Raw genomic sequence first — 69,743 nt, 5'->3', positions numbered from 1 at the left:
CTGTGGCAGAGGTTGGATTTGAATCCTGATCCCTGCCTGTTTCCGGCCAGTTCATGAATAGTTATTTTTAACCATGTATTTATAATGAGCTCTTGGTTATAGGAGTTTAACGGCCGAGCTCCAGGAGGGATCTGTGACTGGATGTTCTCAGCTTTCCTAGTTTTAGTTAAGAGCATCATCCTTCTGTAGTTGCGGAGAGTGGCCTTTGTAAGCCTCCTAAGCCAGGAGCTATCGCTGCATCTTGCGGCACTGAGTTCCATAAGTGAACAATGTGTCACATAACTCTAAATACTAGAGTTATGAGAACGGTAATTGGAATCAATTTAAAAGTTCACCGGCCTGTTTCATGCTACTGAGCCACAGATGCGTAGAAACTAGGAAGCCCCTACGCCACCCCTAAACACCACATCCCACAAACCTTCCGGGTGTTAATTCTCTCTCTCTCTTGTTCTAACCACATCTCTCTCTTGTGTTTTTTTTTTCTTTTTTCCTCTCTCCCTTTGCTAGCAAAACCGATCCATCACCACGGAGATACTTGTCTCAAATTGAAGGTGACGGTGGCCGGGAAAAACGGTGAGTATTCTAATGCCTGACCTCCACTTCTCTCTCTCTTTGTGTCTGTCTTTGTCTCCAACCTGTTTAAGGAATTTCCTATTTTGATGCTCAGGAAAAAGTGATGCTTAAGGATCACCTGTAGAGAAATACTTGTGAGAGAACTGGAAAACAGGAGCCTGCAGCTGTCTGAATAGAGGGTTTCAGGCCTTTGTTTCTAGAGGCCTGGGGGAAGGTGACGATAAATCATATATATGTAAACTGACCTCACAGGGCGAAACTCTGAGATCCGCAGCTAGATCTCCCAGAGTCTGGATTTAAAGCTTTAAAAGAGCCACTGTGTGTGCGTGTGCATGTGCGGGAGAGAGAGGGAGAGGCAGAGAGAAAGAATGACTTAGGTCAGAGCTGCAGCACTACCTGAAGGGGTTAAACCAGAGCTGCAGCACTACCTGAAGGGGTTAAATGCAGTTTTCCTGATTGAAATCCGCACCTCCTCAGAACTGGAGAATAGCGCAGGCCCATATGGATATCCGTTGCACATCTCAGCAGCCCTTGCAGCAGCCCTGTTAGGTGGACCAGTATTCCACCCCCACACATTTGTATGCGTGTCTTGGGCGGAGAGAGTTCGGCCTGCACGTGGGGTTTGGAACTGGGGTTCGAGAGCCCTGGGCCCAGGGGTGGGGTCGGGTGCATGGGACGTCCTAGAGGTCCGGCCTTCACTGTGCGTCTCCGTTCACTTCTAGCTCGGATGCTGCCCGGCCACAGCCCCACTCAGAAGGGGAGACTCCAGTCAGGTAGGTCCGTGAATGGGAGAATGAGAGAGAGAGAGAGAGAGAGAGCGCTTTGGGAAGGGCGTAGCGATGGGGGTGCTGTGGTTCAGTAGGGGAAAGACACCAGTGGGTTGAATTTGGTGTGCTTCATCTATTCCATCCAGTGGCATAGTGGAGTCAGGGCTCTCAGGGATGCAGCACCAGCGCTTTTTTGATGAGCAAGGATGCCGACGTCCTCTGCCCCTCCATGCCCCCTCTGAATTCCCTGTTCCCTCTGAGCATAGCTGCAGTCCTCGCTGGAGGTGTGGGGTGGATGGATTTTCCCAGCAACAATCTGTGGTTCCCTGTTCTAATGCAAAGCGTTTTGGGATGTCTTGGTCTTCAGTGGGCAATTCAGACCCATTTGCTTGACCAAAGACCTGCTCCTGGTGGAGATGAAAACGGCTAGAACTGGCATGTTGGTATGATTCAACACCGTTGCATCTTTGGACCCGCCTTAGGGGGCATGGCTAGAGGGACTGTCATGATGGGCGCCTGCCCTTCCAAATTTACTCCTGATTTTGTCACAAACATCTGCCTTGCGCTCCCCCTTGGTAACTAGAACCCCCTCCATGACTTTTCTTGTGTGTGTTTTTTCTAGATGATCCTGATGCCCCGATGCTGCGCAGCGTGGGGCAGAATTCGGCCCCCCGGCCCTGCAGCCCTTTCACCTTTGTCAGCCTCCTGCTACCACTGCTGCTGGCTCGCGGACCCTGATGGAGTCCTCTCCCGAGTTTGAGCCGCGAGGACTGAGCCACGAGGGAGGGGGAGCTCGTCGGCCCCAAGCAGGGTAGGGGGACGTGAGTTGTGCACCCATGACTCCTCCCCCAGAAGCTCCAGACTGGCCAGTGTTAGTGGGCCAAGTACCGAGTTCAAATCATGAACTCGACCATGGAGTTCATGACCATGGAGGCGCTGAGCACTTTGGAGTGACATGGATGGTGGCCCAGTTGGGCAGAAAACCCTGCACAGACTAATGTGGACTAGATGGGGGTTCTGTTTGGTTCCCTGGCGAGGAGAAGGACATGCTGGGCAGGCATAGCCAGGCCACAAGGGCCACAGCACTGAGCATCCTGCAGGCCGGAGATGCTTGGAATGCCACGACACAATGTGCCACGAACTTACAGCCTCTTGGGATGGCATGAGCCACGGCATAATACTGGACCTGCCGACTACCTTGGACTGTGTACAGTGTGAATAATTTATCAGACAATAAACAGGCAGGGCCTGGATTTGGGGGGAAGCCCCTCTCTTGTCTACCCCTTTCTGAATCCCCCTCTTTGCTTCCCCCCCCCCCAGCGAAAGTACAGTGGATCTCTGCCTTAGACCTCAAAAGAGCAAACGGGAAACCAGCTGCTTTCAAACCTGGCCTCAAAAGCTCAGAAGGAGGGCCCTGTTGGAACAACCAAAGGGTTTCTCTCATCCAGTATCCTGCTTCCGATGTTGGTCAGCCAGATGTGGCTAGGAAGCCCTCAAACCGGGCATGCAGCATATCGTATTCAGAGGTAAACTGTCTCTGCTCATGGAGGGTCCACTTAGCCATGGAAGGCTAACAGCAGGGGTACGCAACTTGGTGCTCTCCAGATGTTTTGGACGACAGCTGCCATACCTCATAACCGGCTGTGCTGACTGGGGTTGATAGGAGTTGAGGTCCAAAACATCCGGAGGGCATCAGGTTGCCTCCCCCAGCTAACAGCAGCCATCTTCGGTCCTTCCGAAATCTTCCAGAGTCCAGTCCAGAACCTCCCCGAGTTATCGTAATCAAGCCTTATCCTTTTGGTGCCGGGGTATGCAGCTTCTTAACCCGTCCTTCCAGGTCATGTAAGACCTTAAAATTGTGTGTGTGGGGGGGGGGGTGCATCCATTGCAAAGGTCAACAAAAGGCGGTACATCACCCAGCACACAAAACACTACATCACAAGGACAGAGAATGAATTGATGGCAAATGGATTTAAAAAAAAACTGAGTAGGGGGGAGAGAAAATAATCCTTAAAGCTTTATATTGTTGGATATTTTTTATACAGAATAAATAGCTGAAAATGAATTTTCTGTGTTGCCGTCTATGCCACACTGCAGGAACCTATGCAGTCTCTGATTAAAGGGAGTGGCTTGGTACATTGAAGGGGTGGAGCCTGGGAGATGGGGCGGAGCCTCATGGCATAAGATGGTGGCTCGTAGATTGGGTAAGAGCCCAGCTGGGCGTGGAGCCTCAGGGGAGACAAAGGGATGGAGCTAACAGCAAAAGCTCTCATACCGCCCCTCCGTGATGCCATCCATCCTGACATTTCTCCTCCTGGAGACCTTGAGAAGGAGGAGAGTTGAAGCCAAACCCCAAAACCTGGCAATTCTACTGATCTTTCAACATGGGTGATATAGCTGGGAGCCATGGTAGGCAGAAAATGTGCTTTAAAAACCTTATTCTTCTGTCTACGTGCTGCAAATGCTGCCATTCAGTATTCCTGTAAGGTTTTTGTTAATTTTTCAGAAGGCCTTTCAGCCTGGTTCTCTTCACTACCACCTTGTAAGGTAGGATGGTGCGGTTTCCATTTTATACCTGGGAGGCTCAGTGAATGGTTATCATTGCTGGAACTGACAGGTTTGAATCACCGGTGGCTCTGTTTCGTTTCGTCTACTGGACTGCACCAGCAAGGGCGTGTATGTGTACACCACAATGCCACAGAAGCATAAAAGAGCCTAGCTTAACACTCACAGAATCCAGCTTTTGAGAAATTTCTGGCTTCTTTTTAAACAAACCCAAACAAGGTTCTAGTCCTTAAGGAATGCACAGATGGATAGTCTTGAAAATAGGTGTGAACAAATGCCTGGTTAAAAACTCAACAGCCAGAGGAGTCACTGAACAAACAGTTCCAGTGACCAGAATTTGAAGATCCCGCTTCTTTCTCCTCCTGAAGAGCAGAACAACAGTCCAATGCTATACATGACTACTCGGAAGTAAGCCTGTTTGACTTCATGGGGGCTTACTCCCAAGTAAGTGTGTATATGACAGCAGCCTAGATGATGCAAAATAGTACACATTGCAAAATAAAAGACTGAAACTAACGAATTGTTTGCAATTTTGCCCTTTTGGTTCAGCTACAGAATTTGGGTTAGCTTGGTTGCAGCGTTATTCCCTTCTTTTTTAAGTGCAAATCACATTGCTTTGTGTTTGTTTTGTTAATACAGTGTCATCAATACATCTCATTTTTGACAGTGATTAACAAGGAGGTTTGACCCAGTCATTAACAAGAATGCAACTCTCTGCCCCATGGAGCTTACAATCTACAACTTGCCTTAATGGAGCCCACAAGGGGAGGGCGGAGGATGGTGGTGGAGCTAAAACCCCCAAATTCACTTAAGTGTTCTTATTTCCAGCGTTTGTGTGCCGCCGTCCCCTGCCCCGCCCATAACAAAGTTCTCTGGGCGGCTTACAGGAAACAAACAAACGATTGAAATACGAAAAGCATACAATCCAAGCTTAGTTTCAGTGGAGAACTAGGACTAGGGGTTTTTTCCCAGAGCTTTATGGAAAAAGTGGGTTTTGGAGGATGGGTTTGAAGAGAGAAAGAAACGGCGTCATAGAGGTGTTTGGGGGAAGGATTATGGCACACTGGTTGTCTGCCATGTACTGTTCAGGGAAATCTCCCCAAAACATACAAAGTCTCTTTAATTGGTTTGTTGATGCCGACGGTTCCCAGGGATGATGCGTCGGTGTGGTCTTATCGGACGGGGACTAGTCATGGAAGCAATTTGTCTGGTTGTACGGACATGTTCTGCTGCTGTGGTACGTTTGGAGATGGGGAAAGTGACCCAGCCAGACGCACCGTGTTACTCAGCAGAACCACAGCGGCTGCTTCTGTGGTCTTGCGTCAAAAGCTGGGTTTGGGGTCATGGTTTTCTTCTGGTTGCGTTTCTGTTGTTTGCTGGAATTGTTCCTTTCCTTGTCTCTCCACAGTGTCGGGGTGCGTTTTGTGGGCTGAAACAGACGATTGGATGTTGTGGCTTAAAAAAAAAAAAAGGCTTTAAAGCTATCTGGGAGAAGAGGGTGCTGATTTGGATTGATGCTGGGGTGAAAGGGGTGTTGAAACTTCATGGGGTGGAGGCTTAGCACCCCCTCAAAATCAACCCCCCCACACACATCTGGGGGGATATTAATGATGTGCAATCTGACCGTGTCTGTTTTGGTCTGGTGAGGCCTAGTAGCAGGTAGTGAAGCCCGTTTAGGAGTGAGCTATCTGGGGACCACATGTGCATAGTCACAGTGCCCCCTGTAGGCACAGAAGGGAATTGGGGCATGCTACATTGTCCCCAGTGATTGGCAAGGCAGTATGAAGCCGTGGGATTGGCCAGGATCGGTTATAAATACTGAAATCTTGATACACACATTATTATTTTATCTGTACATTTTTTAGTTGCTTTTCAGGTCTTAAATCAAAACACTTCAAAAGAGTTTGAAAACTTTAAAAACAATTAAAGTACACACACACACATTTTGCTCAAAGGTTTTATTTATCTGGAAAATGTTTTAGTCTACCTAATAAAGGACAAAGTCTTCCCTTGGCAGCATCTTAAAAAGTACAACAATGAACATCACCGTTCCTATAACATCATATAATATAACACACATTTACGAACAACACGCTCTCTCCCATTTGGTGTGAAGAAAGTTGGATTGTAAGCAGTGAGGTCAGAGGGAAATGAAATACAATGAAACACACACACAAAAGTAGACTGTCTGACAATTCAGTTTAAGCTTAAATCTGTAGGAATTAAACACTAACCATTCACAACCGCAGAGATCACTGCAACTCGAAACAGTTCACCGTACTGAATAAACAGGGAAAAGTGGGGGAGAACGGAGGAAGGGAAGCAAAGATCATTCTTCTAGTCCACATGATACACCTCTCTTTTTAAAAGCGGCATCCCCCCCCCCCCCTCACACACATCTCTCTCCTAAAGCCAAATACGGCTGGAACAGATGGAAACCTGTCCTGCGTCTAGTAACTGTATCTGATTTCACTTCCTAGCGGCCTGTAACATTCTCACCACTGCCATCACCACAATGAGGCCCTCTGAGGTTGAGCTCGTGACCTTCCCCGCCGTGCCCGCAGGAGCCCTTTGGATTAGTTAATTAATTAACTGGCGTTTCAACGGAAGGAAAATTGTGGGGTGGGGGCAGAAGAGGGGAGAATGAGCAAAAAGGGCAATGAGTTGGAGGAAAGTAAAGTGACGGATATCAAATAGCCCCGAAGCTCAGTTTGTCCAGAAGTGAGGGGGCAAGGAAAACATTACAAAGGTCAAGAGCCATAGGTAACATCCAAATTTGGGCTTAATTTGGGAAGCACGCTCAACCTGTTTCGGGTACCCTGACTCGTAATGTCAACGTTGCCCATTAGCTGGGTTTAAAAATCCCCCCAAACTTCATTTATTGGGAACATCCAATTAGGCTGTATTTTCTTTCGACACAGCTTTGGTAAAGGGAAACAAACATAGTAAAGCTGTAATACGTTATCTGCTGTAATATGTGATCAAGCTAGTGCCAAATTCCTTGTTTCCATCTGGCACCATTGTTGTTGTTATCATCATCATTGTCATTATTATTATTATTATTATTAAGTTTATGAGTCGCCCTATAGCTGAAGCTCTGAGGGCGACATACATAACAAAAGCAAAAAACAATACAGCCGATTATAAAAACCAATAAGAAAACATATTATTTTGAAATGTCAGCTTGTTTTAAAATAACCAAGGATAAAAAACAATAATAAAACACATTATTTTAACAGCAGCAACAAAAATTCAGCATTTAAAAGAGATAGAGCTAAAAACAGAGAAGATGATTTTAAAATGCAGCAGTTACACGTATTAAAAATGAAGCAAGCAGCCGTTTAAAAGGCCAGGGAGAATAAAAGTTTATGCAGTGAGGCATAGTGCAGAGAAAGCAGATAGAAATTTTTCTTCCCCTGCTCCATCTACTAGATGAAGCTGAGCGCCAGGAGGTTCACGACAGCCAAAAGGAGGTGGGACTTCACACAGTTAATTAAGGGTGCAATCCTATGCAGATTTAGACAGAAAAAAGTCCTACAACTCCCAGCATTCCCCAACCAACATAGCTGTAGGACTTTTTTCTGTCTAAACCTGCATAGGATTGCACCCTAACATAGTTAAACTGTGGAACTCACTGCTGCAAGCTGTGATGACCACCGACGTAGATGGCTGTAAAAGGGGATAGAACAAATTCGTGGAGGATGGGTTTTATTCATTTGTTTGTAGATTTCTAAACCACCTTTCTGGACTTACGGACCTCACAAGGCAGTGTACATATGATAATAATACAAATCTAAAATCACCATTCTTACTTATTGTGTGTGTGTGTTTGTTTCATATATTTGTTAGCCGCCTTTCAAGACCATGCTCTTCCCAAGGCAGCTTATAATCTAAAACAGTAAACTTCAGTACAAATTATAAAAAGTACCTTCAATGTAAACCATCTGAAAATAAAATTCATTTTGGATATTTAACAGCAGCCAATACCACTGAAACCTTTTCAATTAAAAGACAGAGAGAAGGGTTTTAAAGCCCTCTTAAAAGCAGTCACAGATGGAGCCAGCTATATATCTCTTGGGAGGGAATTTCATAAAAGAGGGGGCCATCACTGAGCAGATCCTCCCTTTACTTAAAATAGATCCACAAACACTTCTAAAATGAACAGTATTAGGAATCCTCGAGGGAGCAAATTATAAAATGCAGAGGGTTGTTTTTTTTTAAGTCTTCACAGCTGGGATTGATAGGAGCTGTAGTACATCTGAATGGCACTAGGCTGGGGAAGATTGGTCTAAAACAGGCTGAGCTTCATAGGTTAAAGGAGACAAGATCAGCTTCTTGACTTGTCTTTGGAAATTAATACTCAGCCCAGAAAGTAATAGTGGAACCGGTTGGGTATAAGCTCAGCACCCTCAGGTACAATTTCGAGATGTACTTGCAACCCGTACGTGCCATGAGCAAATGGGTGCAGTTGGAAAATATGACAAAGGTGCACACATCAAATGATACTGACCCATTTTGATTACCACTGTCATGATGGCAGAGCCATCTGCATTTTCCGGGCAGTGGCATGAATGCATCGCTGGCTGAGCACCATATGCGGCCCCTCCTCCCAAGATGGCCGCCTCCCGCCGGCCGCCTCCCTGCGGCGTGTTGAAGCAAGTGTGCACCAGATGCACGCAATCGTTCTTCACACAGCGCAGAGTGAAACTGCAGAATTCACTTCCACAGGATGCGGTGACGGCCACCACTTTGGACGGCTTCAAAAGGGGACTGGACAAATTCCTGGAGGAGAAGGCCCAGAACTCCCGGCATTCCCCAGCCAGAAAACAGTCCTACAACTCCCAGCATTCCCCAGCCAGCATTTCTTGTGTCTAAACAGGCATAGGATGGCACCCTACATGGCCACGCCTCTTTCCCTTGGCTCCACCCCGTTTCTGTGACCGGCGTCCCAATTGCTATGCCCTTTTTTCCCCAGCATGCACCGGGCCTCTCTGATTGCCCCTTTATTTTTTTCAGATTATTTTTCTGGCAGGGCTGTTGCTGCTGTGTGTGTCCTGTAGTGTGGCCTACCTGTGTTTCTCCTGCTTTTGGTGTTGCTGTTCCATGTGTCTGTGTCTAGCAGGGCTCTTCTGATGTTCTCAATATGCTGGGGTTTTGGCTCCACCCCTTTTGCCTCTGGCTCCGCCCCTTCCCTTCAGCCCCACCCAGCACTGGAATGTGGCCCCCAACAGCGTCTCCAAAACTGAATGTGAACCTCCAGTCGAAAGAGTTCAGCACCCTGGCGTAGGTCCTGGCTATGTAAGGGATTGCCTGTCTCACTATGAACCTGCCCAGGTACTCAGATCTGTGGGAGAGACCTGCAGAGGGCCGTTGGTTGGGCACCCCTGAAAGGGCTTCTTCGTGTTGCCCCTAAACTATGGATTGCCCCCCTGAAGACCTACAAGTGGCCCCCACTCTCTCGGCCTATAGAAAGGGTGTGAAGACGCCTCTTTTCTGTTTAGAGCACGACCCTATGCGATTGCATAGGCAGACGGCTTTGATCGCCCCTTTAAAAGGTGTCTTTTAATGTTCTTGTTTTTCTTGTTTTAAATGGTAGAACACTGCCTTGATGGCTTTTAGCTGATATGGCAGCAGATACGGCAGCAGATACATGTTAATAATAAACAAAACAGCCCTGAAAAATGTGATGCAGGCCAGAAAAAAGTTACTCTTGTTTTTTTTTCCCAACAGCACTAGTGTAATACCTTTCTCGGGACCCCACCTCAAAAAGGATATTGATGTCAGGTTTGTGGAATCTGCTTTGGCTTTTCTTTTTTACTCGAACCCAAGATCCATGAACCAGAGCCTGGTGTGAAAGGCAAGACCTTTAGAATTAAAGATTTCCGAGCCCAGGAATTTGTAGGGAGGATCAGAACCGAACAGAGGCCAGAGGCCCTCTTCCACACACAGATCTTCCACAAACCGGCAAGATTTCTTCATCGTGGCAATATAATTAGCTCAGGGAGTCATTCTGTTGCTGCTGTTGTTCAACAACCGAGAGTCCGAAATCTTTGCCAATTTCCTGCAGATCACCCAGAGATCTATAAGTAGATCCGGGATCTATTTTTATACCCATCCCTGGCATAGAAACGGTGCAGAAAAGGGCAACCAAATTCAGTGGTGCGTTTAGGTAATTTTAGACTTTGGACTTTAAAATGCCTCCTCCCACCCACCCCCTTTGATGGTAACATGTATTACCTCACTTGCTACCAATAGTCTTCCCAGTGGAGTGGGGCTCTGCAAATAGCAATGTGAATTTCTTCACTTACGTCAAAACGTCATCAGCCAGCCCTGCCACAGATCTTGGGGGCACGTCCTGTTCATTCTACCCCAGAGTCTTACCGAAGTGGTGGTTGTTGTTCAGTCGTTCAGTCGTGTCCAACTCTTCGTGACCCCATGGACCATAGCACGCCAGGCCTTCCTGTCCTGCGATATCTCCCGGAGCGTGCTCAAGTTCATATTCATTGCATCGGTGATGCTATCTAGCCATCTCATCCTCTGTCGTCCCCTTCTCCTTTTGCCTTCAGTCTTTCCCAGCATCAGGGTCTTTTCCAGAGAGTTTTCTCTTCGCATTAGGTGGCCAAAATATTTCAGCTTCAGCTTCAGTATCTGTCCTTCCAATGAGCACTCAGGATTGATTTCCTTTAGGATGGACTGATTTGACCTCCTTGCAGTCCAGGGGACTCATAAGAGTCTTCTCCAGCACCACAGTTCGAAAGCATCAATTCTTCGGCGCTCAGCCTTCCTTATAGTCCAGCTCTCACAGCCATACGTTACTACTGGGAAAACCACAGCTTTGATTAGACGGACCTTTGTCGGCAAGGTGATGTCTCTGCTTCTTACTATGCTGTCTAGGTTTGCCATAGCTTTCCTCCCAAGGAGCAAGCGTCTTTTAATTTCATGGCTACAGTCACCATCTGCAGTGATCTTGGAGCCCAAGAAAGTAAAATCTGTCACTGCTTCCATTTCTTCCCCTTCTATATGCCAGGAAGTGATGGGGCCAGATGCCATGATCTTCGTTTTTTTAATGTTGAGTTTCAAACCAGCTTTTGCACTCTCCTCTTTCACCCTCAACAAGAGGCTCTTCAGATCCTCTTCGCTTTCTGCCATTAGGGTGGTATCGTCTGCATATCGGAGGTTGTTGATAATTCTCCCAGCAATCTTAATTCCGACCTGTGATTCATCCAACCCGGCGTTTCTCATGATGTACTCTGCATATAAGTTAAATAAGCAGGGTGACAATATGCAGCCTTGTCGTACTCCTTTCCCAATTTTGAACCACTCAGTTGTTCCATGTCTGGTTCTTACTGTTGCTTCTTGACCCTCGTACAGGTTTCTCAGGAGACAGGTAAGGTGGTCTGGTGCCGAAGTGGTGCCCCTGGTCAAATTGATCAGGGTGTATTTTTGGAAGCACCTTCTCTGTACAACAGGGGTGTCGAACTTCAGGGCTGCCGGCTAAATCTGGCCTACCTGGCATACCAGTTCAGCCCTCTGTTGTCCCCCCAAATGGCCAAGACCCCGTTTCTCCCACCCACCGATCGTTTAATGGTTTCTTGGCTTTTGTGCAGTTTTTTCCCCCATTCTAAAAGGTTGAAATGCCTCCCCTAAGGCTTAATTATTGGCAAAATCCAGAGATTTTAAGCTTAAATATGGTGGTAATTTTTGTGTATTGGCCCTGCCCATTCTGCCTTCAGCCACACCCCTCACTAGAGTGTGGCCCCTGAGAGCTTCTCTGAAACTGCATGCGGCCCACGGGCTGAAAGAGGTTTGACATGCATGCTGTACTAGGAAAGACAAAAACATACAAGACTTTTTTCTTTTTTAGTAGGCTAGAAAAACAACAACTAAGAAGGACGTGTGATAGAGGTTTCGGAAATGGTGTGGATGGAGAGGAAACGGACAGAGGTGTTTTCTTCCCTCTTTCGCCATAACACTGGAACTCTGGCTCATCCCCAGAAACCCATTGGCAGGAGCTCCAGGATTGAGGAGAGAAAAATATGCATCATTAACTTGTGGAATGCGTTCCCACAAGGCGTGGCCATGAGAAAGGGCTCCAGCTGGCTTTCAAAGGGGATTAGGCAAATTCTCAGAGGAGGAGAAAGAGGAGGGACCAATTCTAGTCATGGCTGCTTGGTCGAACCTCCTTGTTGAGAGACAGTCTACCTCTGCAAACCTGGTGCTGGGGAGCAGCCGCAGGAGAGGGCTACTAGTCTTCATGGCTGTACTCCACCTCCAGTAGCAGAGGCAGTAAACCTATGTACAGAAATCACCGGGGAACATGGGCAGGAGGGTGCTGTTGCACTCCTGTCCTGCTTGTGGGCTTCCCCTGGGCAGCTGGTTGGCCGCTGTGTGAACAGAATGCTGGACTAGAGGGACCCTTGGCCTGATCCAGCAGGGCTCTTCTTATGTTCCTGCCTTCGTGCTGGGCTTGCAGGCTTCCCAGAAACCTCTGACTGGCCAGTGTGGGGAAACAAGCAGGATGCTGACCGGTTACGCTCTCTCACAACCAACTAAAATGTCGCCAATAAGTGAGCAAGCTTTGAAGCTGTCGCTGCTTCCCCAGGCACGCTGATCTCTCCCTTGTGTGTCTCAGCGGCCTTCTCTCGGCACTCATCATCTCGGCACTCATCCACCCGAGTTTGCTGTTGGAAGAACTTCTGTGATCACATGGGGTGTCCTCTTTTACAGAGGACAGTCCTCTATTTGAAAGGCTGCCCAAAGTTTGTTTAAAGAGAAAGAACCCTAAGAAGAAGTGAGACCAAGGCTCTTGGAGTTGTCTGTCCACATTTAGCAGCACCTGGAGAGCAGAAGGAGGAGGCGGGCGCACCGCTCACCTGGTCACACTCTTCCTTGTGATGGGGTGATGTATTGCATTTCTGCCTAAACGCTAGCAATTCTTTCCAAATCTGCATCCAGACATATAAATTAGGACGTGCTGATGCTATGCAGATCCGGGTCTCCTTTTAAGTTCTTTTTTTGGTAGGTGCCTTTTGTCTTTTGGGGCAGTACATAAATGGCTACACCATTATTCTAAAATGGAGAGAAATGTCTCAGGTTGGTGAAATAAAGATCTTATTTGTAAAAAGGCTGGGTTTGTTTTTTTTGTTTTTTTTACAAATAAAACCTTTTTACAAATAAAATCTTCGTTCCAGCATCCTGAGATGTTTCTCTCCATTTGTGGGTCTATTTTGGATACTCTCCCACTTCTACACCGTTATTTTTACTTTGTTACTCTACTTACTGCTTTGGGGTTTTCTTCTAATGGATCAACAGGCAATGTTGAGGGTTGGGGAAGGATGGTCTTTTTCTTTTTTTTTAAAGATTAACCAAGGAATGCACCAACACAGCTCATTCCTTTGGGTGTTGGGTGGGGAAGGGGCTGGTGGTGAATTTTCCAAAGTATTCACTTCAGATTATGCCTTTCTTTGCACCCGAGGATGCTCGTGTTCATAAAGCATGATCATAACTTTGGAAGGTTTTTGACGCCTCGGCCCAGCGGTCCAAAAACACTAAATTATTCAGACCTTCAAAATTCATTAGCACAGCAACAAGACTGTGAAGTTCTCGGGCAGGTGAGACGCCGGTAGTTTAGTGGGGGGCGGGGGGAGGAAATAGACGGCAACAGGGTGGGTGGGTGATAGAGAGGTTGATACAATTATGAAAAATAGGAGTGGGAAGAAGAATTTTTTCTCTGGGTATATAATACAGCAACTAGGGGTTTACCCGACAAAATGACTGGCAGCAAGCTCTGGATAGACTGAAAGAAAATACTTGATCGTGCCCTGCATGATTATGGAACTCATGGCCACAACATGTGGTGAAGGGTGGGAAAGCTTTTTTCTGTCAGGAGCCACATGCCTGCAGTGGGAAATTTATCTGGGGCCCTGGGAAATTGGTCCAGAGCTGGGGTCCTATGGGCCCAGTCCTAGTAACCCCTCTGATTGGAATACCAGATGCCAGGGACAGCCAGGGGGGCAAGTATTGCCTTTATGCTCCAGTTCCCAGGGTGCATCTCTGCCCTTTGGTGCAATCCAGCAGAGCTCTTGTTATGTTACACTATGACACCCATCTCTTCTGGCTAGCCCTGACATTTCAATAGAACCCCCAGTTGCAGAGGCCGTCTGCTTCTGGTACCAGGTGCTGGGGAGCGGCAGCAAAGGGAGAGTTTAGCCTCCATGTCAGGTTTCCTGGAGGCATGTGGCTGACCCTGGTTGGAAACAGGAGGCTGGGCGAGACGGACCTTCAGTCTGATTTGGCAAGGCTTTTATGCTACCATGCCAGCCGCCAGAAGCACAAATTCAGGACGGACCGTACCATACATATAATGAAGGGGGAAAGGGACTGTACCTTTGGAAACAGGCACAGGTGGGAGGCAGGCACTTCGATCAGGCCTCTGTGCCCCCAGAGGCCTTTTGAGATCCTTGCCAAAAATGCACTCTTGATCTTCCCGCCCTTCCCGCCCCGGGGCTCACGGTGTGGGATTCTGCTCCTGTGGCATGCGACCCAGAACTGCAGCAGTGAAACTGATGAGGGTAGGAGGAGACTCACTGCTCTGCTGGATCAGGGCAACGGTCCATCTCACCCAGCATCCTGTTTCCAGCTAGGGGTGGCCATGAGTCCTCTTTTTACAGAGGGCTATCCTGTCTTTGAAGGGCTGCCAAAGGACTGTCTTCTATTTGAAGGAGTGTCTGGGCTCATTCTGACTTAAAGATAAAGAACTGTTGTCCATCACCGCTTAGCACCTGGACAGCACACAGGTCACCTCTGCCCCGTCTTCCACACCAGGCTGAGCTGCACTGCGTTCCTGTTTAAATTCTCTACACTTCCTTCTCTACATATAAATTAGCACATGCAGATTTTATGCAAATTCCAGCCGTCTGTTTTCCTGGCAATGCATTTCCTCTTTGGGGGGGCATTTATACGTGGCCGCCCCTTTCTCAGTGATATGCCTCCAAGAATCCCGCCAGCAGGGCACGACGGTGATTGCCCATGCTTACCCAAGCTGGCACTCTCCAGATGTGTTGGACTGCAACTCCCATCATTCCCAGCTAGCATGGGAATGATGGGGATTGCAGTCCAACACATCTGGAAGGTGCCAGGCTGGGCTTGTCCCCAGCAGCCAGTGTTCGGGGTACACTGCTTCTGCCCAAGGAAGCTTCATTCCTAACCGTCACCGCTAGGAACATCAGTAGCAACTACCTGGATCAGGCTAACAACAGTCCATCCCACCCAGCATCCTGTTTCCAGCCATTTGCTGATGGGAAGCAATCGGCCTCCTCCGTCAGTTGTCCCTGAGCATCAGGGATCATGGGCCACGCAGCGACGTGCCAATACAGAGCCTGCGGGGACACGCCTGCGATGATAACATGAATCTATGCAAGATTGTGCGAGCGGTGGAGAAAGTGAGTGGGGATAATATTTCCCTTACTTCATCCTGCAAGCAGCGCCAGGGAACGCCCGAGAAGGCTGCGAGGTTTAAATCACAGAGCAGAAAGGGGATCAATTGACCTTGATGACAAAAGCTGGCGTGCTTTCATTTAGGGCCAAAGACGAACACACAACATGCAGTTCGCAGCCCGCTTTGTTGTACCTTAAATGAGCAAGGACATAGACCAGCTTTCCACAACCCAGCCGCCCCCCAGAGGTGTTGGACTACAGCTCCCAACCTGGCGTTGGCTGGGGATTATGGGAGTCCTAGTCTGACACCTACTGGAGGCCATCAGGTCAACAAAGGTTGGTATATAATACATATCTGGTAAAATATTTGTTAGACGGAGAAATATATATCTGTGTGATTACTTCAATACTTTGTTTGGTATGAAGAAAAATCCAAGTGGGTTTCAGCGGATGTTGGGACGGAGGTGGGGAAAGAGAGGGAGAAATCCTGTTCCATCCATTGAGGGGCAAGTCTGATGCTCTGTTTCCTCTTGGCCTAGTGCCCCTGGGCAGCAGGAGTGATGAACGGCTGAAAACACGGTATGGCTGTGTGTAACCGGTGCTGCTCATGAGTCTGCTAGATGCACGTTCTTGCCAACAGGACGCGAGGAGGTCTCTTCCCCCTGCCTCCTGTTGTCACCAAGGACACAGCCCTGGTTTAGCCAAATGTTAGCTGCCCAGAAAGCCTGGGTTCTGCTATGTTAGAGGTCGGCAACGGGAAGCCCCAAGCCGAATCCATCCCTCTGATGCAGGTGCCTGGCCCCTCAGTTGCAAACTCAGAGGGGGAGAACAGAGGAAGTAACAGTGATTTAGGAAGGAGATTTAGAAAGGAGAGGGGTTTTTATCCAGCTGGCGCTGCCATCTCCGGAGGGACAGCGGACAGAACTAGTTAGCAGCAGAATACAGGGCAGATGCCTATGGTATAAGCAAGGCCTTAATTACAGCCGGGTCGAGCACCAGAACTTTCCCCCTTCCCCGCAAGGCTGGGCCTGGTTCAAAGGTGTACAAGCAGTGACCAAGTGCCTCAGATCATCTGCAGAGTGCGTTTGCCTCGCCACCAGGATTAGGGTGACGGCTTCCCAGGCCTGAGGGTGTGATTTACCAGCAAGCCCAAAGCCCCTGCCTCTCTAAGCCCCTCCGCTTTTAAAAAGAAAAGAGGAGCACAGACACCGAAGGAGCAGAAAACACACACGTATATATTTACAAAGAAAAGACGTGTACAGTGGGGCAGACGCTGCCAGTCTAAAATATACCCCAGGAGGTTTCGTTTTCACCAAAGATATAATTAGTTTGTGGCACTTTGGGCTGTGGGGTTATTCAGAGGGTAAAATCATACCGAGAGTGTTTTTGTTTTTAAGCGGAAAAGGAAGATAGGCGGTGGGGCTTGGGAAGTCTGTGTGTGTGTAAGGGGAAGACAGAGACATGATAAGGTGGATGGCAGAGTCTGTCGTGTTGTTGATTTCAGGCTGCAAGCTTTGCTTGGTAGATTAATCAACTACCAAACCTGATGAATATACAGTGGAGGTGAGGAATAGATTTCAGGGATTAGACCTGATAGACAGAGTGCCTGAGGAACTATGGACGGAGGTCCGTAACATTGTTCAGGAGGCAGCAACGAAATCCATCCCAAAGAAAAAGAAATGCAAGAAAGCCAAGTGGCTGACTGATGAGGCTTTACAAGTAGCTGAGGAAAGAAGGGAAGCGAAAAGCAAGGGAGAAAGGGGAAGATATACCCAACTGAATGCAGAGTTCCAGAGAATAGCAAGGAGAGACAAGAAGGCCTTTTTAAATGAACAATGCAAAGAAATCGAGGAAAACAACAGAATGGGAAAGACTAGAGATCTCTTCAAGAAAATTGGAGATCTCAAGGGAACGTTTTGTGCAAAGACGGGCATGATAAAGGACAAAGAAGGCAGGGACCTAACAGAAGCAGATGAGATTAAGAAGAGGTGGCAAGAATACACAGAAGAACTATACAGGAAAGATCTGAATGTCCCTGATAGCCATGATAGTGCGGTCACTGAACTTGAGCCGGACATCCTAGAGAGTGAAGTCAAGTGGGCCTTAGGAAGCATTAGTAACAACAAAGCTAGCGGAGATGACAGTATTCCAGCCGAGCTATTTAAAATCCTAAAAGATGATGCTGTTAAAGTGCTGCATTCAATATGCCAACAAATCTGGAACACTCAACAGTGGCCACAAGACTGGAAAAGGTCAGTTTACATTCCAATTCCAAAGAAGGGCAACGCCAAAGAGTGTTCAAACTACCGCACAATTGCGCTCATTTCACATGCCAGCAAGGTGATGCTCAAAATCCTACAAGCTAGGCTTCAGCAGTATGCGAACCGAGAACTACCGGAAGTACAAGCTGGGTTTCGAAGAGGCAGAGGAACTAGAGATCAAATCGCCAACATTCGCTGCATCATGGAGAAAGCAAGAGAATTCCAGAAAAATGTCTATTTCTGCTTCATTGACTACGCTAAAGCCTTTGATTGTGTGGATCACAACAAACTGTGGCAAATTCTTAAAGTGATGGGAGTACCAGACCACCTTACCTGTCTCCTGAGAAACCTGTACGAGGATCAAGAAGCAACAGTCAGAACCAGACATGGAACAACCGATTGGTTCAAAATTGGGAAAGGAGTACGACAAGGCTGCATATTGTCACCCTGCTTATTTAACTTATATGCAGAGTACATCATGAGAAATGCCGGGTTGGATGAATCAGAGGTCGGAATTAAGATTGCTGGGAGAATTATCAACAACCTCCGATATGCAGACGATACCACCCTAATGGCAGAAAGCGAAGAGGATCTCAAGAGCCTCTTGTTGAGGGTGAAAGAGGAGAGTGCAAAAGCTGGTTTGAAACTCAACATTAAAAAAACGAAGATCATGGCATCTGGCCCCATCACTTCCTGGCATATAGAAGGGGAAGAAATGGAAGCAGTGACAGATTTTACTTTCTTGGGCTCCAAGATCACCGCAGACGGTGACTGTAGCCATGAAATTAAAAGACGCTTGCTCCTTGGGAGGAAAGCTATGGCAAACCTAGACAGCATAGTAAGAAGCAGAGACATCACCTTGCCGACAAAGGTCCGTCTAATCAAAGCTATGGTTTTCCCAGTAGTAATGTATGGCTGTGAGAGCTGGACTATAAGGAAGGCTGAGCGCCGAAGAATTGATGCTTTCGAACTGTGGTGCTGGAGAAGACTCTTACGAGTCCCCTGGACTGCAAGGAGGTCAAATCAGTCCATCCTAAAGGAAATCAACCCTGAGTGCTCATTGGAAGGACAGATACTGAAGCTGAAGCTCAAATATTTTGGCCACCTAATGCGAAGAGAAAACTCCCTGGAAAAGACCCTGATGCTGGGAAAGACTGAAGGCAAAAGGAGAAGGGGACGGCAGAGGATGAGATGGCTAGATAGCATCACGGATGCAATGAATATGAACTTGAGCGCGCTCCGGGAGAGAGCGCAGGACAGGGGGGCCTGGCGTGCTGTGGTCCATGGGGTCACGAGGAGTCGGACACGACTGAACGACTGAACAACAACAACAACAAAGCTTTTGATTTGATTTTGAATGGGGCCAATTTTTAGCTGGGCAAAGTTGTCCCAACCTGTGTCCCTCCAGCTGTGTTGGAACACAACTGCCACCATCCCTGACCATCAGCCATGCTGGTTGAGGATCATGGGTATTGAAGTCCCAAACATCTGAAAGGCGCCGAACTGGGGAAGGCTTTCATGGTTGCTCTGAGAATATGGGCAGCATCTGTGCTGGGGCCAAACTCCAGGAGACACAGAGGGAACACGCTGAGACTCTCACAGTGTACTTTTTCTCATTTTCTGTGGGATATTTGGATTGGGGCCATGATGCTAGGGGAAACGGGCTCATCCCATCTTTTCTTGTGCTGTTTTCCAGGAAACACTGCCCCCACCCCCAGGAAGAAAATACAGGGATCTGCCTTGTGCCTGCCTTGCTGAGTGTGGAAATACTGTGGGACAGACCCTATACACTGCCCCTCTTCTAACACTGCTCCTGATCTTAATCACATACACACACTTTAAGCTGCAATCCTGTTTACTTGGGAGGAAGCTCCATGGAGAGCAAACATGCATAGGATCACGCTGTTTTGTCCATGAAAGCATATGCCAACGATCTTCGAGGTTCCACAACACTCTGTGTTGCATTCAACATCTGGGAAATGGCAGCCATGTTGAGGTTTTTAGTAATATCCCCACTGACTGAAACCAAATTGCCAAATGAATCGATTGATCTGTTAACAGGCCAGATGTGTTGAACCAAAGTACCCCAAACACCAGCATATTTGAACTTAAAGCTCTTACTGCCTTAGGAAAGGCATTTCAACTCTTTAGAACAGGGGAACAAGACTGCACAAAAGGCTGTGAAACTACCTAACGATCAGCGATTAGGGGGGAAGCGGGTGGGGCCATTTGGGCGAACGACAGTGGGCCGGATTGGGTTCACCACCCCCATGCTAGGAGAGCAGAGAAGTAACAAAGCATTATTGAATTGGGCAGCAGTCCAAGAAAATGGAGAAGACATCTGCCGTCCCATTGAAACCATTTCTGCATCACTGTCAGAAATTTGGAACAACTGGTAGGGTAGTTTGCCTCTCCGGCCCCCTCCTCCTGGGCTCTTTGTGAGGAAGGGCAGAATGTGAACACAATAAGTAAACAGATAATTGCCCTGAGGACTTTTTGGCAAAGCACCTGCTAAGGTGTGCTGTCAAGAGACAGGATACTGGACTGGATTAACCAGAGATGGCGGTGCCCAGCCTGGAAATGCCTTTGTAGTGTGACTGTGCCACTGTGACTCTAGCACAAGGTGCGTCAGACCCAACCGGATGGTTTTCAGCCTGGGCGAGTAACTTTCCCTCTCTCTCTCTGCGCCTCGGTTTCTCACTTGTAAAATACCAACGCTTGCGAGGCTGAAGCAAACCGTGCCGGTAGTTTCCTTCGAAAGCACATGACAGTGACTAATGTGTGTGTGTGTGTGAGAGAGAATTTCTTGTCGATGTCTCACAGATTGGATTGTGCAGAGTTCCGATTTTACATAGGTAGCTAATTAGCCACTATGCAAAGAACAGATAATCCAGTTGCGATGTAAACGGGCTGCCTATAATTCCAAATGTCAAATTAGAAAGGCCTTCTATTTTATCCCTGGCACCTCCCTCCCTCCCTCCCTCTCTCTCTCAAAACAACAACCAAACCCACTGGGCCTCAGAGCATGTGCAGAGTGTTTCTCAACCCATTCCCAAGCGATTGGGGATTAAAGCAGCAGAGTCTTCCAACTTAAAAGCCCGCCTCAATATGGGGATGGGGGTGGTAATGGTAGTCAGCTCTTTGTCCATTTAGCTAGTCTACCCTGGCTAGTAACAATTCTCAAGGGTCTGAAGTAGAAAAGGGGCTTTTCTATCACCTACTACCTGATCCTTTTAACTGGAGAGGCCTGGAATCGAATTTGAACTTCTGCATGCAAAGCAGGTGCTTTTACCGACTGAGCGATGGTCCTTCCCCCAGTTCTAGGGTCTCAAAGCTCCATGATACTCCAGGTCAAGGATGGAAGGCCTCTTTGGTGACATCAGAGCAGGCAAGCCAATGGCAACAGCACAATGAATCTGAATGGTCAGGCCCTTGTGACATCACAGCAGGCCAGCCTGATGTGGGGAAAGACTAACAGTCGAGGCGCGATTTGGCAAAACAGCCCATCATATCCCAGAGATAGGCCTGTAGCAACCGAACTGCAAGGGCTGATTTGTTGGGAAGGCGATGGAAATGTTAACATCTGCACTGAAACATGTCTAGAGTGTCTTTTAAGGAAACACCTCCCCTCATTCTCAAACATCGACCACTATAGAGTGAAGGTTTCTTATGAGAGGGGATAGTCTTTAGCTGCTGACCTCTGAGCAGACACAGTGTATCTTTACAGGCAAAATAGTCCATTCCCTCACATCTCACATGAGAGGTTTTCAGATGAGATCCAGGGTTGGGCCTGTGGCCCAGCTCTTGCCATAGCAGTAGTGGTAGTAAACTTTCCCTCTATTTCCAAACTTCAGCGGTGAGTGCCAATCATTATGTAGCCCAAACAGCACTACCCAGGCAAAAGAGAAAGGTATAAGCCGGCTTGGGGCAGCTCCAGTACACAAAAACTGTAGGGAGGGGGACCCTAAGAGTGGGGGAGGGAACCAAAAGAGCCCAGTGAGTTCAGAATGTGCCTAGTGGTTACGGAATGTTGACTGATCATGAGGGGTGTGTGTGTGTGTGTGTGTGTGTGATGGGGAATAGAATGAAGTACCTGGAAGATGACATGGCTGGTGGACTGGCATCCTAAACAGGACCACTCCAGGCTGTAAATTTTTTTTTCAGCACCCATTTGTCAGATGAGCATAGTGTGTTTTAATATGATAAACCGCCCTGCAATCTTATGATGATTGAGGATGGTTAATATGCATGTGTATATTTTAATTTTTTTGAACAATTAAAAATGTACCATATTTACGAAAGACTACACTACCGTGTTTTAACCAAGAATACTAATTACATAATAATATCCAGAGCAATTTAGACCTGTAGGTCATCCTTTGGGGATGTATCGGTCTTATTTTGTCAGCGCCTAATAAAGGGCATCCAATTTTGAATACCATAACCCCATCTTTGTCTGTTACATAGTTTGATAGTTTTGACATTGCTGCAGGTACATATAATTTATTTTCCCACTCCAATATTGAATGGAGTCGATCACAGTCTCTGATGCTTAGCATGGCTTATCCTAGCAGTCATGTTCCAAGTAGGTTCTTGATTATTTGGTACATATTTCATGGAAAATAGAAATATCGATGTATCTAAAGATAACTTTGGCCCTGGGATCTCTTCAAGGCTATTTTATTCCAAACTGTCTTTGCAGCTGGGTAAGTCCACTGCTGAGGGAAAGAACTAAACACATTCTTCCAACTTTATCCAATGGTGGGGATTCGTATGCTCCTGTTTATTACAACATTGTTAGGGCATGGTGCATAACCTTAAAATGACTTTCTTTTAAACCTGGACATAGTTTTTGATTGTAAACTCTTTGGATCCCGGGAACTGTTGTCTCTTAGCAACACTCTGTAAAATGCCCAAGCAACCTGATGGCATCGTATAAATAACCAATAATCAAGTAATAATGAGTAGGGCTTGGGATAAAACTGCCCATCATTCCAAACATCAACGTTGGTAAGGGCACAGGCCTATGCAGGTTTAAACAGAAAAAAGCCATACAATTCCCAGCATTCCCCAGCCAGCATGGGCAATAGTACTAATACTTTGTCCCTGACACAATTCTCTCCCTTGCTCTTAAAACACACACACACCAAAACTCACTGGGATGCAGAGCATGTGTAGAGTGTCTTTTTCATCCAATAGCCAAACAGCTGGGGATTAAAGAAAAGGAGCCTTCCAAGTTAAATGCCCACCTGTCCTAGACCTGCAGATTATTTCTTCTTCTTCCTCCTCCTCCTCCTCTTCTTCATTACAAGTATTACTGGGAGCAGCGACAAAATGTTGCAGCATGGAGTGCTGCTTAGCGTACAAGCCAGCCACACCCTCTTCCATAATACTCCATGCCTTTTTCCCATCACCACCTGTTTTCAATTTCTACCTGGCCAACAGGCTACATATATATTTGTACTTCTGCACACCTCGAGAGTTCCCCTCACGCCTGCTGATAGCTCCCTCTGGTGTGTAGGTGGTGCCGTTTTGTTTATAAAATGATTGGCACTCAGAGAATTGAGATCGCTGTTAGAATCTAGGTTTATTATCATAGATAAAAGGGCTCTCTGGAAATAAACTGTGTGTATTGATTACAGGAAATTTTATATTTTTATTATGCTCATTGCATCACTTTCAAACCACAAATACACACACACACACACACACACTGCCCCCAGGTCTATGATGGGTTTGTGACTGGGTGTATCTGTTTGATAAATAATGACTCAGAAAGATTATCAATTCACCTTCCTTCTTGTTATTGTTGTTCTATTGTGTTGTCTATTATCTTATATGTTGTTTTGATCTGCTGTCTTAAGTTGGTTATATTTCCTTAAAAAAAAGGCCTGGAGTAGGGATGGAAACAGATGCTAAGGCTAAGCCTCAGCCCCAGCCCCTCTTTCTTCCTCCCACCCTCTTTTCAATCCCTTCCTAGAAAAAAAGAAATAGATGCTGGTGCTGAGCCCTGGAGCCAAGTAAGCCCTGCTCAAGCCCCGGCACTTCTTTCCCCCTTTAAAAAAATCCCCTAGGAAACAGGAAAAAAGTGCCTTGTTTGAGCCTTGGCACCTCTTCCCATCTTAAAAAAAAATCCTCTAAGCAACTTAAAATAGATGCTGGGGTTGAACCCTGGAACCCATTATGCCTTTGCTTCAGCCCCTGCACCTCTTCCCCATCTAAAAAGATACCGGGGCTAGGCCCATGTTGCCCTTGTTTGAGCCCCGGCACCTCTTCCCCTCTTTAAAAGAAAAATCCTCTAAGCAACATAAAATAGATGCCGGGGTTGAACCCTGGAACCCATTATGCCCTTGCTTGAGCCCCTGCACCTCTTCCCCGTCTAAAAAGATACTGGGGCTAGGCCCATGTTGCCCTTGTTTGAGCCCCGGCACCTCTTCCCCTAATTAAAAAAAAAATCCCCTAGATGCCAGAGCAACAGAAAATAGATGCCAGGGCTGAGGCCTGGAACCCATTGAGCCAGTCTTTAAGCCCCAGCACCTCTTCCCCTCTCTTTTTTTCTAGTCCCCTAGATGCTGGGGTTGAGTCCATGTCACCCTTGTTTGAGCCCCGGCACCTCTCCGCCCCCCTCTTAAAAAAAAACCTTCTAAGCAACATAACATAGATGCCGGGGCGGAGCCCAGGAACCCCTCCTGCCCTTGCTTGCGCCCCGGCACCTCTTCTCCCCCGACTTCTTTTTTAACCCCCTGGATGCCGGGGCTGCGTCGCCCTTGCTTGAGCCCCGGCACTTCTCCCTGGAAACCGGCCCAGCCCGCCCGGGAAGGCGGAGCGCTTGGCGCTGCCTGCGTGTCGCCTCGCGGGGCGGAGCGCAGGCGGCGGCCGAGGCGCAGATCCGGGCCCAGGGCCGCCCCCGGGGCGGGCTGCGATCGCACCCGGCGGGCTGGCCCGGGCGGAGCGGAGCGCCGCCATGGGTCCGGCGGGGCTGCAGCTGCTCTCGTGGGCCTGCCTGCTCTTCTCCCTGGGCATGTTCGGCACCGGCCTGTGAGCGCGTCCGGGGGCGGCGGAGGGGGGTTGCTGGGGGCGAAGCCGCGGGGCTGTTCGGGGCGCGGGGCTGGGGCAGCAGAGGAAGAGGTCCGCGGCAGAGCTCAGCCCCACGGCTTTCAGTTTCTGCCCCCAGAGATCACACGGACACCTTGGGCGGGGGCTTTCCCCCGCCCTCCCCGGACACAGCCCCCTAGCCCCACGCTCCATGGCCCACGTGTGTAGGCGTGTGTTGCAGCCAGGAGTGTATGTTGCTGCGGGGCAGAAGAACCGCTTGACGGCGGGCAGAGAGCTGAAACCCTGATCAGAACACCGACTTCTGATCTATGGGGCAGAGCCAAGGGCGGGGTGAGGTGGGGTGTGGATTGTTGCCCGGAGCCAAGGAGTTAATTGCGAAGGAATTTGGAGCTGGGAAGCTGGGAGGGCGGAAAATCGGGGTCCATCTAAATGACCACGAGGGGACCCATTCTTGCCATCTCCTCTCCTGCCCAGGTCCGACCTGCGACAGATGTTTGCGACCCAAAGCGTGGAAAACATCCAGTTCCTGCCATTCCTCACCACGGATGTCAAGTATGCTCTGTTGCTTGTTGGGGGGAGCTCTACTAAGGGGGGCTCATGCCCCTAAATTGTGTTTTGGGGACCCTTACACCTGTCCATGGGCCCTTCTTGTGTCCCGTGGAAGGCAGGCAGATGTGAGCGCAGAGATCTTCCCTTTGAGATAGGGCCTGGGGAAAGAGATCTAACTACAGAACAGTAAGCGAGGCTGGAGAGTGAACTCTGTGGAATTGTCGTAATAATTCCGCACCCAATTCTGCGAGCTGAATAAAACATGCCGGAAGCCAGTCTGCATAGTTTTCTAGGGCTGCGTCTCGTGTTCTGTCATTTCTGTTGATTCATACTGTATTCTTTCTTTGCTACCCACAAAAGGACCCCGGTCCCTGGAAATAATTCATTTACCCAACCCCCTTGCTGCCCAGACTCTTTCACGCCTGCCTCAGTAGCCATAAGGGCTAGAAACATGATATTTTTAAAACTGAAGGCCAGTTTCTCTGGAATCCTAAGATCCCACTCCTGATCATTCTAGGGCAGGGGGTGAGTGTATGGCCCTCCACATGTGGTTGGACTGCAACTCCCATCAGCCCTAGCCAATGTTGAGGACGATGGGAGTTGCAGTCCAGCCACATCTAGAAGGCTGCATGGTCCCCATCTTTACTTTAGGCTATGATGCTGCAGAGCTGTGACAGATTCTCAGAGCCCCATGCGCGTGCACGATTGTTGCACAGTTGCTAGCAGGGTTACTGTACTATCGGCACTTGCTTCCTGCTGGGGTAGATAACGTGCCAGTTACACCGTGTGCTTGGAACTGCAGGAAGAGCTGTCCTTGTTCAGACCCACACACTGAAATGTTCCCTTCTTTTTCTCCATCAGCAATTTGAGTTGGCTGGGCTACGGATTCCTGAAGGGTGACTGGACCCTGATAACTGTCAACACGGTTGGTGTGGTGCTTCAAACGCTTTACATCTTGGTCTTCTTCTACTTCAGCTCTGAGAAGGTGGGTGAGGAACATGACCAAAGCCGCTCCTATTAAGAACATAAGAAGGCCTCCTCTGGATCAGACCTGTCTAATCCAACGTTCTGTTTCCTACAGCGGCCAGTGAAACCTTGGCTTTCATTTTTAAAAGATCAAGTTTCTAGCCCCTATGCACTATTGAGGTAGGCTTGAAAGAGTGTAGGCAGTGTTTCCCAACCTGGTGCCTCCGGGAACCGTTGGCATTCAGAGACAGCCTCTTAACTGGTTTAGATGTGGAGCAGTATATAAATGTTGTAAATAAAATAAATACAAATAAACCCAGAGGCTCTACTTAGCTGTCCTGGCCAGTAGCCACCAATAAATCTACCTTCTGTGAATTCGCCTGATGCCCTTTTAAAGCCATCGAATATAGGCTGCCCATCATCACAGCGAATTCCATAAGTTAACAATGTGTCCTGCACAGGAGAACGTTTCCTCGGTCAGTCCTCAGTCGACTGCGCATCAGTTTCATCTCCAGGTTCAAGTATCTCAATCTGACTGTCCATCAGTTTCATTTCATGAAATCGAGCAGTTTCATTGCCCATCAATTTCATTGCTTTTCAGTATCTCAGTCGACTGCCCATCAATTTCATTGGATGGCTCTGACTTCGACTATTTCAGTCAATTGCCCATCAGTTTCATTTCAGTTTCATTTCATGAAATTGACCGATTTCACCTGTTCGTCAATTTCATTGGATGGCTCTGAGTTATAGTATTTGGGAGAGGGAGAAAAATGTCTATCCACCTTCTCCGCTCCATGCATCATTGTATAAACTTCTACAGCTCCTCTCTTTATTCATCTTCCCCCTACCCATCTAAAAGACCCAAAGATTGTAACCTTTCCTCAATTGTTCGAGCCCCCGGATAATTTTGGATTGCTATTTTCTGCATCTTTCCCACCTCTATGATCTCCTTTTGGAGTTGGGTCAACCCAGTCTATACATGCTGTCCTAAATGTGGCCTTGCCATAGATCTATAGAAAGGCATTACAATTCTGGTTGTTTCTTTTTAATACTTTTGCTAGTGAGCCCTTGTGTGGAATTTTCCCTAGTTTCACAACCAACCACATGCTAAAAAATAATATTAACGTCAGTAAAATGTCTACCAAGTGATAGGTATGTGTCTGGAAACACAGCAGCGATATGGGAAAATCCTCACATCATGAGCACAATTTGATTATAATTTTTACATGCCCCAAACCTCGTCTCCCTCCTTCCCTCATGCTCTTCTCTTAACATACTCAGTTATGTGTGAGTGCAGACTTTAGCTGACCTTTCCAGGTTTATATAAAGGATGCCAATCTTTGCTGCTTTCTAGAAAGCAGGAGCCTCTTTCCCTGAGATGCTAGCTTTCTATGTGGCGGGGAGTTTTCTGCCATGTGACCCTGCCCTCCACCTGCCTACCTGAGTGATACAGCCCCAGAAAGCCTATACCATGCATTTTTAAATGGGCGTTTGAATTGGCGTATGGTTGGCACACGCAGGCCTAGGTTTCAGAGGATGTTGACTCAAAAGGGTTGGTATCCTGAATCAACAACAGGCCATGGACGATAAATATTCTAGGGTGTTCCAGCTCCACCCCTAGCTCACTATCTCCGGGTCATTTGTAGGGCACTGTGGGATCATGGGAGAGAGGGAGATTTTGTACAAGCACACACACGGAAAATTAGCAAACAACAACACAGTACTTTATTTACATGATTTGTATGTTTACAATATATATTGTTTAAAATATGTTTAAAGCATGTTTAAAATATATATATTATCGTGTTCCTTGGCACACTAGGATGAGAGAAACAAAGAATTAGAGCCCCTCTGAGTTGCTCTTGACCCAGTGGCTGTGTTTGGACTTAATGTTGAACCAGCCTTTTGAGGTAGTGGGCACATTTGGAATTTTGAGAAAGTGTCGTGGGTGCCCTCACAAAATGGATTCCAAGAGGCAGGGCATCCCCATTCATAAAACGGCTGCCATGGTGGGCATAGCTGGTCACAAAACTCCCATTTCCCAGAAGGCAAACTGGTGAGACTAAAAGGGAAATAACTTGCCCAGGAACCTATGTATAAGTCAGAGATAGGGCTCTGAGCTCCAAAAGGCAAAGGTACTCTTTTGAACCCAAATAAAGATGGCATTTGGCTTAGCAATTTTGCTAACTTTCCAGTTAATTTTTTTCTTAATGTAAAAAAGTCTTAAGAAATAAAATAAAAATCAGGAAAGAGTTGGTGCCAAGAGAGGTGGGAGACCCCAGTGCCAAACCATGGTTTAGTGTTACGGGAATGAGTCTAGCCTCCCCACCGGTCTTGTGTATTCCTCCTTCCCTTCTCCTCCTCCAACGTGGCCATGTGGAGGAGATCAGAAACTCCCCTTCCATTTTAGACTGACTACAGTTTAGCAGTCTAAACCTTAAAACCTTAAACTGCGGTTCAACTTAAACGTGGTTAATGAAGGCAAGCCAGCTTTGTCAACTGTGGTTTGAAGTTGGCTGCTTTCTGCTAACCATAGCTGAGCGGGTCTCTTCAGTGCCCGAATGGGAGACCCTTGGGGACACCTCCTCCCCAGTTTTGAATTTCAGGAAGGAATTAAATTAGAGATAGAAAGATGAGCAGGGCCCCTTACGTTAAGCTGTGGAAAGGAAGCAGTCTGCTTTGCCTGAGCTTGGAGCAGTTTTGAGTAAACAGGTGGATTTTATATTTTAAAAAATGGGTGAATCTACCATTGTTAATTTCTTCTTCCTAGCAACCCTTGGGAGGGTGCCAGGTATAATAAGCTGAAACATCTCAGTACTTGGCAGAGCCCAGTTTGGATGCCTGTGGCCCCCTCCCACTTTCCATCTTCACACTGTCACCATGGCTTGTACATCAGCCACTTTTTTCCTCCTCTACCCACACCCTTTTTTCCTTTGTTTACCACCTTGCTTGACGAAGAGTTCTGACGAACTCGAAAGCTTGCACGGCGTAGCCCAGGGGTGTTGAACTTCTTTCAGCCCTAGGGTCCAACTCTATTTTGGAGAAGCTCTCGGCGGGGGGGTGAGGAGTGCTGCATTTCAGAGGTGGGTGGAGCCAAAAATGAAAGGGGTGTGGCCAAGATAACAGCATATTTCAGCTTAAAGGTATTTCAGCCTTTTAGAATGGGGAAAAAGCGGCACAAATGCCAGGAAACCACCAAACAATTGGCCATGGGGGGGGAGGGGAGTGAGGCCAAGGGAAGGGCGAGGTTTCCAAATAACCACCTCCCCTTGCTTTCCCCTCATCCAGCGTGCGGTGTTGTTGAAGACTCTGGGCTTACTGGCCGTGCTTCTGGTCGGCTACTGCTACTTTAGCCTGCTGGTCCCGGATGTTCCCACGCGCCTTGCCCACTTGGGCCTGTTCTGCAGTGTCTTTACCATCACCATGTACCTCTCGCCATTGGCTGATCTGGTATGTTGAGACCTCGCTCGTCCGTTGTCAGGGCAAGAATCGGTTTTCATGGATGCAATCTAAATCCAGCCAATTAAATCAAGGCCGATTTCTCGAATCACAGAATGAAATCAAGTGCTGGATTGTAGGGATGTTGGAGAAATGCGCAACGGGATCAAATGGGGTTGGATTTCTGTGACACCGAATTTGGCAGTGGACCTGCTTTTCCGGAGTCGCATGGATTCTGCGGAATTGCAGACATTATTTTTTTTTTACTTTCTGGAATTTTACGCCAATTTAGTCATACAAAAATATGTAAAATTAAAAAACACTGGACGAAAATGCACATTCTGGGGGGAATTTGCACGTTTGGGGCTGAATTTGTTCAACTTTGGGAAATGGAAAAAAATTCCAATACTGGCAATGAGCGGACGATGGAATGACAGGCACCTGGCCACCCGCGAAATGCAGTCGGAATAGATTTTACAAAATCCATGCATCCCTTTTAGATTGGCACATTGCATATTTCTTGAGCAGGCATTTTTGAGTGTATTTTTATCTGGACATGATTCAGAGTGCTGCTTTTTTGATCTTGAAAACCCAAACCCAGGGTGGGCAGACTCAAGGCCGTTGAGATCTATCCCCCCCTTTTTTTTTTTTTTAGTGGAGTCCAAATTCTACCAACAGGAGACAGGTCCAAAATGAGGGGTTGGAGCTATGTGCAAAATGTGTGTGTGTGTGTGTGTGGGGGGGTGATCACTTACCACACACCATGAACCATGTGCTGGGATGACCTGTATTTACATACACAAATCTATGTCTGAGTCACTACAGATCCAGGATTTGAATGGCCTAATTTGGAAAAAAATGTTGCCACTATTTTTTAAACCGGGGTTTTGAACCTCCGGTTGGGAGAATAAAATCCGGCCCAATCTCCTTCAGAGGTCTTCCTCCAAGTTCCTCTGCCTTCAGAATTGAAGTGGATGGTGATGTAAGAAAGGACCATTTCTCTGGTGGCCCCCTAGGTTATAGAGCACCCCCCCTCCACCAAAAGAAATATGGCAGCCACTGACACTTGCTTTATTTGTAAAGCCGAGTTTGCCTTATTCTCCAAGGCATTTTAATGGGTGATTGGTTGCTGCCACTGCTGCTTTTATTGGTCCATTTGCTTTGATTTTTCTAAATTTCTTAGGCTGCTTCTCACTGCTGAGCTGTTTTTTCATTGCACATTTCTATCAGTTGATGAGGGGGTCTTAGAATCATAGAATCATAGAACAGCTGGAAGGGGCCTACAAGGGCATCGAGTCCAGCCCCCTGCTCAATGCAGGAATCCAGGTCAGAGCATCCCCGACAGGTGGCTGTCCAGCCTCGACTTGAACGCCTCCAGTGTGGGAGAGTGTTCTTCTTGTCAGCTCAACTGCTTTGGATATTTCTTTCAAGAGAAAAGAGGCATATCTAAAATAATAATAATAATTCATCAGTACAATAAATATTCAGAGGTGGGCAACTTGTGCCCCTCTGGATGTTTTGGCCTGCATTTGCCATGATCCCTCACTGTTGACTATGTGTGGCTAGGGCTGATGGGAGATGTAAGCGAAAACATCTGGAGAGCCACAAATCGCCGAACCCTGAATAAAATAAAGCTGGGAGTTGTAGTCCGAACACATCTGGAGGTTGGGCCAGGCTGGACAAGGCTGAAATAAATGAAGGATGATGCATACTGATTGCTCACGCTGACTCTTAAAACATCTCCAGCTGCCCTAGGAAATTTATCTGGAAGGGGCAGGATATGCGTTCGTGAAGAAATAAATAAAAAATGAGCAAAATATGTGAATTTACAAGTAAATAAGTGGTTGTGCTGTCTAGGAGAGGTTTATTCCTATCACGTGTTTCATTTCTTGGCTTGTCCTCTTTATCTTCTACTGCATAACTCTCTCCTGCCTGGCCCCAGTCCCATCCACACCCTAGAAAACACCACAGTCACTCGCAGTCCAAAACCTTGGCTCACTGCAGCTCATATGTTTGCACGCATCTCTCTTTTCCTGTGTGGAGAACAGCTAAGGGGCCGGAACCTTCCGGAAGCGAGGGCCGCTAGGTAGCGACTTGGCAAAGCGGTTTATTTTCTTACGATGAAAAGGAAATGGCCTTGTTTGCTTAGAGACAGCGAGCATCCGTCATCTGGAGCGTGGATCCATTGCAGAGCTCAGGTAGTGAATGAATACTCGCCTAGCCCATAATGCTGAGCCACGTCAGTGAGGCTGAGCTGCAGCGAGTCTTAGACCTGTGCAATTCTTCCCTCCCTTCTCTTCCCCTGGCGTAGCTGTGAGGACAAAGCTTAAGAACATAATTGCTGGAGCAGACCCAAGGCCTCTCTAGTCCAGCATTCTGTTCACACTGTAGCCAGTCAGGTGCCCAGTGGGAAGCCTGCAAGCAGGATACGAGTGCAACAGCACCCTCACGCCCATGTTCCCCAGCAGCTGCTATTGCGAAGCATACTGCCTCTAACACTGGAGCTCATACACAGCCATCTTGACTAGTAGATCTTGGGCAACTCAGGGGGTCGGGGAGGTGCCACCATAACTGTGGTCACGGGCAGGGGGAGGTATGGCGTTGGGGGATTAACAGGCCAGCTGAGGAGAAGAGGGGCTAGATACCTTATAGCTGTCCCCTCTTCTGGTTCTTCCCCCAACCTGATGGTTCCTGGCAGCCTTACCAGTCTGCCCTCGGGTCTGGTGGTGCTGCTGCTGAATGCCAGGTCGGCCCAAAATAAAATCTCCCTCATCCATGATGTGATTGTAGATGAGGGGGCTGACCTGGCATGTATTACTGAGACCTGGGTGGGGGAACTGGGAGGGGTCACTCTCTCCCAGTTGTGCCCTCCTGGGTACTCGGTGCAGCACCAACACCGACTTGAGGGTCGGGGAGGGGGGGTTGCCGTGGGCTATAGGAATTCAATCTCCCTCTCCAGGCTTCCTGCTCATTCGAGTGCAGATCTTGAGTGTTTGTACCTTAGGTTGGGTACCCGGGACAGATTAGGGATTCTGTTGGTGTACCGCCCACCCCGCTGCCCATCAGACTCCCTGCCTGAGCTGACGGAGGTGGTCTCGGACTTGGTGTTGAGGACCCCCAGGATGATGGTCCTGGGGGATCTCAACTTCCATGCCGAGGCCGCTGTATCCGGGGCGGCTCAGGACTTCATGGCCGCCATGTCAACCATGGGGCTGTCCCAACATGTCATCGGCCCAACACATATAAAAGGACACACGCTTGATCTGGTTTTCTCAACTGGGCAGGAGGATGGTGATCTGAAAGTGGAGGACTTAACATCTGTCCCTTTGTCATGGTCAGATCACTTCCTGCTGAGGTTTAGACTCCTGGCGGCCTTTCCCCTCTGCAAGGGTGGGGGACCTATTAAAATGGTCCGCCCCCGGAGATTAATGGATTCCGATGGATTCCAGAGGGCTCTGGGGCATTTTCCTGCTGGTATGGCTGGTGCTCCTGTCGAAGCCCAGGTCGCTCTGTGGAATGCAGAGATGACTCGGGCGGTTGACACGATCGCACCCAAGCGCCCTCTCCCTCTGAGCAGAGCCCGGCCAGCTCCTTGGCATACACCTGAGCTGAGGGCAATGAAGCAAGAGGGGAGACGGCTAGAACGCAGGTGGAGGAAAACTCGTGCTGAGTCTGACCGAACACAGGTAAGAGCCCACTATCGAGCCTACTCTGTGGCGGTGAGGGTGGCAAAGAGACAGTTCTTTTCCACCAGCATTTCATCTTCTCAGTGTCGTCCAGCGGAGCTTTTCCGAGTGGTTTGCGGCCTGTTACGTTCTGGGCCAGGGAGAGAGACGGTGGAACCCTCGGTAGCACGCTGTGACGAGTTTGCACAGCACTTTGAGGATAAAGTCGCTCAGATTCGTCATGAATTGGACACCACCATTAATGCAGTTCCATTGGTAGAGGCGTTCAGAGCACCGTCTGGTCCAGTTTTATTGGATGAGTTTCAGTTACTGAGGCCTGAGGATGCGGACAAGGTGCTTGGCCAAGTCCGATCGACCACTTGTGTGCTTGGCCCTTGCCCTTCATGGCTTATTAAATCAAACAAGGAAGGGATGTCCGGCTGGGTCCAGGAGGTTGTAAATTCCTCCTTGAGAGAGGGAGTGGTGCCTGCCGCTTTAAAAGAGGCGGTAATTAGGCCACTCCTGAAAAAGCCTAACCTGGACCCAGAGGATGTTAACAATTATAGGCCAGTGGCCAACGTCCCCTTCCTGGGCAAGGTGCTTGAGCGGGTGGTTGTAGGACAGCTCCAGGCACTCTCGAATGAAACGGATTATCTAGATCCATTTCAATCGGGCTTCAGGCCTGGTTTTGGAACGGAAACTGCCTTGGTCGCCCTGTGGGATGACCTCTGCCGGGAGAGGGACAGGGGGAGTGCGACCCTGTTGATTCTCCTGGACTTCTCAGCGGCTTTCGATACCATCAACCATGGTATCCTTCTGGATAGGTTGTCTGGGTTAGGAGTTGGAGGCACTGCACTGCAGTGGTTCCGCTCCTACTTGGATGGCCGATTCCAGAAGGTGGTGCTGGGGGATTATTGCTCTGTGCCATGGCAATTGTGCCATGGGGTTCCACAGGGCTCTATTTTATCCCCCATGCTGTTTAACATCTACATGAAACCGCTGGGGGAGGTTATCTGGAGGTGTGGGCTGAGGTGCCATCAATATGCAGATGACACCCAGCTCTACCTCTCTTTCTCATCAATACCAGGTGAGGCAGTGGCTGTTCTGAATCAGTGCCTGGGCACGGTAATAGACTGGATGAGGGCCAATAAACTGAAACTCAATCCAGACAAGACGGAGGTACTGTTAGTGGGTGGTTCGTCTGCCCGGCTAGGTGATATTCAACCTGTTCTGGAGGGGGTTGCACTCCCCCTAAAGGATCAGGTTCGTAGTTTGGGGGTGCTCTTGGAACCAGAACTGTCACTTGAGGCACAGGTGAACTCAGTGGCACGGAGCACTTTTTATCAGCTTAGGCTGGTATACCAACTACGCCCTTATCTGGACAGAGATAGCCTAGCTACAGGTACCCATGCTCTGATAACTTCTCGTCTGGATTACTGCAATGCGTTATACGTGGGGCTGCCTTTGAAAACGGTTCGGAAACTTCAGCTGGTCCAAACTAGGGCAGCAAGATTGTTAACAGGGACTGGCCTGCGAGCTCATATTACGCCAGTACTTTTCCAGCTGCACTGGCTGCCAGTCCATTTCCGGGCCCGATTCAAAGTGCTGGTGTTAACATTCAAAGCTCTTAATGGCTTGGGGCCAGGTTACCTGAAGGATCGCCTCCTCCCATATGTGCCTGCCCGGACCTTAAGATCATCATCAGTGGCCCTTCTCCGTGAGCCCCTGCCAAAGGAAGTGAGGCGGGTGGCTACTAGGAGGAGGGCTTTTTCTGTTATGGCACCCCGGCTCTGGAATGAGCTCCCTAGTGAGGTTCGCCTGGCACCTACATTGCATTCCTTTCGGCACCAGGTGAAGACCTTTTTATTTTCCCAGGCATTTTAGCATTTTAGCTTTCTAAATTTTTATCTTTGCTGTTTTAAATCTGTATTTTAAACTCCTGCACTGCTGCTAGGTTTTATTGTGGTTGTATTGTTATATTGTGGTTTTAATGTTCTATATATTTTAAATTGTTTTATTGTGTGTTGTTTGGTTTTAATTTTTGTGAACCGCCCAGAGAGCTTCGGCTATTGGGCGGTATAGAAATGAAATGAAATAAAATGAAATGAAATGAATGAATAAATAAATAAATAAATAAATAGCAGCCACTGATCACTTTAGTCTTCCGATATCAACTAGCCATGGTTAGTGTGTTGTGTGAACCCTGAACCATGGTTAATGTTAACTGTGGTTTGTTGTTAGCTTGAGTCAGGAAGCTATCCTCTTGTAGTCTGTGAAGCACTATGCACATTTAAAATATATACCACTTAAAAAAAATTGTTGAAGCATTATGCAGGTTAACGGTGTTATAGCATCATCATATCATCATCAGTATTAATAATAATAAAGCCAGTGTGTGTGCTGGTTAGAGTACTGTACTGGGACTCAGGAGATCTGGGTTCAGGTCCCCACTCGGCCATGAAGCTCACTGGGTGACTTTGGGCCAGTCACTGGCTCTCAGCCTATCCGACCTTACAGGGTTGTTGTTGTTGTTATATTTATTTATATCCCACCTTTTTCCCAATACTGGGACACAAGGCGGCTTTACAGCATTAAAACTTGTTCAGTTAACACCTATAAATAGAAGTATACAAAAGTTTAAAATATAATTAAATCATCAATAATATTAAACTTGTATAAAATATCAAAACGTTAAAAGACAACAAGAAATATAGTATCCATCCATCCTATTCTCTACACAACAGGGTTGTGGTGAGGATAGAATGGGGAGGAGGAGGCCCATGTAAGCCGCCTTGGCTTGCAAGAGGGTAGAAGGAGGGATATAAATATAATAAATCAAAATAAGAGGAAGAACTCGGCGGGGTCGCCTTCTGCACACAGGAAGACACTGTCAGCTCTGCTCCTGCGGCGTGGGCTTTGGGCAGAGTCGGCGCACCGTTTCAGCTCCTCCTGAGCCCTGACCGGACGATTCTCTGCCCCTTCGCAGGCCAAGATCATCCGGAGTCGGTCGACACGATGCCTCTCCTTCCCACTGACTGTCACAACCTTCCTGGCTTCCACCTGCTGGTCCCTGTATGGGCTGCTGCTTGAGGACCTCTACATCACGGTGAGCGCCCCCTGCCAGGCGTGTGTGCGTGGACTCGGGCAACGCTTAATGAGCCAGTGTGCCTGCTTCCCACCCCCGACCTCTGATCAATCATGCCCATTGATTTTAATTAATTAAATGGAGAGGCCCACAAACCATCCTGGCCAAAGAGGGAGGAAGAAATGGATGCCATTGGCCTAGGGTTTATGTATAGATTTTTCTCTCCCCAATCTCCCCGCCACTGGCTTTCTCCTCTTCACCCTTCACCCTGCTCTGACCCGTGCCGTCATGTCTCTTCCGCCAGGTCCCCAACATCCCGGGCATTGCCACCAGCCTCATTCGGTTCTGGCTGTTCTGGCACTTCCCCCCAGACCGCGAGCGCTCCTACAAGTCGCTGTTGGCCTGAGTACCGGAGATGAGCTTTGACCGCCAGCAAAGCCAATCTGGGAAGGGAAAGGACGCTGAGGCTCAGTGGCAAGGGTGAAATCTTCCTAGTTCTCCTTGCACATGGCGCACCTGCGCATAGGCACAGTGGCCTGCTGTGCCCACAAGCCAACCAGACTCTGCAAGTGTCTCTTCCAAGCAGTTCCTCCGTCTGGGCACAAGCAGCGTGTTCAAAAGCCTCAGAGGGCCCCAAACGACGCTCTGGAGGAAGAGGAAGTGCCTGACTTGTCCGCCTCTCTCCAGACGCTCAGAGTGTAAAGCAGCCAGGTGATTGTGGAATGCGAAACACACAGAGACGCCCCAAAAGGCAGCGGCTGGGCAAACACAGATGCCGCCCACGACATCCCTTCTGAAGAACGTCTCGCTCATTCCCCAGCTATTCTTCCTGTGTACTGTTTCCGCCACCAAACCTGTGGGGCCGTGCCATTTTCTGTCCAAGGGTGATGCCTTTTGATTGACTTCTCCCCCTTGGCCCCTTCCCCTCTCTACCCCATCTATTCCATCCCCCCAACACTTCAGTCTGTGTTCGGGAAGAGAAAACAGGAGGACCCAATGGCGACATTCCACTGGTGAGAGACACCCTCCCTAGGGGGTTTCTCACACTGGGACGATTGTTTTGAAGTGCCTTGTAATAAACAGAACTGTTTCTGATGAAGAGAGGGGTATCTTGTGTCATCTTTTTTTTTTTTTTTAATCAGGGGTGCTGAACCTGCGGCCCGTGGGCCATATCCAGCCCTCATGGGTTCCCCAGAAGGCCACGCCCCCTTCCCCCCAGTTCAGCCCTCAGACTGAAAGAGGCCCAACACCCGTGTTTTCAGGCCCGAGGCGTCAGCAAATCTGCGGGTTTGCCCAGTGGTGAACATGGCTTCTTTAAGAACACAAGTGGGCCCTGTGACAAAATGATGCACTGTTCAGTGTCCCAGCCAGCCACACCCCTTTTCAAGGGACTCCTTTCCTCCTCTCATCCCTCCCAAAAATGTCAGCCAGCATTTTGTGCCCACTGAGGATGCTCTGTCCTCTTAGGGCTGTTTTGCTTGTCCTTCTCCCCACTCCCCTTTAAGGGGTTTGTTTGTTTGTTTTACATCTAAAGGGTTTTTTGGGTACGCCTCCCTAATGATGCCTCTCTCTTCTGCATGGGTAGCATCACTTTGGCTACTGAAGGAACTACATGGAGCTTGGTGTTTATATTACACACATACACACACACACACAAATGTGTATATACACACACATACATACACACATCAAAGTCCCATGGTCTGATCCAGCAAAGCAGGATCAGAACAGCCCTCTTATATCCAGCCCTCTGTTTCAAATCAAGCTGTCTCTGGATGTTCACAAGCTCAGAGCTTGGAGATAATTGGCTTTGCCCCATCGTTGTCCTCACCACCTGGAACAGACAGATAGGCTACCTCTGTACATGGGGCTGTCACTGACCTCTTGTGTCGAATCGCTGTTTGTAGTCCTAGGGACTGCAATTTGATCTTTTCCTCCTCCTGAATGTCATCTAAGCCTCTTTTAAGGGCTGCCTTAGCTTGCAGCTATCCACTCATGCAAGAACATCACGTTAATTATGAACTGAGGGAGGACGTGCCAATTCGATTTTCTATCTCTTGCACCAATATGGGGCAGCGTGGGGTAGTAGGAGAGGGGTTTGATTGCCCACAAGAACTTTCTTTGTAGAGTCTGTTTTCAACTCCAGAATGGAGTCCTGCAGAGTGCAAAATACAGATACACCAGTGCCTCTGTTTGTGTGCAGAGTGCACCTGTCTGACTCCATGTTCTTGGGATTAAGGAGCAAGATTACAAGCCAAATGCAAACCCTGCTTCCTCTGTTTTTTGTTTTTTGCTTTAATATAAATCAAGTCCTGTACTCTAGGGAAATGGTGCCCCACCCTCCCGTCCTCAAAGTCACCAATCTCTCTCCGGAAACGGCTCATTAGTTTGCTCCTGCTAATTATCCCGCTCCACGCCTTGCCACGTCAAGTGTGCAGGTGTTAATTAAAAAGAATTCTAGCAAATCCTGGCTTTTGGAACGAGAGGCCTGGCGCAGCTGCCTGGGAGAATGGGGCAGGTCCCAGTTTATGGCTGGGGCTTGTCTGAGAGGGGGCAGACCATTTTGGGTGATTGCAGCCTCAGGAACTGCCTTTGGGTGCCACAAAATGGGAAGTGCAGCAACAGAGATGGTGATAATAAGAATGGCAAACTGGCATTTCAGTCTGAGGTTGCAAGCTGCCAATTCGCACAAGACACTTTCACAGGCTGGATGTCCCAAAAAAGAACGAAAGAAAGAGAAATTGTTTATTTGTTTAATGACATTTCTAATCCACCCAATAATGATGTATATGTGTATGTATAATGTTCTCTTTAGGCTTTTCAGGCTTCCCCCCACCCCTGCCTCTCTTTCGTTGAGAAAGTAGTCGTAAGTACAGAAGAAGAGCCCTGTTGGATCTGACCAAACCATCCACCCAGCCCGATATCCTGTTTCCAGCAGTGGTCACCCGGATGCCTCCACTAAGGGGACAGCGCTGGTGGTTTGTCTCCAGCATCAGAGCTAAACTGCCTCTAAGCATAGAGGGTCTATTTAGTTCAGTTTATTACTTTGGCCCTGTTTTTTCTATAAGAAATATCCAAAGTGGCTTATGCATGGAAGATACAATTCAACCCCCAAATTAAAATAGGCTCAAGGAAACAAAAATTGAGAAGTCTGATCTCATTTTTTGATCAAGTAACCTCCCTTGTAGACCGTGGGAATGCTGTAGACATCATATACCTCGACTTCAGCAAAGCTTTCGACGAAGTGCCCCATGATCTCCTGATGAGCAAACTGGCTCAAAGTGGGCTAGATGAAACAACGATCTGGTGGATCCACAGTTGGCTACAGAATCGGACTCAAAGAGTGCTTATCAATGGGACCTTCTCAAACTGGGGAGAGGTAACGAGCGGGGTACCGCAGGGCTCAGTCCTGGGCCCAGTGCTCTTCAACATTTTTATTAATGACTTGGAGGAGGGGGTACAGGGAATGCTGATCAAATTTGCAGATGACACAAAATTGGGCGGGATAGCTAATACTTTGGAAGACAGAAACAAAATTCAAAGTGATGTGGATAGACTGGAGCGCTGGGCAGAAAACAACAGAATGACATTTAATAGGGATAAATGCCAAGTTCTGCACCTAGGAAAAAGAAACCAAATGCACAGTTACAAGATGGGGGATAGGTGGCTCAACAACACTACAAGCGAGAAGGATCTTGGAATTGTTGTCGATCACAAGCTGAATATGAGGTAACAATGTGATGTGGCTGCAAAAAAGGCAAATGCTATTTTGGGCTGCATTAATAGAAGCATCGCTTCCAAATCCCCGGAAGTACTAGTTCCCCTCTACTCAGCGCTGGTTAGGCCTTATCTGGAGTACTGTGTCCAGTTCTGGGCACCACACTTTAAGAAGGATGCAGACAAACTGGAGAGGGTTCAGAGAAGGGCAACAAAGATGATCAGGGGACTGGAAACAAAGCCCTATGACGAGAGACTGAAAGAACTGGGCATGTTTAGCCTTGAGAAGAGAAGACTGAGGGGAGATAGGATAGCGCTCTTCAAGTATTTGAAAAGTTGTCACAGAGAGGAAGGCCAGGATCTCTTCTCGATCATCCCAGAGTGCAGGACACGGAATAATGGGCTCCAGTGACAGGAGGCCAGATTCCGGTGAACGTCAGGAAAAACTTCCTGACTGTCAGAGCAATACGACCATGGAACCCATTACTTGGGGCGGTGGTGGGCTCTCCCACACTGGAGGCCTTCAAGACGAGGCTGGACAGCCATCTGTCAGGGATGCTCTGACCTGGATTCCTGCATTGAGCAGGGGGTTGGACTCGATGGCCTTGTAGGCCCCTTCCAACCCTACTATTCTATGATTCTATAAGTGGGCTTTAAAATGGGTGAAGAACCTCTTTCAGCTGGAGGGCTGAATTCCATTTTGGAGAATCCCTTGGGGGCCGCATTCCAGGGGTGGGAGGAGCTATAAATACCTGCAAATTTGAGCTTAAATCTCTTACTTCCAGTAACTAAGCCTTAGGAGAGGCATTTCAACTTTTTAGAATTTGGGGGTGGGGAGGGAACCGTGCAAAATCCAGGAAACCAGTTGCTGGGGAACATGGGTGGGAGGGTGCTGTTGCGCTCATGTCCTGCTTGTGAGTTCCTGGTCGACAGCCGGTTGGGCACTGTGTGAACAGAATGCTGGACTAGATGGACCCTTGGTCTGATCCCGCAGGGCTCTTCTTAGGTTCTAAACCACCAATGATAGGAGATTGCGGAAGGAGGGGAGGGGTCCAGCGGAAGGAGACGTGGCCCTCCTCAGAACTCCAGAGGGCTGGATTGGGAACACCAGAGGGCTGGGCTTGGCCCCCAGAGCTGAGGTTCTACACCTCTGTCTTAAAACAACCAGATATTTTAAACCATGTGCAATAAAAAGCTAAAAGCCAGCAGCCTGTTAAAAATGACATCATACTCTAAAAGCTGCCTGGGACCACAAGATGGCCACCAGTCACCTAATTTGTTAAGTATACTTCTCCCCTTGAGGACACAGGGCTATTGCTTTTCTAATTATTTCGTTCAATGTGTTGCCTATCTCACCCTGGCTTCCCGAGACGAATTATATTCTTCTTGGAAGTAAAAATTAAACTCCAGTAAATTCAATGAAGGGTGCTTCCAGGCGAGTTTTTATAATGTGCGATTGCGCTGTCTCGTTCACAGAATTTTACAGGGGCTCTGGGAAGGCTGGAAATGACTGATTGATTGATTGATTGACTTACTCATTTCTATACTGCCCAAAAGGTGAAGCTTACTGGGCGGTTCACAAAAATTAAAACCACAAAATGCGGCATAAAAAATATAAAATATAAATGCTTAAGACCCCAAAATAACAGTACAACCAAAATAAAACCTATCAGCAATGCAGATATTTAAAATACAGATTTGAAACACCAGCGCTAAAAGACTAGGAAGCTAAAATGCTAAATTCTCCACTTGTAACCCTCTCGTGTTTCCTCACCGCGTCTTTTTTTCCAGAAAACCCGTTGGGGAGGAGAACGTGGAACAGATGTGGAATGTCTTTGGATTGGTAAGACTAGGAACTGTCTGGAAGCACCTGACCTTTTAGTGATCAAATGCCCACCAAGCCAAGCTGAAGCGTCCTGTCTCCTCGTGGGAAAAGGCTCAGCTGAACATCCAGGGGAAAAGACTTCCACAGGCACAAAGTGGCGATCGAAAATAACCCTCTACCTCACAATCCTATGCATGTTTAGACAGAAAAAAGTCGTACACTCCCAGCATGCTGGGAGCTGTAGGACTTTTTTCTGTCGAAACATGCATAGGATTCCACCCCTTCCCCCGTTCCATAAATTTGTCTTATCCCCTGTTCAAAGCCATCTAAACTAGTGGTCAGTCACTGCAACATCTTGTGCAAGTGAGTTCCATAAGTTCATTCTGCGATACGTGAAGGAAGCATTTCCTGAATCGGCTGCCTAGTCAGTTTCGTTGTGTGAGGCTGGCGCTTGCAACCTGCATTTTGAGCACAAAGCTGATCTCTTATTTGGTCTCTTTATTCCTTGGCCTGGGAAAAGAATTTACTGGAGAAGATGGTTCTTCCTCTTGCTCCCCTTCAAATATAGGCAGCCCTCTTGGCGGGAGCACCATGCCCTCTGAGCATGCTGGAGACAATCCAGGCGTGGGGCCATCTCCTTCAGATCCAATTCCAAGGAATTCGTGGCCGGAAATTCTTCCAGAACCACCCTACCCTGAAGGTGCATGGGAACCACTGGGCGTACATTCTTGCCAGAGATTAGGCCTGGAATTTCTTGCACGTCAGGGCACAATCCTGAAAGCATGAAGTCAAAACCAAGTGTTGTTCTGAGCATGTACGAAGTGCTTTTCTTTCATCTCTGGCTAATTCCAGCCAGTTCCTCCACATCCAGGTCAGCGATCATCCTAGCTTTTGAGTGTCATTTTGACACATTAAATGCACCTCTTCTCTTGCTGGATTTAATGAGGATCATACTGGTTACTGCAACCTTCCCCAACCTAGTGCCCTCGATGTGCTGGACTACCACTCCCAGCATTCCCAGCATGCGGGGAATTGTAGTCCAAGACACCTGGAGGGCAGCAGTTTGGGTAAAGCTGGGCTACTGTTTTGTGACCTTTCACTCCCCTCCAAAGCGTTTGGGGTGATGCTCTGTGTACACCCAACCTATTCACCAATGTTCACAACCGCCACACTTTTGTTCCAAGTGCACCTCCTTTCTTCCCCAAACTTTGCCCAACTTTTGGATCTATTTTGCACAAAGCCATCCTGAGAGGGGATGATGGGAGTTGATACCAAACCACCCCAGCCCTGTACAAAATTTGACCAGAATGGCAGTTGAATTTTACTTCAACACAGGTGATGCAACTCTGTACCTGGGTCCTTCATCACTTCCCCACCACCCCAGCAACTGCCACCTGAGATGTCTGCTTCACTCTACCTAATGGTAGGGCTGGCCCTGGGGATAACACATTCTACGTCCCAACCTGCCACCTAAGGTTCTCTGAGGGCTCTCTGCTGCGGCTGCCTCATGTGAGACTGGCAGCCACACGCCAGGGGACCATTGCCCTCAGTTGTGGAACGACCTGCCGGTTGAAATGCACCTGCTGACCTCGTTGAAGGTTTTTAAGCAGGCATTAAAGCCATTATTATCCCGGCAGGCCTTCCCTCTTTAGAACTCCTGTTCCTTTTGCTGACTTTTGTATACTGTTTTTAAGCTGTGTTGTTTTATTGTTGGAATTTTAAAACATTGTTTTTAGTTCAAAGTTGTGTGAGATGTTATTTGTATATATTGGGTGTATGCTTTTATGTAAATGGTTTTAAAATTTTGTATATTGCATTTTAATGTTTTAACTTTTGTAAACTGCCCAGAGGGCTTTGGCTATGGGGCGGTATAGAAATGTAGATGATGATGATGATAATAATAATATAATTCTGCCTCGCCACACACAGCTCAACCATCAGTACCCAGGGATGAAAAACTAGTGGGAAGACGCAGACCCGCAGCAAGAAATCTCACTAGTGCCCTCGCTCCTTCTCTGCAGCCAGTCCATCCCCAGCATGGGGGGAAGGGAAAATGCATTATTTTCCAATGCCGCCCCATGCATGTTTACCCACTTTACTCTCAGGTAAGTGTGTATGTAGAATCTCGGCCTCCTCCTGCCATCCTGTGCCTATGGAACCTCTCTAGTCAATTCCCAGCAAAGCTGTTTATTATTTTTAAAAAGCGCCACTGGTCTTTATTTATTTATTTGAAGTTTTATTTATTTAAAATATTTCTTGGCTGCCTTTCAGGGCAGAAGCCCTCCTAAGGTGGCACTCAATGATAAATCGGTTTCTTGGTCATGCTGAAGTGTGACCAACAGACAGTGGTGGGAAAAACACCTGCAGGGCTCAAGTCAAATTTTCTGAATCTTTTTATTGGTCCGGATGGCATCTCTTTCTGCCAGGGGCACAGTGCCCAGTCCTACGGCAGACAGGATCAGAACTTCAGGCCGTGCCGGGTAAGGTCATCTCGGGCCTCTCGGATCTGGGCTTGGAGCTCCCGCGACGCCTCCTCGCAGTCATTGAAGGTGGCCAAGCGATAGCCGACGACGCCCAGTGCATAGCAGCCAAACACTACCAGAAGGTAGGTGGGCAGTGGCCAGAGCACCTGATACCAGGGCAGTGGCAGCGGATCGAGCCCCAAAAGGTCCAGGGTGAGAGCTGTCCAGGCGGCACCAAGGAGAGCCAGAGTCACCAGCCACTGCAGGAGTTTCGTCATGGTGGTGCCGCTGGCCAGGCCTGCAAGGGAGAAGGAAGTCAATGCTAAAGGATGCTTGGGATTAAACTGCCTTCGATATTGAGTGAGACCATTGGTCTAGTTCAGCCGTGCCTGCCAGATGTGTTCGAGTACAACTCCCAGCATCTGGCAGGGGATGCTGGGGTTTGCACTCGAACGCATCTGGCAGGCACCAGGCTGGGGAAAGCTGGTCTACCCAGCCGAGCGTTCTGCACTCTGATTGATGCAATCCTAACAGAGCGATATTATTCCGCTGCACAACCTTGGCTTGAATGCAATTCTAACAGCAGGATTTTATATTGCTGTGCAACTTCTCTGCAAATGCAGTTCTGACATCATGATTTTATTCCGCTGCACAACGCTGGTTTGAATGCAATTCTAAGCGCATTATTTCATCCAGCTGCGCAACCCTGGTTTGACTGCAATTCTAAGCGCATGATTTCATCCCGCTGCGCAGCCCTGGTTTGACTGCAATTCTAAGCGCATGATTTCATCCCGCTGCGCAGCCCTGGTTTGACTGCAATTCTAAGCGCGGGATTTTATACCGCTGCGCAACCCTGGTTTGAATGCAATCCTAAGCGCGGGATTTTATTCCGCTGCGCAACCTTGGTTTGAATGCAATCCTAAGCGCGGGATTTTATTCCGCTGCGCAACCCTGGTTTGAATGCAATCCTAAGCGCGGGATTTTATTCCGCTGCGCAACCCTGGTTTGAATGCAATTCTAAGCGCGGGATTTTATTCCGCTGCGCAACCCTGGTTTGAATGCAATTCTAAGCGCGGGATTTATACCGCTGCGCAACCCTGGTTTGAATGCAATCCTAAGCGCGGGATTTTATTCCGCTGCGCAACCCTGGTTTGAATGCAATCCTAAGCGCGGGATTTTATTCCGCTGCGCAACCCTGGTTTGAATGCAATCCTAAGCGCGGGATTTTATTCCGCTGCGCAACCCTGGTTTGAATGCAATCCTAAGCGCGGGATTTTATTCCGCTGCGCAACCCTGGTTTGAATGCAATCCTAAGCGCGGGATTTTATTCCGCTGCGCAACCCTGGTTTGAATGCAATCCTAAGCGCGGGATTTTATTCCGCTGCGCAACCCTGGTTTGAATGCAATCCTAAGCGCGGGATTTATACCGCTGCGCAACCCTGGTTTGAATGCAATCCTAAGCGCGGGATTTTATTCCGCTGCGCAACCCTGGTTTGAATGCAATCCTAAGCGCGGGATTTTATTCCGCTGCGCAACCCTGGTTTGAATGCAATCCTAAGCGCGGGATTTTATTCCGCTGCGCAACCCTGGTTTGAATGCAATCCTAAGCGCGGGATTTTATTCCGCTGCGCAACCCTGGTTTGAATGCAATCCTAAGCGCGGGATTTTATTCCGCTGCGCAACCCTGGTTTGAATGCAATCCTAAGCGCGGGATTTTATTCCGCTGCGCAACCCTGGTTTGAATGCAATCCTAAGCGCGGGATTTATACCGCTGCGCAACCCTGGTTTGAATGCAATCCTAAGCGCGGGATTTTATTCCGCTGCGCAACCCTGGTTTGAATGCAATCCTAAGCGCGGGATTTTATTCCGCTGCGCAACCCTGGTTTGAATGCAATCCTAAGCGCGGGATTTTATTCCGCTGCGCAACCCTGGTTTGAATGCAATCCTAAGCGCGGGATTTTATTCCGCTGCGCAACCCTGGTTTGAATGCAATCCTAAGCGCGGGATTTTATTCCGCTGCGCAACCCTGGTTTGAATGCAATCCTAAGCGCGGGATTTTATTCCGCTGCGCAACCCTGGTTTGAATGCAATCCTAAGCGCGGGATTTTATTCCGCTGCGCAACCCTGGTTTGAATGCAATCCTAAGCGCGGGATTTATTCCGCTGCGCAACCCTGGTTTGAATGCAATCCTAAGTGCGGGATTTTATTCTGCTGCGCAACCCTGGTTTGAATGCAATCCTAAGCGCGGGATTTTATTCCGCTGCGCAACCCTGGTTTGAATGCAATCCTAAGCGCGGGATTTATACCGCTGCGCAACTTTTGTGTGAATGCAATTCTAAGAGCACCATTTCATTCTGCTGTGCAACCTTTAAAAAATAAATTCCCACTTAGGAAACTCTCCCTAACTTTCCGCCACCATGACCCTTTCCCCCCGCACTGCCCTCGCCCCGCGGCAGCCCCGCGGCTCCCTCCTCCGCCAGCAGCCCGGTCAGTTTCCTCCCCGGCCAACGGCCCACCTGCGGCAAATTTCTCCCGGGCGGCAGAGCCTCTTGATCGCTGCCGTACGCTTGCTGGCCGAGAGTCGCGCGCACCGTGACGTCCCCACCCTCCCTCCAATCACCGCCTCTCCCGAGCCAACGGCGCAGGCAGAACGCCGTGATGCACACTGGGAGTCGTAGTTTTCTTCCCCTCTCGTTCGCTGCTAATATAGGTTCCTTCCTTGGCTGGCGGCTTTTCTCCGCTGCAGTCTTTGCAATCCTGCTAGGGCTCATTAGAGATCCCTAGTCTCTGTTTTCCAGGTCGAGGTTTTAGCCCCCTGGAGCGCATGAAGGCAAACGTGCGAGCGTGCCTCTGAGCATGGGCAGAGTGCAACCAGCCGCGACGCGTTTGGGGACAGGAGGCAATGAAATGGCTCTCGAGGTTCAGTGTTTCCCGCTTTGGGGGTAAGTGTGTGCCCTTTCTCGTTTTAGGAATTAAAATGTGACCCCACCCAGAGCTTAACTTGACCAGGAGTTTCAGTTGTTGTTGTTATTTTATTTGTATTTTAAGATGCCTATAAAACAAGTTCGCTGGGTGACATGCAATTATTTTAAAATAATAGAACAAAAATACAATCAAATGCAAACGAAGGTCTAAAGAAGCAAGAAAACAAACTTAGGGCACAATCCTATGTATGTTTAGACAGAAAAAAAGTCCTACAGATCCCAGCATGCACATGACAACATGGCTGGCTTGGAATGCCGGGAGTTGTAGGACTTTTTTCTGTCTAAACGTGCATGGGATTGCACCCTAACATGATAAAAATACAGACACAAACATGATAAAAATAGAATACAAAGCCAATCCAATAAAATACAGTTAAAAAACCAAACAAACCTAGTGACAAAAACCAGCCAAGAAATTAAACAGGAGTTACAACCATCAATCAGTAACAGGGATTTAAACAGGGAAGTTTTAAAAGTTAGCCCCACAACGCTTCCAATGCAGGGCTTAGCCTAGAAATGCAGGCAAAGGATGCATGTAACCACTGGTCGTCGCCATTGCATCTTACAGCAGTGAGTTCCGTCAGTTAATGAAGCATTGTGCCAAGAAGTCCTTTTTCGCTTGTCTCTCCCCAGTCCATGACTGCTGATCAACTTCATCCAGTGACCCTTATGAAAGAGGGAGAGGAGCGGAGGGCACAGTGGGGGCGGGGAACACGACGACACCATTCATTATTTCATAAACCTCAAACTGAACTGAACTAAATGGAACAACCACCTCTACCTTTTTCTAAGCTAAAAAGCCCCAAAGGTTTTAGCCCAGGCATGGGCAGAAATAGAGCTGGCTCCAGGTTTTGGAGAGACCTTGGGCAAAAAACCCTCAACGGGCCCTCTCCCTCCATAAATCTACTTTTTCACCGCCATGGTCCCCAGCTGCTCTTGCTTCTCTTCTGTCTCACCATGGCTCCTGCTTGCTTGCTTGGCAGGCAGGGAGCCAGGGAGCAAATAGGCCGTGGCATCTCCTCCTCCTCCTTCTCACCACCACTGTTGCCTGGGCCAAAGCGAGGGGCAGGTGAACCAGCGGGTTGCAAGGGTGAAGAGGAGGAGCAAGTCCAGGGGGCTCTTCTCAGTGGGCCCCTGCTGGGGTGTGGGCCCTCGGCAGGTGACCAACCAGGCCTAGCCTTGACGCCGGCCCTGGGCAGAAGTACGTTGGTAGATCTTTGGGTGACGTTCAGTAGATCGCCAAGGATTTCTGACTACCAACTGTGAAATAACAGCAGCAGTTAAAAGTCTCTGTGTGGTTTGTAAATATGTGTGTTTATGTGGTGTACATGTGTGTGTCTGCTAAAAGGAAGGCAACTTGTGGGGAAATCAGGAATGGGTTTTATGTGAAAAGGCTGAGAGCTCAGGTCTGGCAATGAAACCAAAGATCCTGGGCTGAACATATGCTCAGGGGTACCCTTTACCCTTCTTTAACTTTAAGTGTAGGCCTGGTACACTGAAACACAGGGCTCCAGTTGATAGATCTCAAAAACCTAGTCAAAGCAATACACACAGAGAGAGTAGATCCCACTAGGCTCAGTTCTTTCCACCCCTGCTTTAGCCTTTCCTCCTAGGACAGCTGCTGCAACCCACCCACCCCGTTCTTCTTGGTTGCCCTTTTCTTCACCTTTTCCAGCTCTGTTGGGCCTTCTTTTTGAGATGGGGCGACCCAGGATGCCCCACTCCACTTTAACAAATGGGGCTTTTCTAACTGTGCCCAAGAACCTATATTTCTTTCCCCTTCCCCTTGAGGTATTTATTCGTATTGCACCATCAGCCTGCATGGCGGTTTACAGAGGGCAAAAGGGCAAAGCTTTGCCCTGCGGAGCTTACAATCTCAAAATCTTCCAATCAACAAAACTGACACAGGCAAAACAGCAGACAAACTGGAGGCAGGGGTGAATGTCAACGTTCGCGCCACGTCGTAACCTTTTGGCTTTTGTGCAGTTTTTCACTACTCTAAAAGGTTGAAATGCCTCTCCTAAGGCTTAGTTGCTGGCAGGAAGAGCTTTAAACTCAAATGTGCAGGTATTTTTTGTATTTTCGGCTCCACCCACTGCTTTCGCTCCACCTACCACTGGAATGTGGCCCCCGAGAGCTGAAAGAGGTTCCCTGCCCCTGGTGCAGACAATAGCAAGGTAGATGGATCCATGGAACTGATTTGGTAAAGGTCAGCTTCCAGTGTTCCTATTTGAATTGGCCCTTTATTCAGAACAATGAGGACTAGAATCTTGCTTTACCTTTGGAGGAAGGATAATAGCTCAGTGGTGGGGCATGTGCAGAAGATCCCAGGTTCACGTCTGCAGGATGGTGTGGGGGAAAAGCTCCTGCCTGAAAGCCTGGAGAGATGCTGCCAGTTAGTGTGCAGCCAGTACTGAGCTAGCCGTGGCTTCCTGTGTTCCCATGCCATGCGCTCAGCCGTCACTGTACACCTTCTGGGTGCCAAGCGGTGTCAGCCTGCCGCTCTTCCAATGCAGGAATTGCGTTGGGAAGGGAGGGAGCTGCCTTGCTGTCCCGTGGCCGTACTCTAGTAGCCTGGCATCGCTTCGAGGGTGTTTCCCTGCTGCCCGGCCTCCGCCTCCCTTTGTGAAGCCGTAGCGGGCGCTGGGAACTGGCTGCTCAGATGTTCCCATTGATGTGTGGGCCAGTGAGTGACGCAAGAAATGGGCACCCTGCCAAGGGCAGCAGGGGAAATCCAGCGGTCATGCCCTGGCGGGCAACCTCTTCTTCTTCCAGACCCAGGGCCACCAATTTGGATGGCTTCAAAAGGTGATCGGACACATTCCTGGAGCAGAAGGCTACCAGTGGCTACTAGACCTGATGGCTCTGTGCTACCTCCAGTGTCACAGACAGTGTGCCTGTGTACACCAGTTGCTGAGGAACGTGGGCAGGAGGGTGCTGTTGCACTCCTGTCCTGCTTGTGGGTTTCCTGGGGGCAGCTGGTTGGCCACTGTGTGAACAGAGTGCTGGACTAGATGGACCTCGGTTGGATCCAGCGGGCTCTTTTTATAAGGCTGCACCCCGTGCTTCCCAGCAATAACGTCAAGCCAAGGGGGAGACCAACCTTGTTCATCCAGAGGAGAGCTAGGTTGAGAGAAGTTGGAGAAGTTGCAGGGAGCTCGCTTCCCCCACCCTGCCAGAAAAAATGCTCTGCTCCAATCTGCTCGTAGCCCTGGGACTGCAGATGTAGCGGGGAAAGGACACCCCATTGGCCAAAGAACCACCAGTTGCGATTCGAGACGGAAGAGCAGCGAGGGAAGGCCAGCCCAATCCAAGCGCCTTTAAACTGACTGTGTATTATTACATCTGTATCCTGCCTTCATTGCTCCAAGGGAGCCCAAGGCTTCTTGCATGCTCCACCTCTCCATTGTATCCTCTCAACAACCCTGTGAGGTAGGTTAGGCTGAGAGTCAGCGACTGGCCCAAAGTCATCCAGTGGCCAAGTCGGGACTAGAACCCGGATCTCCCAAGTCCCAGTCCAACTCTCTAACCCAGGGGTCCCCAACCTTTCTGGACCCATGGGCACATTTATGAACTTGAGACCATGCTGTGGGCACCACCAGGGAATGCCTAATCGGTGGATTGCTGCTTTGGTGTCTTTACCTGTCGCGCCTCTGGACCTTAGGCTGTGTCTTATTCAGCAAAAATGTTTGTTTCAAGTCTATCAGAAACTGCAACGTTTCTTTAATAAGGGTTTGTCTAATTTGGCTAATTGCTGGTGGTGCAATACAGCTAATGCTTCTTTTAAACATGTTTTGGCAGTGTTCAGTAGTTGCTTCTTTGGGGGAGGAGGTTATTATACGGCTAAATTTTGTACTGGAACAGTCCTTAATATTCACCGATGTACATGCTCTTTTAAGGGCACAATCCTATGGCCACTAGTCAGAGGCTAGATGGCCATAAGATAGGTCAGTTCCTGGGAACCGACCTCCACCCCCTCCCACACTGCCTCATAGGCAGTGCGGATCAGCCCCGCGCTCCGCACTCATAAGAGCAGTGCAGAGCAGTGAAAATGGGGTGTTTCTGGGGGCGGGGCGGACAGAAGTGCCTTTCTGACGCCTCTTATGTGTCGTCCAGCATCCGCCCCCTGCTTCCCGCAGCTAAACAGCCGAAATCAGCTGTCTAGCCGCGAATGCAGGGCAGCTGAAGCACGGAGAGGAAGATCCCCTCCGTGCTTCTCCTGCCCTGCATTGGATAGGCGGTCGCCTCCGATTTCAGACTTGGCCACCTACCCCGATAGGATTGTGCCCTAAATTACTTACCTGCTTTGTGGAAATTAACATATGGTCCGCATCAGTGGATTCTCTGTACTCTTTTGACTTCCAAAAGCCTGATTGTACAACATTGTAAGGATAAACACTCCCCTCCTACACTGCAATGGACTAAGGACCTTACAACACTTTCAATAGTTGAACAGGTGGTGTATAGACGCCACCTTCAGATGGATACTTATTTGGATATTTGGTCCACTTTTGTTGAAGCCCATGTATAATTGCTAGGAAGTTGTATGTGTTTCATATGTATTCCTTGCTATGGATACACACAATCCATGAACATATTGTTTAAAAAAAAAAAACCAGAAAAAAATAAAATTAAGAAAAGGTTTTATGGCTGCCCATGGGGGCCACATTGGGGGGCCCTGCTCTAACCACTATACCACACTGGCTCTCTTTCCAGCTTCTAGCTTACCACCTTGTTCTGGCCTTGCAAAACTAATCTTTTCCTTTCCCCTCCATTCCCTCTTCCCTTGCGTGTCTCTTGTCTTTTTAGTTTGTAAACCTAATAGCAGAGTCTCTCTCTCTCTCTCTCTCTCTCTCTCTCTCTCTTTTGATTCAGGTGAGCCACATTGGGAAGCAATAACTGTCTGAAAAGTGGGATAAAAATGCAGGAAATAAACAAATAAATCCTGCTGGGCACAGCTCTGTCTCCCCGAACCTGAGGCCGCAAGACCCAATGGAGGCACCGCTAAGCTGTGGGTACTGTTGTGTGCAGTGTTTCGGTCTCCGCACACAGGCGTGCTGCCCCTCTGCCCTCCCCCCCCCCGCCCCACACACACACACACACACACACACACACACACTGCTGTGCCTGGTTCTGGGAATCAGCCGCAAAGGAAACAGTGAGATTTGTCTGTTCGGAAGAATCGAGGTGGGTTTCGGCAGGAAGCATCTGGTTTCCTCTGCATCCTGCTCGGATTAGGATTGTGGCTGAAAGAGAAGTTGGCGTGGTGTCTGGTGTAGGATGGGGATCTGTGGGAAGACAGAGAACTGAATGGGACTGACCCCTTGTGCCAACTAGTGCAGTCATAGCTGTGTGTTGACTTCTGGGAAGCGAAACGCTATAATTTCGTTCCACCTTGCCTGGATTTTCTTGGTTTGGTGAGACTTTACCCTCTCCTCCCCTCCCATCCATCCTTTCCTTCACAGCCTACTTCTTATTTTGGACTTCCCCTGACAGAAATGAGTCTTCCGGAGCTTTACGATCAGCTCCAAGGCCGTGCTGCCTGGACTGTCGCTGGCAGGGCTTTCTCGGTGGTGGCCCTGTGTTTGTGGAATTCCCTCCCCCCAGCAAATTCATGTGGCCCCATCATTCTTGGTTTTTAAAAGAACTTCTTAGGATGCTTTTATTTCAATCTGCATTGAATTAAGTGCTTTGCTCTGGATTAATGGCTATTGCTCCTTTTAAAAAGTGGTGTCATGTGGTCTTGATTTGATGGTTTTGTATAGATACAGAATGTTATACCCTGCCTTGTCAGAGCAAGGTATCCTGAAAGGCAGTTTAGAAACCTTTTAATGAAATAAAGAAATGAAAACATGAATAAAAAAGAGCTTGGCTCACTCGTTCGAGTCATCTGAAGCTGTTTACTTCAGTGCAGCTGCCCCCAACCTGGTGCCCTCCAGATGCTTTGGACTTCAACTCCTATCAGCCTCTGCCATAATGGCCAATGGTCAGGAATGCTGGGAATTGTAGTCCATAACATCTGGAGGGCACCATGTTGGGGAGGGCTGACTCAGTGTGCTAGACTAAGTGGACCCTTGGTCTGATCAAGCAAGGGCTGGCTGCTCTTATGTTCATACCTATGGGTTCAGCACCTTGGATAGCTCCTTTAGAGTTCTGGCTGGTTCTGACTGAAACCCAGAATGGATGCACAGCCCCACTGAAATTGGAGCCACCAGCCTTCACGGTCTCTGAGTAAGAAATGCTTTGTTCCTTTCTCCTGCCGGATACATATTCGTCTGGATTTGCCACCCTTCTTTGCCCAGCCACCCCTGGGCAGGGCTCTTGGGCCTTTCACAGCTGCACAGCAGGCAGAAGTTCAACAGGTGAAGCATCATCATCCCGTTACTGCTTCTCCAACCTCGGGAAAGCTTTGCCCATTGATGTATTTATGTATGTATTTGCTTGCCCCCACCTGCGAAAAACACCGTGGCCCTAGCAAAGAAGGGGACAATGCCTTCACCCTGTCCGTGATTGGCTTTATGGGGGTGTCGCCTGCAGCAAGCCTCTGGATCAGTCTTTGGCATGTCCAATTAAAAGGATCGCTGGTAGCTGGGGATGGGACAGGCCGTGCCTGGGACCTTGGGTAGCCGCTCCCAGTCAGAGTAGACCAGGGGTGTCGAACGTCAGGCTGTGGGCCACATCTGGCCCACCCGGGGTCACAATTTGTCCTCTGGGTTTTCCCAGATGGCCACGCCCCTTCCCCTGGCTCCACCCCTTCCCCTTGACCTCCAATCGTTTTGTGCACACCAAATGCTTTTCCTAGCTTGTGCCCGGTTCTCCCTGCACATTAAAAAAAAGTTGAAATGCCTCTCCTAAGGGTTAATTGCTGGCAGCAAGCGGTTGCAGTTCAAATATGCAGTTGCTCTTGGCGTTTTGGCCCTGCCCTCTTTCGCCTTCAGCTCCGCGCACCACTGGCATGCGGCCCGCGGGAGCTTCTCCGGAACAGAATGCAGCCCTCAGGATGAAAGAGGTTCTGTGCCTCTGGAGTAGACAGTGCTGGTCTGGAAGGACCGATGGCGTGCCCTTGGCAGCTCTACAGTTCGTTTGCAGATATTATTTTGGGGAGGGCTCACAGCCCAGTGGCATGCAGAAGGCCTCCGGTTTGAACCCCAGCATCTTCAGGACGGAAGCCTCTCGCATTAGGAGGGCTGGAGAAAACCTCCGTCGAGGTGCAGAGCAACCGGGGACGTTGCAGAAGACTCTCTGGGCATGCACAGAGTGCCTTTCCCTTGCTGTCGAAGAACCAGACACTCCATGTGTCTCCGTCGGCAGCTCCCTTCCGGGTGCCCCTCCCTTCCCCCCCTTTGCGAAGTCTGGGCGCCCTTCAAGCTCCGCCAGTGCTGCAGACAGCTGCAACTGGGCTTGTTCTCCCTCAGGGCATCTGTCCAGGAATGCAGCCTCATTAGATCTAGAGGCTCCTGGCGGGCGGGTGGGCGGGTAGGCAGGGGGCCTTATCAAAATGCTAAGCCAGCAAACCTGGCGGGGCCTCCCGGCAAGAGGTGGCGTCTATCTGCCTCACTGTGGCAGGCAGATCTGCTGCCCTTGGGGCGAGCCCAGAGCTTGTTCCTTCGCCAGCTGCGAAAGGCCACAGGCCTCGAGAGCAGCCGGGCTGCATTTGGGCGGTGTGGTCTGCGCGCAAAAGGACCCGGCCTCCGGCGGCTTTGCCCCTTGGAGAGCTCCTTCGGAGTTCTGACTGCAGCCCGGAGCGGATTCACTGCCCCGCCGACAGCAGATTCGCTGCCACACCTGCCCTGAGTTACATGGGGTTCGCTCTGGGGATGGGCCCCAGCCGGCCTTCTGTGGCCTTTAAAAAGAAGCTTCTGTCATGCATTAAAAACGTGGTTGTTCAGGCAGGCATTTGGGGTGGGTTAGGGTATTTTAGAAAATGTTTTTACTGTAGAATTTTATTGTTTTAAACTGTTTTATTGTATGCTGTACATCGCCCAGAGTGGCTGGGTGATCAGCCAGATGGGCGATTAATAAATTTAATAAATAACAACAACAACAACAACAATAATAATAATAATAATAAATAAAAAGGAGCAGACCAAGCATGGGGAACCTGTGGCCCGTGTAAGTTCCCAGCCTGTCCCTTCTGAGTAGACAATTTGCCGTGGAGAGGTTGCTGCTGGGTTTTATTCTGGTTGTACTTCTATATTGTAGTTTTAAGCGTTCATATTTTATGTTGTTTTCTGTCGTACTTTGTGGTTTTAATTTTGTGTGAACCACCCAGAGAGCTTTGGCTGTTGGGTGGTATAGAAATGAAATGAATAAATAAATAATCTGTGGGCCCACACCCCACGACAATCACTATGATCTGGTCTCCAGTCCTCACTCGGCCATGGAGCTCGCTGGGGGACTTTGGGCCAGTCACTGACTCTTGGGCCGACCTACTTCACAGGGCTGTTGTAAATATAAAATGGAGAGGAGGACAGCCATGTAAGCCACCTTGGGTTCCTGGGAAGAGGAACAGAGGCAGGATATAAATGTAAGTTTAAGTAAAAAAATAGAAATCAAAATCTCCTGAATTCTGTACAACACTTGGGGAACAGTGCTTGAATTACTGCGCATTGCGGGGGGTGACACATATTAAGGGGATTCATAGAATAGTAGGGTTGGAAGGGGCCTATAAGATCATCAAGTCCGACTCATCCCCCCCATTTTAGCCAAATCATCTCCCCACCCCCCACTCCCCACCCCACTCCCCACCCCACTCCCCACCCCACTCCAGCATGGTAGATTTCTAAAAACAGCTGTGGGGCATGTCTCAGAAGGGACACCTGATGCCTCCACAGTGATTTGAACTCAGGTCAATGTGCCTATGTGGGGGTGTTATTTTGCTCTGTGCTGGACATCCAGGGGGTCAGTGGTCGCCAGAAAGAGACTTGCGATGGAGAATTTGACCCTGTTTTGGGAACCCCTTCCTGGATTACACTGGGATTGTTGCAGAACGGTGTGACAAAGTAGGAGAAAAAGGCCAGGAATTAATCATCTGTGTTTTGCTGGTGGGAAGAGGGTGGGTTTGTTGTCTTTAAGATAGGTTTGGGAATAGGAGAGGGGTGAAAGCCGGGGGTGTGTGCTCGGGCTACTGTAGTTTTCGCTCCGGGTTGGTGGAGCGCATGGAAAGAACTCCCGCACCCTGAAACCCAGCCTGGGGTGTGTTTCCCCTCTCACTCTGTCTCTCTTGGTTTTCAGAACGTCACTGCTCCAACTGCCTTACGCACGCGTCTCCGACCTTTGCCTGTGCTGAGGAGGGGTGGCTTGAGCCAGAAGGCAACCTCCACAGGCCTGGGCATGCTTGAGGTGGGCTCGAGGTTGGGCGGGGGAGAGCTGATCTCTGACGCAGGTTCTGGAGGCTAAATCTGCCACTTGGTCCTACCAGCCCAGCTAGATCACGCTGGGCCCAGCTTGGAGGAGCAGCTCAGAGCTTTTGCAGATTCATAGAACGTTAGGTTCGGAGGGGTCCTCGGAGGTCATCTAGTCTGACCACCTGCTCGGCGCAGGAATCTCACAACGACAGTATCCCTGACAGATGGGCAGGCCAGCCTCTGCTTAAACAACTCCGGTGAAGGAGAGCCACCTGGCTCTTCCACTGTCGACAGTATGACATGGGGGCTGGGTAATGGGAGTTGTAGTCCAACAAACCTGGATTGGAACGCTGACGTAACACACGGAGTCAGGTTTGAGTCCCAGCAGCCTTGTTTTTCTTTCTTTCTATGCACTGGGAATTTCAAACGGATAATAAGGACTAGCTTCTTACCATTTTATTTTATTAACAGAGATTCTCAGTATACTCGCCAAATAGTGGCTTAGGTAGCAAAGAGGGGGCGCATATGTAGCCCTGACAGAGGCTGACGTGTGTGTGTGTGTGTGTGTGTGCGTGTGTGTGTGTGTGTGCACGCGTAAACCAAGGCTCTTGCTGTGGGGGTGCTGAGTGCGCATGCTGGACTGACAACACAATGCACCTGCACAGGAGTTCCCACCTCGCCTCCTGGGCCTGGGCGTGGCTCTCCCACCTGCTCCACCCATCAGCGCTCCGTCCAGATCCAGGAGTGGTGCCATCTGGCACAGCAGGGCGGGTGCCTTTGTTCTCCTGGCAAGATGAACCTCTGGATGGGCTCCGTCTCTTGCAAGGTAGCCGACGAACAAAGACGCACGAGATAAGAGGCCCGGTCCGTCTTGGGAGGCCTTGCTGTCCTCCCTTTCTCATCATACTAGAACCCCCATGAAGCGGATTGGCAGGAGATTCAGGACAGAGGAAAGGAAGGACTTCTTCACACAGCTTTGCACCTTGGATCGCTTCTTTAGAGTTCTGGCCGGTTCTGACCGAAACTTGGAGTGGATTCACCACCCCACAGGCATTGGGGCCACCAGCCTCTATTGGAGGGACTTACTCCTGGAGAAGTGGGCAAAGGATTGCCAAGTCAACGTCGGCGCCACCATCCTATTAAGTAACCTAGGAGAAAACTGCTGCCTTCCAAGTCTAGACAGGTCCATCTAGTGTACAACTGTCAGACAGGAGTTCTTTCCTGCCTTAGCTGGAGGGGCCAGGGATTGAACCTTGGACCTTTTGCATGCAAAGCAGGTGCTGTACCACTGAGCTGTGGTCCTTAGGAGCTCTTTTTGGAGAGAGGAGGAGATGGCAGGTCCATCTCGGGGAAATGGTCTCTCCTCCTCCACTTCTTCCAGCTCTAACTAGCCTTGCAAATCGATCTACCGCAAGTTGCCGCCCCTCAAGGCTTTTCCACCTCTCCTGGCAAGCCCATACATACTAGTCTAAGTCACTTGCAGCACAGCACAAAGGGCAGAAAGTGAAAAAGACGCCACTCCCTACCAATTTACAAAAAATATAATAATCTGTGTCTGGTCACCTAGATCCAAGTCTTCAGCTGCCCCAGGCGAGTCGGGCAAGTGGTGTTTTTACAACCCTGCCTCCAACCCCTCTGGAGAAAGACGGGGAGAGAATTTCCAGCCTCATTTTAAACTCCAAGTAAATAGATTCTCAATGCTCAGGCCTGCTCCAACCTGTCCAGTTTTCCTTGGATTTTTCCTGGCTGTGCGTGCAGGTCTAAACAAACATCACTGGCACATCCATGTCTCATGTTGGGAAAGAGTGGGGTGGAATAGCTTGCCTTCTGCGGAATACCCTGGCTGATTCCCCCTTTGCACTAGTAGTCAGGTAGTGCCTGTGGGTCCTGTAAAAGCGTTACAGCAATCTCTTTTCTGGGTGGTATATTTTGGGAGAGAAGATTTCAAAGATTCTGTTGGAGTTGCCAGCTCGACCACTGCTGTTCACACTCTGCACTCTGCACAAAAATGGTGTAACTTTCCCCCCCCATCAAATATCTGTCTCCCCCCGCCCCCGTCCCTTTCCTTACACGTGTTTTCTCCAAAACATGCCTGCAGAATTGCAGTCTTTGCCTGTTTTTCTCTCCCTATCCCTCCCTGCCCCCCCAGATGCTGCAGTTTGGAGCGGTTTGGCCTCTTCAACATCTGCCCCACCCCAAAATACCTTGTGACCAGCGTTGCAAACTCTGGGTTCAACCTCTGAGACACAGACCCCCCTGAGGCAGGCAGGCAACTCATCCATGTTGTCTTCCAGAGCTGTGAGACATACGCCGAGTTAAAAACAACAACACAACCCAGCCAATCCAGCTGTGTTGTGAGTCAGTGTGAGTCTGAAACAGTGTGAGTCTGAGGAGAAAAGGGGATTTGGGGACGATGGGTGACTGGTTCCAGGTCCCCCAGTGGCTGTCATGGCTGGAGGGGTAGGTTGAACCCAGATGTTTCTAGTCCTAGTCCAACACTCTTAAGCACTTTGGTTGTGCCATGCTGGTTCTCTTGTGTTAGGCCAATGAAAAGGTGCAATGGGTTCCCTGCCTTGTCTAACCTGCTGCCCACACCAAGCCTCTGAGCAAGCTTTTTGATCCTGGGCTTTCCAGCTTGAGAATTACATACTGAAAAGAGAAACACGTTGCATTGTTTTAAGAAAAGACAGGCTGCTTGTGATCGGGTTTCCCATGCCCGCTTTTGCACTAGGTGTAGCGGGATTGCCGTCGCCGCCCCTTCTTTGTTGTGGCCCTGCTTCTCTTGCAGAAAGAAAGAGACGCCCCCGGCCCCCAGTGGGGAGAGCAATGAAACGGGATCAATTTTCGGCTGCGATTTGCCTCAATGCAGCCAGGCAGGCAATTGCAGAGTGGTTTCAGTTACAAAACAAACAGTGCTCTGAACAGTTTTCCTCTGGATGGAGCAGAGAAGGGGCTAATTCCCCCCCTCACTGTTGCTGAGCCCTCTTCTCTCCCCCACCGCCCACTACTGCTTCCCTAGGGCCTGGTGCAGAGGTCAGAGCAGAGATGGGGAAGGCCTTGCGTTGGAGGGCCAAGGTGGGGTTGGACTGTACCTGGGGCAGGTTTGTGGCAAGATTGTACGTAGTTGGGGGGGGGGAAGGCCAGGCACGAATTGCAGCGCCCCCCCCCAGGCTGGAATTCAAGAGAGAGAGACCATCGTGGGGGGACATGTTCACATTTTTTTATTTAAGGAGGGCCGTCCACCATAGGTGAGAAAGTTCGTCTTATGACCCATGCGTGACTTCCATAGGAATGTACTCTCAGGCACGTGGGTGTAGAGCGGCCTTTCCCAAACCTCTCGGCACGGTGGACTACAATTTCCATCACCTTGCAGGCCAGGCTGGCTGGGGATTATGAGATATGTAGTCCAACCCATCTGGAGGAGGGTGCCATGTTGTGGGAGGCCAGATTGTAGCCTCACTGGGCAATCCTACACATGACTACATAGAAGTAAGCCTTGTTGGGGGCCATATCCGGCCCTCTGGGGTCCCGATCCTGCCCTCTGGGGTTACCCAGAGGCCCCTCCCCCTTTCCCCGGATCATTGGAAGGATTTCAAATGATTTTGGTGGCTTCCTGGCTTTCGTGCAGGTTTTTCCCCATTCTAAAAGGTTGAAATGCCTCTCCTTAAGGCTGAGTTCCTGGCAGTGAGAGCTTGAAGCTATAATATGCTGAGTTTTTTGGCCCTGCCCCTTTTGCCCCAGTGACTGACATGCCAAGGTAGACTGCTTCCAAATCTGGATGTTCCATATGAGAGCCAGTGTTGTGTAGTGGTTAGAGTGCTGGGACTCAAGAGATCTGGGTTCTAGTCCCCTCTCGGGTATGAATCTCACTACATGACTTTGGGCTACTCACTGACTCTTAGCTTAACCTACCCCACAGGGTTGTTGTGAGGACAAAAATTGAGAGGGGAAGGATCATGTATGCCGCCTTGGGCTCCTTGGAGTTAAAAAGGTGGGAGATAAATGTAATCGTATAATTGCTGTTCTGACTTGCAGCCATCAGCCACCCCCCTCCATTCCCAAACTGAAATTTCCAGAGAGGCCAATGATAACACTGGTTCATTAATAAGCAGCTTTTCAAACAGGTCCAAAAGAGGCCAGCAATCCAACCAGTTAGTTAATGAATGAGCTGGAATAGCATCATAGGTGAGAGCCCAGTTTGTGTCAGTTGCTGCCCATGAAAATCTGTGTTCAAATCCCCCTTCCCTTAACCATGAAGCTTTCTTAGGTGACTTTGGATCTTCTGGCCAAGCTACCTCACAGGGTTCTTGTGAAGATAAAAAGCAGTGGGGCAGGGAGGGTTTCAGCATGGCTGGCTGGGAAAGGAGAATAAAATCTGGTGCCAAAGAATATTTACTTCTCTCCAGTTCAAATTGCTTCTCTGCTATCAATTGAGTAGCCAGCATGAGGCAAGACTCTTTCAGCCTCCAGTCTCCCCCAATCTGCAGTAGGAGGGTAATAATCCTGGCCTGTTTTACTGGACTGTTGTAAGGCTTCCTAAGAAAATGTTTGTGAAGTGTATAATTATTTTTAATAACAATAATAAATAGGTCTGCATGCATCCCACTTACCCTTCAAGAAACATTGCATTAGAGACAACCCCTCTCCCAAAGTTATCCTTAACATGCCTTCTCAAAGAAGAGCCCAGATTTAAAAGGCAGGCTTGGGTTCATTTCTCAATTGCAATGCTTCGAAATTCAGATTTTGTCAGTCCTGTAGCACCCTCTGCTGGGGGCTACCTGATCTCAGAAGTGTGGTCTGAGCCCCAGGACCGGTATGGTGCTGGTGATGGGAATATTACTGGTCTTTGCGTGTGCACAGAAGGGGAAGGACCAAAACTGGGTGCATATGGAGGCTGGTGTACCATAGTGGGCAAGAGTGACTCTGGAAGTACTGAGTTCGAAGCTTGTATGGAGCCTCAGCGCCCCCTCTGCAATACTGGGGATGCTATTAACCCTGCCCTAGCCTAGTCAGAAGGCAAAGTATATTATTCTTATTTTGTACTGCTACCAATATGCATGGAACTGTACAAAGCACAAGCAGAGGTCTCTGCCCCCAGGATCTTACAATCTATAACCCAACAACGGCGAGACAACAGGATTGGGAAGGAAATGGAAGCAGAGGTAAGCAGCGAGAACATGTGTTTGTTTCCATAGGGCAGCCTGTTCCTACTGGGTCTCCTCCAGGTGTTTTGGACTAGGGGGTTGTACCAAGATCTTTGCAGAAAAGGTGGGTTTTAAAGAGCAGTCATCGTGCAGCTGTTCTGAGCTGCTCGAGGGAGCTGGAGAAGCAAAGGTTACAGGCACAGACATACTGGGCTATGAAACAGAGATAAGGAGGGCAAGTCCACGGTGGGCTTTGAAGTTCAAGATGGTGAGTTTGTTCTGGATATGGGAACCGATCAGGAAGTCCGCCAGGGTGGCCTTCTCCAATCTTGTGCTCTCCAAATGTGTTGGGACAACTCCCAGCATGCCCCAGCCAGGCTGGGGAACACTGGTGTAGGGCTTATGTATCTTGCCTCCCTCTGGGTTTTTGTCAGCCATGTTTCTGTGGTCCTTTCATTAAAACAAATGTCCAGTCTGATGCTGCAGATCTTGTTGTGCGAAAGGGCAGAAAATAATGTACCTGCAGCTCAGCCTTGTCAATAAGCCTTACTCCTTTGCAGTACACTGGGACGCATCTTATGCACGGTTTACTCAGAAGTACGTCCCACTTTATTCGCTGGGACTAATCCCCATGTGATTGGGACCGGGGGGGGGGGCGAGGTACCACCAACCGAATCAATGCCAGCTGCATCTAGAGGAAAGGAGTGGGTAGGCGGTGGGCTGTGATCATCCGTATCAACCATTCCTTCTTGGCGGTATGTCTTTCCTTGCTGCCAACAGGTGAGTGCTTAAGCCAGGGGTGGGCAACTTGCAGTTCTCCTCATGTCTTGGCCTACAATTCCCATCAGCCCTAGCCATGGCAGTTGTAGGCCAAACATCTGGAGGCCCTCACGCTGCCAACCCCTGGCTTAAACACAAAGCTGGGATAAGCGTGTATCATTGTATGATCCTTCCCTCTTTACCCCTTCTGGTATTCTCTCTCTTGTATATTTTTTCCCCAAAATTGTAAGCCTCTCCTGTTCTTTGTAAACCACTGTATAGAACAAGGGTGTTGAACCACTTTCAGCCTGAGAGCTGAACTCCATTTTGGAGAAGCTGGTGGTGGGGGAGGAGGCATTCCAATGCTGGTGGGTCCAAAAATAGCTGCCCATTTTAGCTCAAAGCACTTACCGCCAGTAACAGAGCCTTAATAGAGGCATTTCAACTTTTTAGAAGGGGGAGGGGGGAAACGGCGTAGAAGTTGGGAAACCGCCAAATGGTCAGTGATTGGAGAAAGGGGGCAGGACCAGGGGAAGGGGATGTGGCCATCTGGGGGACCCCAACGGGCCAGATTAGGACCGCAGGAGGGCTGAATTTGGTGCCTGAGGTTCAACACCCCTGATATATAAAGACCTATATCAGTAAAGGAGAAAAAGAAGGGTCCCCTCCTAAGGAAACAGAAGATGCCAGGGTGGTGGTTGTATTTTTTGTGTTAGAAAAACCATGTTTTATTGAGTGTTTGGATTTTGCTGAGCTGGAATCCACCTTTTCCATTCCCCCCCCCCACCCCCCGCCAGCCAGGGGGTTGTTCACGGGCATCAATTCCTCTTCCTGCTTTTGCTGATGGTCTTGGCAGGCACAGGAGCGGGAGTCGCCGACTGGTACAGGGTGGAGGAGATCTTGTTGATGTAATAGAGGGCCACCATGGAGAAGATGAAACTGGGGGAACAGATGCCCGAGAGGTTAGTCCGGTTAGTCAGTCTGCAGTCACAAGCCATATGCACAGGAGACAAGTCGCCGCCTTAAAGACTGAAGATGTAGTGATGGCCCAAGGGGGTTAGACAAATTCCTGGAGGAGAAGGCTCTCAATGGGTCCTAGTCCTGATGGCTATGAGCTACCTCCAGTATCAGAGGCAGTCTGCCTATGTACACCAGTTGCTGGGAAACATGGGTGGGAGAGTGCTGTTGCACTCCTGTCCTGCTTGCGGGTTTCCTGTGGGCAGCTGGTTGGCCACTGTGTGAACAGAATGCTGGACTGGATGGATCCTTGGCCTGATCCAGCAGGGCTCCTCTTCTGTTCTTAGGAGTGCAGAACTGGGAGTTGTAGCCTAGTGGCAGTACAGTTGGAGAACGCTGTGCTAGAATTTGGATTGCCTTGATCCAGATTTGTTTTGAGGTGCGTTGTTGGGGATATCCCAACTCTCCTGCCCTGTCCCCCATGTTTTGAGTCCCTGATCCTTACCAGGTGGTGACACAGACACGGTGAATCAATCCCGATGCAAACAGGGCCAACAACAGGCAAGTGATAACTGTGGAGGAAAAGGAGGGGAGATGGGGTGGAAAGAAGTAATCAGAAACACATCTGGTTGGCCCCCAAAGTCCAAAATGCCCGCTGGCTGCCCTACACAAGGCAGTCAGTCCTATCCTGTCCTGCCCCCCAACCCCACACTTTTGGCTTACTTTCAGGGAAGATCTTAGCTTGGAATCCTTTGCCGAAGATCAAGCTTTCAAGGTTGTTGAAGGCCTGGAAAGATTTTGTTGTCAAGGGGAACATCATGCAGACCATCAGGAAGTGAGGAGAAGCCCCCCCTCTGTCCTGCAGACCTCCAGATGCTTTCCTCTCCATCGCTTAAGCCTTGGTCCCCATAAGCTCAGCCTTGCCCACGATAGCGTGAACCGCCACAACACTCACTGGGGCTGTTCACACAACACGCTAATCCACATTCTGTGGTTGAGTGTGGGTTGTTTGTCAAAGCGTGGGTTAGTGTGTTGTCTCAGTCCAGGACATTTTCCCCAGGGTGGCTTGTTAACCATGCAGCGTGGCTTGTTAACCACCCTGAATAACCCAACAATAAACCATGGGTTCTCAAGGTGGATTGTTCGAGAAAAATAGGTCACACTGCATGTTTAGGAAGCCACCCTGCAGAAAATGTCCTGGGTTCAGACAACATTATATCCAACGGTTCGACAAACAACTCACGGTTCAACCCAAACTCAACCACTGAGTGTAGGTTAGTGTGTTGTGTGAACCCAGTCACTCTCTGAGATTGGGAGGAACTTCTTATATGGATATATTTTGTTCACTAGAACACTTCTTAATATTTACTGATGCACTCGCTGTTTAAATTATCTACCTGCTTCCTGGAAGTTAACGCACAATCAGCACAAATAGATTCTCTGCATCCTTCTGACAGCTAAAAGACAGATACCACAACACTGGAAGGATAAATACTCACCTTCTATAATGAAATGGATTGAAGACCTTACAATGCTTTCAACATTTTAATGGGTGGTGTATAGATGCCACCTGTGAATGGATACTTATTTGGATATTTGGTTTGCTTTTGTTGAAGTGTATGTATAATTCTTAGAAACCTATATTTTTCTATCTATCTATGCATTGAAATCGATATATTCAAATCAATGTTGCCACATTTTCTGTCTGTCTGTCTTTCTCTCTCTCTCTTTCCTTCTTTCCCTTTGTTGAAATTTTATAATAAAAAAAGTTTTAAAATTTCTGAAATTACTAAATTCCCCTGTCATCATCATCAACAACAACAACAAACTACAGTTGGGAACTGCTCCTTTCAAGACCAGGAAATACTTGCAAGCCTTACAGGTGATAACTCATCTTGAAAAGAGCACAATGTAAGGCTTTAACACTGGACCTGTTCCTGTAGGGCAACATGGTGGTAGGACTATATCACTTCAAGGTGCAGGTGGGGGGCACCATATTTCAGAGCACTAAGCTATATTAACACACACCCCACACACAAAACCCAACTCCCTGCAAATAGAAAACTAGTACAGCTGGAAAATAACACTCAGTCTCTCCCTAATGTGCTAGATTTCTGCTTGCATGGAAAAAAATTACAGGTAGCTGTGTTAGTCCATTGGGGAGGCGGGGTTTAAAATCCAGAATTAACATGAATGTCATCCTGTTTTTAGGACTACAGAAATGTTAGGTCCTAAAAGATCGGAGACAAACTGAAGCAAGCTTTCAAGTTCTTCTGGCTGCATCAACAGTTCTGTGGAAAGTGAAAGCTTGCTTGGAGATGCTAGGAGCTGTAGTTGAGCATATCTGGAATCATTGTGTGTGTGTGTGTTTGTCTGGATCAAGTGATGCCAAAAGGTGGCAACCCCTGATAATCCCAACCCCGCTGACCCCCACCCCCACCCATCCCCAAGCAGGCTGTGTTGAGGATATTGTAAGAGAGAAGATGAAGAGGGCAGAGCCCAGGAGGCCCCCTTGGATGGTCAACCACTCGCTGGAGGCCAGTTGGCGGCTGTACATCTGCATTCCCGTGAACAGCAGGAGAGAGAGCAGCGAGGAGAGGACCAAAGACATGCCCGTGCCAACAGCTGGGGAGACAGAAAGAGAGGGTCACCGCTGGCAGGAGAACCCGGTCGTCACAGCTATAATATGTGCAGAGGCTGGATAGCGTATCCATACAGGCACTCCTTGTAGTGGTGCAACCAGTGCAGGGTGGCACCACGATCTGGCTGCGGACAGCACAACCTTTCTTAGGATGCCAGAGACACCACTTCACAGCAAAATTCTTGGCACAGCATGTCAGCGCCTAGCAGGTGGATGTGTTTGGGAGGCCCACCTTAACCACCGTATAGTGTCCGCCTTCCTGATGCCACGTTGCCCATAGCACACTCTTAGCATGATAGCAAAACCTTGGCCCAGAGAGCAGTGCCCAGCAGATTGGAAAGACACACTTTAGTCACGATCCAGCGCTCCCCTTCCCATGCCACATTACTCACAATGCACCCTGAGCATGCAAAGGGGCACAGCTGATGGCAAAGGATGGGCGCAGATGGCTGACTGGCATGGCCAGGAGGGCTTGGTGAGAGCCACCTTAGCAGTGGTAATGTGCCCCCTCCCCATTTCCTTCTGCCAGTGCCCCCCTGCCCATAATACTCCATTACTCAGAATGCACCTTTAGCATGGGAGCAAAACCTCAGCACAACGGGAGTGCCCAGCAGTTTGGCATGGCCAGGGACCGGCAAGGCCCGCCTTAGCAACAGTACAACATCCACCTCCCCACTCCCTCCTTCCAGTGCCACATTACCCAGAATGCTCATTACCCACAATGCACCGTGAGTATGCCAAGGAGGCAGAGCTGATGGCAAAATACTGGCACGGAATGCCATGGCTGGCAACTTGGCACGGCCAAGAGGGATTGGGAGACCCACCTTAGCCATGGTACAGCGCCCCCTCCCTATCCCACATTACCCACAATGCCACATTACCCACAATGCACCGTGAGCATGCAAAAGGAGCTGTTAGCAAACGTGTCAGCACATTTCTCAGCGCTCATGCCTCTCCTGAATAAAGTGCATTAATGTCATTGCCCCCGCGCCCTCCTTCCATAATGCCACCTTACCCATAATGCACCGCGAGGCGCCCCCCACTCCGTCCGTTTAGAAGCAATGCAATGCCCCCTGATTTGAACCAAAGTCCCCGCGTTCTTTTTCCCCTGCGCATGCGCCGCCTGGAGGAAAGCTTCGTGGCGCGCACGCGCGGGACTGCCCGCAGCTCCGAGAGGAGACGTGTGATTTTGTTTCCGCGCGTGCGTAGTAAGCCCTCCTTCCCTTCACCCGAGGGCAGGGTGGAGCGCGTTCCGGCGTTTTCCGCATGGGCGGCAGTGTGTGCCATCTAGCGGCCGCGGAGCATCATTACAGATAAGCCGCGTTGATTTTCCTGGGGCACGCCGCCAGAGGGCGCATGCGCGCACGTTCTTATTCTTCCACGCTTCCCGGAGGCCTCGAACAAAGGAGTCTAAGGTAGCAGAAGCACTGGCCGGGTTAGGGAGTCGCAGGTTCGAGTCCCCCCTCACCCACGAGGACTATTTGCCCGGCCAAATACTACAGTAAAGTGGCAGTCGAGCTGAAAAAACTCGCTAACGATGTCAGGTGTGGCGCTTTTAGAAGCTCTAGCTCCAGGCTGGCGTCGGCAACATTATTCCGTGCAGGCGAGGAAAGTCACTCTGCATAGGTCTAAAGGCCCCCTTTTTATCAGTGCTTTGCCTAAGCCAAGACTGAGCCCCTGGCGTTGTGAAAACAGGCTCCGGGGCCAAAGGGTAAAATCCAACATAAGTCCTACTTACAGAAGACCCACTGAAATGAATGGGACTTAAGTTAGACATGACTAACTCAAGTCCCAGTCATTTTTGTGGGTCTCCTCTAGGTGGGGCTTACGTTGGATTTTACCCCAAACCTGCTAAGAAGATTAGCTAAAAGGACCGCACCCTTGGGCTTGCATGTCGCGCTAAAACTGGAAGCTCCTCGGGGCGGGAGTCTTTCCCCTTCCTCCTCGGCTTGCTTTTGTTCCTCCGTCAAGCCTCATGTGCATCCATCGCGCTGTATATGCAATGCTAATAATTAATAATCCAGCCCCCACCCCGCCATCACCAGCACTTCAAAGCTGGCGGGGGGAGAAGGAGGAAGGGCGCGTTGGGTTGAGCCTCTCCTGATGAGCATGCGCATTGCTCCCCCCCCCGCCAAACACTCCCCGACGGCTCGGCTGTCGGCAGCAATAGTCCGAGGCGTTCGGAACCGGGGCGGAGCGGAGCAGGGGGTGCAGAGGCCGGGAGCCCCGCTTCCCCACGGGAGACATGGCTGAAGGCGAGGATCTGCACTCCTTCACCTCGATCATGGATGCCCTCGTCCGCATCAGTGTGAGAACCGGGCGTGGGGGTGGGTGGGCGTGCGATGCAGTGCATAGAAAATGGGGGGGGGGAGTGTAGACACGAGAGGAGAGGAGATGCGGGATGGAAAAAAATAAACCCGTGTGCAATGTAATGTGGGGAGGAGGAGGTGGGGATGAATATGCCCTGCAGCGACTAATGGGGGGGGCGTTTGGGGGGGCTATCCACGAAATAGCACTGGCACCCTATTGTCTTAGTCTGCGTCGGCATGATTCGTTATCCATGTTGCTGCTGCTAGGATGAAAAAGTCTCCCCTCTAAATCTGGCAATTGCCCCCCCTTCACCCCCCCCCATGGGTGTTGTCTCTTCTTCCGCTGTTGGTATCTAGCTTAGGAAGGCACGCATATTCAACCCCCCCCCCCCCGTCGCCGCCGCCTTTTCCCTCCGATCTCCCTGGACTCCTCTTCTTCCTTTGGGGCTGAGCAAGGATGCTGTGAGCATCCGAGCACATCCCTGTGTCACCATGGCAACCTCCTCCAGGGCTGCCTGCCAGGCCCCTGGTCCAGCCGTGGCTGTCTCCCTGCTTGCGCCTCCTCCTCCCGCCTCCCTCCCTCTTTCCTCCCGCCCTTCTCTCTCTCCCTGGTGCTTTGTCTGCTCCCTTTCGCCAAGCTGACAGAAAAGAGAGAGAGAGATGGCATCCCGGCGAGTGGTGGGCAAGGTGAGTGCCCGTCTCCCGGGAGGGGATGCCTGAGGCCGGGGCAAATCTCGAGGTGGGGAAACCTTGGCTGGGAGGCAGCCAGAGAGATGGATGGACGGAGCATGGGCCAAGGATCAGACACCAGGAGGGGGGTGTAAAGGTGGCTCTCCTTTTGTGCATGTGCGTGTGCCGCCTTCCTTTGGCTTGGAACACCAGGTGTGCCTTGCGCTGGCAAAGAACCACAGAGATGCGAGGGATGTGCCCACAGTTGGGGAAGGGGAGCACTGCCAAGGCAGAAAAGCCCCCCTCCCCAAAGGACAGATGCCCTTGGGTGGGACACAGCAGGGCCCGGGCAGCCAGCCAAACTGCTGGTAACAGGCAGGCGGGGTCTCTCCGTGACCAGCGGTGGGGAAAATTGGCCATGCTCTCCAGATCGGGGATCAGGAATCTCTTGTTTCCTAGACAGCCTCGGCCAGAGGGCAACTCCGGACAGAAGGCAGGCTCTGCGTCTGATCTGGACCCAGCCAGGAGCGGGGCGGAAGTTGGTGGGGGGGGAGACAGCACCGAGGAA

The 69,743-nt window shown here is 49.3% G+C and overlaps 4 protein-coding genes across 6 annotated transcripts in view; 2 read left to right on the top strand and 2 right to left on the bottom strand.

The window, feature by feature from the left end:
- Positions 1 to 3,404, top strand: part of EFNA1 (ephrin A1) — a 12,019-nt gene extending 8,615 nt beyond the window's left edge. Inside the window, exons 3-5 of one of the 2 annotated variants that reach the window (XM_084824789.1) lie at positions 508 to 573; positions 1,296 to 1,346; positions 1,963 to 3,404. In XM_084824789.1, coding sequence (XP_084680915.1) covers positions 508 to 573; positions 1,296 to 1,346; positions 1,963 to 2,078 — 233 coding nt within the window. In that variant the 3' untranslated portion in view covers positions 2,079 to 3,404. The remainder of the gene's footprint in view (positions 1 to 507; positions 574 to 1,295; positions 1,347 to 1,962) is intronic. The other variant, XM_084824790.1, reaches the window with a different exon arrangement.
- A 21,107-nt stretch (positions 3,405 to 24,511) lies between these two features.
- On the top strand, positions 24,512 to 37,467 carry SLC50A1 (solute carrier family 50 member 1). Of its 2 annotated transcripts, XM_084824788.1 has the most exons (6): positions 24,512 to 24,640; positions 25,133 to 25,210; positions 26,069 to 26,192; positions 29,462 to 29,623; positions 36,263 to 36,382; positions 36,666 to 37,467. In XM_084824788.1, exons 1-6 carry the CDS (start codon positions 24,567 to 24,569, stop codon positions 36,765 to 36,767), a joined length of 660 nt encoding a protein of 219 aa, XP_084680914.1. In that variant the 5' UTR covers positions 24,512 to 24,566; the 3' UTR covers positions 36,768 to 37,467. The 2 variants fall into 2 exon arrangements, with proteins under 2 accessions (XP_084680914.1, XP_084680913.1); XM_084824787.1 differs by lacking the exon at positions 36,666 to 37,467 and having other exon boundaries at positions 36,263 to 36,596.
- Positions 37,468 to 44,076: 6,609 nt separating this feature from the next.
- Positions 44,077 to 46,954, bottom strand: DPM3 (dolichyl-phosphate mannosyltransferase subunit 3, regulatory). The gene is made up of 2 exons (XM_084824700.1): positions 46,882 to 46,954; positions 44,077 to 44,663 (listed from the first exon to the last, which is right to left on the bottom strand). Exon 2 carries the CDS (start codon positions 44,641 to 44,643, stop codon positions 44,362 to 44,364), a length of 282 nt encoding a protein of 93 aa, XP_084680826.1. The 5' UTR covers positions 44,644 to 44,663; positions 46,882 to 46,954; the 3' UTR covers positions 44,077 to 44,361.
- Positions 46,955 to 62,945: 15,991 nt separating this feature from the next.
- On the bottom strand, positions 62,946 to 67,330 carry KRTCAP2 (keratinocyte associated protein 2). Its single transcript, XM_084824699.1, has 5 exons — positions 67,213 to 67,330; positions 66,027 to 66,181; positions 64,280 to 64,343; positions 64,062 to 64,128; positions 62,946 to 63,538 (listed from the first exon to the last, which is right to left on the bottom strand). Exons 1-5 carry the CDS (start codon positions 67,214 to 67,216, stop codon positions 63,418 to 63,420), a joined length of 411 nt encoding a protein of 136 aa, XP_084680825.1. The 5' UTR covers positions 67,217 to 67,330; the 3' UTR covers positions 62,946 to 63,417.
- Between the last annotated feature and the right edge of the window lie 2,413 nt (positions 67,331 to 69,743).

The sequence above is a fragment of the Heloderma suspectum genome, chromosome 17 (genome assembly GCF_057233095.1).
Source record: "Heloderma suspectum isolate Gila_16-S chromosome 17, 16-S_ref, whole genome shotgun sequence".
In the NCBI taxonomy this organism is placed as follows: domain Eukaryota; kingdom Metazoa; phylum Chordata; class Lepidosauria; order Squamata; family Helodermatidae; genus Heloderma; species Heloderma suspectum.
Note: the sequence above shows the minus strand (reverse complement) of the source record. Positions and strands in the feature narration are given on the sequence as shown.

Coding starts and splice junctions, on each gene's coding strand:
- SLC50A1 (XM_084824787.1), top strand. CDS start 24,567: ATGGGTCCGGCGGGGCTGCAGCTGCTCTCGTGGGCCTGCCTGCTCTTC. Junction 24,641..25,132: donor GGCATGTTCGGCACCGGCCT/GTGAGCGCGTCC, acceptor TCTCCTGCCCAG/GTCCGACCTGCGACAGATGT. Junction 26,193..29,461: donor TCTACTTCAGCTCTGAGAAG/GTGGGTGAGGAA, acceptor CCCCTCATCCAG/CGTGCGGTGTTGTTGAAGAC.
- DPM3 (XM_084824700.1), bottom strand. CDS start 44,643: ATGACGAAACTCCTGCAGTGGCTGGTGACTCTGGCTCTCCTTGGTGCC.
- KRTCAP2 (XM_084824699.1), bottom strand. Junction 64,129..64,279: donor AGCTAAGATCTTCCCTGAAA/GTAAGCCAAAAG, acceptor TTTCCTCCACAG/TTATCACTTGCCTGTTGTTG. Junction 63,539..64,061: donor CGTGTCTGTGTCACCACCTG/GTAAGGATCAGG, acceptor CTGTTCCCCCAG/TTTCATCTTCTCCATGGTGG.